The sequence below is a fragment of the Vigna angularis genome, chromosome 3 (genome assembly GCF_016808095.1).
Source record: "Vigna angularis cultivar LongXiaoDou No.4 chromosome 3, ASM1680809v1, whole genome shotgun sequence".
Lineage (NCBI taxonomy): Eukaryota > Viridiplantae > Streptophyta > Magnoliopsida > Fabales > Fabaceae > Vigna > Vigna angularis.
In genome coordinates this window covers 26,553,300-26,623,469 of record NC_068972.1, presented here as the reverse complement: position 1 = coordinate 26,623,469, position 70,170 = coordinate 26,553,300, and the positions used below count along the sequence as shown (strand labels likewise).

General features: G+C 33.9%; 4 protein-coding genes and 1 non-coding gene across 7 annotated transcripts; 3 read left to right on the top strand and 2 right to left on the bottom strand.

Moving 5' to 3' along the window:
• The first annotated feature begins 13,713 nt into the window (after positions 1–13,713).
• LOC108326010 (phosphatidylinositol 4-phosphate 5-kinase 9) lies at positions 13,714–31,643 on the top strand. Of its 2 annotated transcripts, XM_017559217.2 has the most exons (9): positions 13,714–13,964; positions 15,012–16,392; positions 17,138–17,305; positions 21,049–21,214; positions 21,916–22,026; positions 24,174–24,361; positions 24,806–24,954; positions 30,441–30,606; positions 31,229–31,643. In XM_017559217.2, exons 2-9 carry the CDS (start codon positions 15,143–15,145, stop codon positions 31,503–31,505), a joined length of 2,475 nt encoding a protein of 824 aa, XP_017414706.1. In that variant the 5' UTR covers positions 13,714–13,964; positions 15,012–15,142; the 3' UTR covers positions 31,506–31,643. The 2 variants fall into 2 exon arrangements, with proteins under 2 accessions (XP_017414706.1, XP_052730380.1); XM_052874420.1 differs by lacking the exon at positions 13,714–13,964 and having other exon boundaries at positions 14,125–16,392.
• Positions 31,644–41,882: 10,239 nt separating this feature from the next.
• On the top strand, positions 41,883–44,658 carry LOC108325030 (ras-related protein RABC2a). The gene is made up of 7 exons (XM_017558008.2): positions 41,883–41,937; positions 42,044–42,403; positions 42,800–42,868; positions 43,001–43,066; positions 43,184–43,305; positions 44,114–44,242; positions 44,331–44,658. The coding sequence occupies exons 2-7, from the start codon at positions 42,265–42,267 to the stop codon at positions 44,439–44,441; spliced, it is 636 nt and encodes a 211-aa protein (XP_017413497.1). The 5' UTR covers positions 41,883–41,937; positions 42,044–42,264; the 3' UTR covers positions 44,442–44,658.
• An 8,692-nt stretch (positions 44,659–53,350) lies between these two features.
• On the top strand, positions 53,351–54,379 carry LOC108341253 (uncharacterized). The gene has a single exon (XM_052874524.1). It carries the CDS (start codon positions 53,351–53,353, stop codon positions 54,377–54,379), a length of 1,029 nt encoding a protein of 342 aa, XP_052730484.1.
• On the bottom strand, positions 53,736–53,841 carry LOC128196052 (small nucleolar RNA R71). The gene has a single exon (XR_008248152.1). It is a non-coding gene; the product is annotated as a small nucleolar RNA R71 (small nucleolar RNA).
• Positions 54,380–63,062: 8,683 nt separating the features above from the next.
• On the bottom strand, positions 63,063–65,452 carry LOC108325284 (uncharacterized). 2 transcript variants are annotated; one of them, XM_017558329.2, is made up of 6 exons: positions 65,181–65,452; positions 64,164–64,255; positions 64,010–64,088; positions 63,819–63,913; positions 63,560–63,655; positions 63,063–63,352 (listed from the first exon to the last, which is right to left on the bottom strand). In XM_017558329.2, exons 1-6 carry the CDS (start codon positions 65,353–65,355, stop codon positions 63,311–63,313), a joined length of 579 nt encoding a protein of 192 aa, XP_017413818.1. In that variant the 5' UTR covers positions 65,356–65,452; the 3' UTR covers positions 63,063–63,310. The 2 variants fall into 2 exon arrangements, with proteins under 2 accessions (XP_017413818.1, XP_017413817.1); XM_017558328.2 differs by having other exon boundaries at positions 63,063–63,295; positions 65,181–65,451.
• Between the last annotated feature and the right edge of the window lie 4,718 nt (positions 65,453–70,170).

The following is a 70,170-nucleotide window of genomic DNA, read 5'->3' as shown; positions in this document are numbered from 1 at the left end:
GAGAAAGTTTTTAAGTTTGTCCATTTGTGACTTACTTCTATTTCCTAGAGTCTAACTTGGTGAACTCTCATATCACTACTACAAAAACGAGTTTTGACATCAGTTATTTTTTACCTTTGACGTTAGTTCAAACTTTGACATCGTTCCTAGAGACGTCATTTTAACATTAGACGTGAGAAACATACATCTAAGGATGTTGATCGTCAGCCCAACAAACGTCAATTGTTGTTGGGCAATAGGGACCTGCATTGCTAAGCGAAAGTTTTTGGAAATGACAAAGGGGGAATTGAGGTCAGGTAATGCCATAACAGACGTTAATTGACGTCTGTTAACGCCATAAAAAACGTTAATTGTAGTTTTTTTAATAATTTATTCTTTTTTTACAGTTTTACCAAACCTGATATGTAGAAAATAAACACAATTTGTAGTATTTAATGTTTCGAGCACACATTTACAATTTAAAGTGTGAACTAATCAAAACTAAAAGTAAAAACTAAAGTTATCAAAACTAAAAACTAAACTAATGTATGTCTTCAAGAAAAAATCCAATGGTTGTTATGGTGGGTATGTCCTAATTAACTTCATCGCTCTAGAAGATACATTGTTCACTCATATCATATCTTATTCATCGTGTCCTCTGTTATTAGTGATGAATTCTTGAAGCGCTACAAAAACAACATAACTTGATTATGCTTGTATTCTAATGTTTAAAGTTGAATGTGATTTGTAATATGTGAAAGATATATATTATTATCTCAGTCAAATCATCTCCAATTCCTACTCGAATGATGGTCTTCATCCAAGACATGACATGGTAACCACATTATCATGAATCTAACTTCTTATTTCACTAAACATGACAAAGAAAACAATCACATATCTAAGTCATAAGTTGACATTCAAAAATTAATAACTTAAAGATCAATGACTTCTCACCTTTGAATACAGTATTTGAATTTGTTGTTCTATGGGCCTACTCATAACTCTAATTACATTTGAAACATAAGTTAATACTACCCCAAACTCATTAAACATAAAATTTTCTTCATCTCGTAATTATAGATAGGTAACGTGTTACTTTTAAACTAAACAATTTCAATGTTGTCGACAAACGTGTAAAGTTATAGCATCCTAGATACAACTCTTGCTTTGAGTCGTTCTTAAGAGAATCATATAAATGAACTCTTCCAAAATTTTCTTGACCAACATCATATACCATGTCCTCTAAATGATCATTCATCAATTCATCCACATAATTTGTTTCTCATAACGTTGTAGGATTGTGTAGTATTCATGCCAAGTCCAAACTATATAACTTCTTATTATACCATAGATGAATAGATGATCACGCATGTTGCCGAAGTCCCAACGTATTTGATTAAGACAACGAACACAAGGACAAAAATATGTCTTGTTCATAGAGTTTGCATGTTCTTCAACATATTGCAAGAACTCAAACTCCATTTTCATATTTTTCATTGATGCGACATTCATTCATCTAACTTCAATCCATACTATATTCGTAACAAACTCCATTAGTCTCAAATTTTTAACTCTCATAAGGTTAGACCCCTACCTACTCAAAATAAATACTTTTTATAATTCCTAACACGGATACAAAGAAGTCTAACATGATAAATTTGATAAAATTTTGGCAGCATTTCACATTTATCTTCGAGATACAAGAAATGAAAGTAATTACAGATGACCACAATCAAATATGCATCCGGAAAACAATACAAAATGATCTCAATCAAAATTTTATCAAATTTATTCATAAACTCCAAGGTACACGTTATAGATCGGACAATTCAAGATTTAATACAAACGATTAAAAGTTTAATCATTTGTGTTAAATCTCAAATAGAAACTAAGTTTCACTCAATATTTAATTAAAATGCCAAAAATCACACTAGACAAAATATAACAAATGCCAAATACAACAAACAAGTTTCCCGAGAGCAATATATATCAAAAACAAAAGTTCAACAACTAATTTATAAACAAAGTGCAATATACATCAAAAATAAAAAAACAAAATTAACCTTGAAGGTGGATTTATACCTAAAGATGGTCTATGCACGAATCCAATCGGTCAAAACAAAAGAAAATTATACTTAAAGTATTCAATAAACGTGCATTTGTGTTAAATGAAAGAAATATTACTTTTGGTGGTCACCGAAAGCTTTGTTGGAGTTGTTCGCACTCGTGGAAGAAGGGTTCGCGCAGAGAAAGTGAAGGAAATGGGTTCCCTGGGTAGAATAAATGACCACAGGACGTTGAATCCTCTCGAGGTTGACGTCATATAGCCATCGGATCCCTAATATAGCCAACGCTTAACAGACTCAAAAATTGATTTCACGCTCAATTTTTTATTATTTTTAACACAGTTAGACGTCGGACCTCTCACCCACTGATATTGAATTGCTCATAAATATAGTAAACATCTTTTCAGTTCAGGTTTTTAATGATTTAACAGAGTTAGACATTTGTTCTTTGAGTGACAAATGTCTGAAAGTCAGCATATGACATTAGACATGTAGACCACCAACGTCTAATAGTTATATGACGTCGGAAATGTAGCCCAATAAACATCAATTATTGCTCAGTGACAAGGACCATTTCACACTAGTGTATCTTTTACTTTTAATGAAAAAAAAGACTTTTAAAAAAGAAATATTATTTTTCGTACGTTTTTGAATTTTATATACTTTGTGACATTATTTTTAAACTTTGAGGTTTTACATTGTTTTGTTAACTCATTTATATTGGTGGTTTCCACGTGTAATTAGAAACCTATGATAGTATAGATATAAAGAAAAATGTATAATAATGAAAAATGAGAGTGGGACAAAACCAAATGATGCTTAAATAGACTTATAGATTTTATTATTATTTATTTTCAATTTATTCAACTCATTATACCATGACATACATTTTTCTCTTTATTTAAAATTTAAATAAAGCATGATTATTTTTCTTTTTATTTTAATTATTTGGGATATAATTATTTGTTTAGCTATGTACCTAGGAAAACGAAAAAATGGGGGAGTTATACTCATTGTATAAAACCAACTCCTTATTTCTATAATTATAACAATACCCTTGATTATATATAGGATCATTTTCCTTCTTTATACGATTATAACAATATCCTTGATTATGTAGGATCTTTTCCTCATTTCTATAATTATAAAACTCCCTCTTAACTTAGATTATACTGGTCATATGAGTCCTTTTTACAAATATAATTGACCACAGGTAATAAAGTATTAATATTAACTTCAGTTTTTGTTTTCATTTCTTATTGTAATAATATTATGTCTTGATAGTCTAGTGACTTTTATCAGAAAGTTTTAATTGAAACTTTACTATCTTACATTTACATGGATATAATATATACCGCCAAAATAAAATCATTGAATAATAATTAATTTTATTAGAGGCCAAAATAATTAGTACTAAATTAGATATCATTTTATAAACTAAATATTATTAGTATTTAAAATAGTTTCTATTATACACAAATAATTATAATTTAATTAGCCTGTAAAGTTTTAGAAACTTATTATTATTAATTATAATTTAGTCTCTAAATTAGAAAGTAATTTAAACACTAATTTTTTTATAGTTAATTAAAAACTAATTTAAACTTTTAATCCACAAATCAATCATAATTTTTTTATTCAAAATAAAAAATATCTTTAATATCAATAATTTATAATTATAAAATGTATCTAAAATAGTCAATATAAAGATTAATTATTTTTTATCTTTAAAATGAATTGTTATTTGATAATTTTCTTGTAATATATATAAATGACATATGATTTTGTAGTCAATATATATCTCTACGTTATGAACTTGCTCATGAATTGTAGACAAGTTGGTATTTTGAAAGAGCAATATGCAAATTATGTATGTTAGGACACCGATAAGAAGTTTGGCTTATGCGGAAAAGAGATTAAGAAAAGGCAGAAAGAAGATTTTTGAATAATGAAGCTTTGGTGAAGCAGATTCCCTTAAAAATAACTCACACCATAGAAATTAAGTAAGAAAATTCCAAATACAGACCACACAAGTTGGCATAGGAATCAATTTTCTTTGCGATTGTTTTCATCGTTGGCTCTTTTCTGCACTTTACGTCACCAGAAATAAGAAATATATATAATTAAATTTCGTATATTAATTAATGTGTACATGGAATCCACTCTATAGACAAACTCATTACTATATGAAAAGTGAATTTATATTCTTCTTCCTCCAATGTCTATTATTCTACTACTTTCTGCCTTTCTCTAATGCCTTCTGGGGCCTACAAAACTTAGCGTCACTTTAATACATAATTATTTTAGATAATCAGTTAATTAATTAACTCATTAATCAGATAATAATGAAAGGTAAGCATGCATGAAGATAATGTAGTTTAATAGTACCAAACAACCACCATTTTATTTTGAGTTTCAAGTACTTTGCATGCTTTCTAATTTGTCTTATGAATATGACAATGATCGCATAATCAACCCTTTTCTTATGTTGAAATTGGAAAAACAAATATACTGAAAACTATTTTGCTACAAGTATCACATCGACTAAAATTTAAAATGAAAAATAATTTATATATTTTTTTCTTTAATGTTTTAAAACATTTTTATAAAACTATGATTGAACTTTATGTTTTTTTAAAACAAAAAATATATCTTTAAATGCAATGATTGATCTTCGATACAATGGAAAAGAAAATATTTGCAAAAAAAATTCTTACAAGTTAATTTGTGTATTATTTAGTATAAACTTTTATTTATTTTTTACTAACAAGAAAAACATGTTTTATTTGACAATATTATTTTTTAAAAGAGAAAGATAAATATAAATGTGAACAAATAAAGTAAACAAAGTTGGTGAATGTATTTATTGTGTTTGTTATGTGGACTCTGAAATCTTAGATTTTCTCGATGAAAAAGTGTACAAGTAGTATTGGGTGGTGAAAAAAAGAGTCGAAGGAAGCCAAGTGCGGAATGGATGACAGTGACGGTGAGCATGAAATTGAAGTTTAGTTTACCGCTTATGACAAAACTATTGTTTCATCAAGAATTTAAGAATGAAATGAGAGTGAAACTTTTTATGTTAATTGCAAGATAACTGGCATAAAAAATTAAAACATTTTATGTCAATTGTATTTATGCTCATTTCAAAACTAATATAAAAAGTTTTTTTAACCAACATAAAAAAATTTCACCGTATTAATAAATAACAAATAGCAATAAAAAAATTCAATTTAATTCTTATATTATATACAACTTTCTTTCGTTAGGTTTAGATATGAATGAAAAAAAAACTTAATTATTATTTTAATTATGTGATAAAAATACCTCTCTTTTTTTATATATATACATATATATATATATATATATATATATATATATATATATATATATATATATATATATATATATATATATATTATTTTTTGCAGGGCAAAACTAGAGAGCATCAGTTAGGAGTTTCTTGGAGTCTTAAGAGGGAGAACATACAATTTTATAATTGTGATAAAACAAAACATGCGAACATTAATAGACACTTTAACTTTGTATACTCCAATTTCGGGTCAAACATGTGATTATATTTGGATTGATATATGAAGAGATTAATATATTTGGCTAATTAATTTATAATTTCATTTTTAAATAATTCATTTTTTAATGGAGTTTGTCCTATAATCTATTTGGTCTCAAATGGTTTTTTATTATTATAATATTTTTAGAAGACTATTCCTTTAGTTTTTCTTCTTTTCTTAATGCTTGTTGTTGAATTAGTCTTAATAAACCCTTTTTTTTATGTAAGTACAAACTTATTGATTTTTTGTTCACATTATCATAACGAACCAATCACATATCATCAATACCGTTATCAGAATTCATATAGTGTGCTACCATACCAAACACTATTTAGGAAGTGGACTAAAAATACCATAAGATAATTTCCAAAAATAAAAACAACCTTTTGGTCTCGTTTGATCTAAAACTGACTCCTTCCCTGCTCGAATGTACATATATTAATTTTGCACGCCATAAATTTATGTGGTTTATATATTTACATTTTATGTTAATTTTTTATCTATCCTTTAATATATGTTGTGGATTTAGTGCTACAAAATAGTTTAAAAATTAATAAAATAAACAATATAATATTAATTGTGAATCACAGACTATACGGCGAAAAAAATAAAATAAAGTAAGATAGATATGTATAAAATTGTTTTATTTACTAAATTTTATAAAAAAAAGTATTTTGTTGATTCCCAACATACATATATAATTGAGTTTTATAATAAGGATAAATTATTTTTTATATAGGGTAAAAAAATGGTTTCATGTTACGATAACTAACTAATATAACAACATTTACAACAATCATTAATTAATGAAATGATGTACATCAAGTCTAACAAGTCTAAAATTATTAAATATTCATATATAGGGTACATCTACATAAATTTCATGCCTAATAAGTAGATGACACTTACCATCATCAAAACACACCATTTTAGAAAAGAGTTAATTACGTCATAATCTACAAATTTTATCTTATATTACAATTGTTTTTATTTTTCTATAAGTACTGTCAATAATCCATGTTTAATAAGTTTAAGCAATATATAAACTTGCTTTTAGGAATGAGATTCGTTAATACACATGTGAGATTTTGTTTGGTATAAAAATTTTCTCCTTCAATCATCTCATTAATACAAAAGGAGTGATATTTTATGTAATATAATATCATGCTTGACATGATTCTTAGTAACATAATGTCCTCAGACTATCATAGAAGTGATTTTCTTTCCCTTGATCATAAATTGAATTACCTTCACCAATCTCATATACTTTGTCTACATGGTCTACAAAGTCATTGTTGGTTAAAGAACAACTTTCTAAAATCCATCAATCATGAATGTGTATATTGTATGGACTACCTAGCGTTAAGTCCATAACCAAGTTAGAGTTAGATAACTATTTTAGAGTATATTGTGAATCACCATTGAAGATAATTTCAATATCCTAAACTCCTTTAAAGTATTTTAAGATCCATTTTACAATCTATTAATGCTTTTTCTAAAGTATGTTCATTAGACTAACTGTTTGAACAAGGTATGACCTAGTGTACAATATTGTGTACATCAAATTTTCAACTATACTTATATCATAAGAAACATGAGGCATGTAATTCTTCTTCTAATGAAAATGAGCAGTATTGAGTCCCAAAAGATGTATAAGCATTGTTAAAGGTGTACTTATAACCATATCATGTTTTATTCCAAAACATCTTAGTACCTTTGAGATGTACTATCCTTCATATAAAAAGAGCTTCCTCCAGGTGCATTCCCTGTTTACCTCCATTCATGTAATCTTCTCAATTGTACAAATATCCTTTATCTCAAATTCACTACCAAGTAGTGATTTCATCCTTGTAACCTCATTCCCATTTCAACTTCCAATCAGCATATCATCTCCATATAACAATAAGTAAACCAATTCACTATTCTCATAATTTTCTATTTGACATCATTTTTAAAAAGATTTTAAAGAAAAAAAGGTTTCTTTCAAGAAAAAATTTGCTTAAACCAATTCAACAACTCATTCTTGGTTTAACAAAACCAACATTTCTTTTTCTAACACAAACTTATAGGGAAGCCTTATATGTGTTGCTTTCTAAACATATAATTTCACAAAAAAGGAAAAGTCTCCACCTTCTAGTCTTCTTGCAGCCCCTATTTGGAGAAAACACCCAACCTTCTAGCATTAACACATGTGTTTAGTTGCATATCAAAAAAGGTATTACTAGACAAAGAGACAAACATAAACTTAAAATCAATAAAAAAACCTTTAAGGAAATAAAGGTTCCTTCCCTAAATCCCTCCATCACCACAACACTCACTCCACCATCTACACTACATGTAACCTTTCATATCCTCACCATTATCTATATTTATATTGAGCTTATACTACTAATTTTGAAAGAAGCATAATTGCCTATCAAAATGTTATCATTGTCCAATTCACCAAACACGGTAAGTAAGTCCTTCCTAGGACGTATGTGAAAGGAGTATATATAATCCATGACCAACTTGTCAAACATATTTAGGATCAACCTTCATCTTCTTTGACTTCTTGTCGTAGTTGAAGAAAATTTATCCTAAAGTTGATGCATTTTCAACACTCTCAAATGTCTTAGGGTGAAACTCCCTAAAGAGGCTAAACTTAACATCTTCAAGTGTAATGTAAATTTTTCTTTTTTCATGTTCAAAGAACTCACTAAGCTCTTGTAGGACAATGAAAGAGAGAGGTTAGGATAATTATTATTGTGTCTTCATCTTCTACCTTGATGCCTATGTCAAAAGCTCCATCAAGATATAATTGAGCTCTCAAGATGAGCCTTTAGTGGGATACCCTCCTTCATACACAACCCAAACAACCTCTTCTTCAATAATAACTTATTGAAAATTGACTTTATTATAAACAACTTTTCCAACTTCACCAGTAATGTCCCAAAGTATTCTCCTTCACAACTTCATAAAGAACCTCATGTGATAACAACGGATCATAAAATGAGTTTTTTTTTTCTTTTATTTACTCTCTATGTGTGACATACTTTTGGTAAGGAGTGTCCACACCTCTTGTTCCATAAAGACTCCATCTTGATTCTTCATAGGTTGAAATTGTCCTTTCCATTAAACTTTTACAATTTGAGTTGTGATGTTCACCTTTATTTCAAAAATCTTGATCACATATGCAAAACAAAATCAAAATTAGCTCTGATATTGGTTTGTTGAATATCGAGTGTCGAAACAAGTCCAAATAACAATAAAAAAGAAATAATGCAATACAAAAGGTGAATCACGCTAAAAAAATGAAAAACAAATAAATTTACTAAAAGCTATTTTATTGTTACTTAGTACATTTAACTGTATTCTAAAACAAATAAAAATTTATGGTTACAAAATAATTAAAAATAGATAATTATAACTAACTAAAATAACATAACACAATATTTACATCAATAACTAATTCACAAATGATCCAAATTAAGTTAATAAACACTCTTACTAACAAACTAGTCTATTTAATCTAAAACTATACTCTTACTTTATATCTTTTATATTATATAACTATATATGAGACAAGTCTTTTAACTAACAACATCAACAATCACTGCTCGTACTATTCTAAAAAAGGTTTTGACACACTAAGATTCATCCTACTTTTAATTTGTATGATAATTCATTAACTTATCAGTGGAGAGAAATGAAAACATTCCACAATATTTTTCCTCCAAACACTATTTTATAACAATAATGAAAAACGTGAAGAAGAAAGATAAGTAACTTAAATGAAAGTATAAAAGTAGGAGTGACGTAAATTGATGTATGCAAGTTCAACCTGGTAAGGTTAATAAAGATAGTTAGAGAAACTTGGATGTAGAAGAGGTAGTTGATATTATATTATAATGTAAATAGGAGAGAAATATGTTTTGAAGAAAAGGGGAAAGTGGAAGATTGGATGGAATGCAAAAGGGCAATTGGACCCACAGCACTGAAAACTAGACAGAAGATGTTACCACTATAAAGATTGCAAAGTTCTTCTTTGCATTCGTATGAATGTCAATTTTCATGTGCTCAAATATCTTAGGGACAAAAAAGTTATTACAAACTTAGACCTTTTCAAATCGTGTTTCATCAAAACCAGCTATCTAATCTCGCTGATTCAAAACGCAAGGAGAGAAAAATTTTATACGCGCTTGCCATCGTAACCATGCCAATTGGATCAAATTTACGAACCCTAATTATGATATTATTTCATTATTGTTTTGTTTCAACATTATATTAACTAATATAATGACGTAGTTTACAGACCAAAGAAAAAATTAAGATATCCATTTGTAATATGGTATCAGGGGAGGTGGAGACAAGGACATGCGCAACCAAATTTTTTATTTTTTATATCAAATTCTAACTGATGAATTCAAGTCTCGATATCCTGTACACAAGAGTAAAATTAATTTAAATCCATTTTTTTTAATTTTCTCAAATATTATTTCAAAATTTCTTAATTAATAATTTGATTTTTATATTTAGATCTTCGTTTTGTTTTTTTTATATTTGTTTTTACTCTATTGTATTTTTATTTTTGAATTAAATAAATTATTAATTTAATCTTTAAATAAAGAGAATTTTATACTTTAAAATAGACAATATTTCATGATTAATTCTAATTATATTATTTTGAGTGGTGTTAAAATAAAAACAATGATTCATAATTTTTATTATTATTATAAATTAAGGTAAACATAAACATTATTGCGCCAATGTGTTTGTGTCAGAACCACTAAAATTCACGTACGTGCCGCTTTAGTGGATTCCATGTGTCAAGCGAGGGGTTCGACACTCAGATGGACAAAGACAGGTGTTGGCAGATGAGCGGAGCTCGTTTTGACGTTGGAAGGAAAACTTGATTTTCAGAAATTCACGCCACTCTCTCTGCATGCACCCTTCTTCCCCAGATTCTGAAAAATCTCATTTTCTCCTCCTTCTCACTACATCTCCTTCATCTTCTCTCTAAGAAATTCTCACTTTTGTTTCCTCCGATCACTATTCAGGCACCGTTGCTACTCCTCCGAAGTCAAGAGCTTTAGTTTGAACCGATCGGTTTTGGGTTCTGAACTGGTAAGTTCTTCTTCTCCTTTAGCCGTTCGTTTTCTGGCACATGCAAACCAAGATTATGGTTGCATGAGTTCATAATCTCGTTTTGAGCCATTTTTGGTCTTTTGTTTGGTTTAGTTTTGGAGAATTGTTGAGCATTAAGGGTAGAAGGACTTGTAGTGGTGTGAACTGTATTATGTCTCTGTGAACGTCCGGTCACGCTCAGAGGTAAGGGAAGCTTATAGAATTTAATTTGTATGTTGCTTGTATTGCATGAACGTTCGTTGAGTTGCTGAATTAAAATGAAACATGATTGTGCTATGTTTTGATGTATGAAGTATGTGAATTTACTATGATGTGGATGTATGAAATTATGTAGATAAATGTTGAGAAATTGAATTGAGATAAATGATTTCTAAGTATGAAAATTCCCTAAGATAATGTATGTTCGTTACTGAATGGTCTCTGACCGTTCGGTTTTCTCGGGGACTCGTTTAGAACTGAACTCTCTCATTTGGAAAGAGTTTATGTTGAGGACGAGCGTCTTCGTCTAGTACAGTTTGTGTACAGGCGTTCCACTAAGGATATTCTTTTCTTGGCATTTTGATATAAATTTAAGTATGTCCATAGGTAGTAGTATAGTCGTTCGTCCTTGAATATTAAATAATATCTTATATTCCAAGCGTTCGTATGATTTAGTGCTAGGTCTTTCACCAAGCGATCGTACTATCTACTCATAGGTCTTTTATCAAGCGTTCGTACTATTTAGTGCTGGGACTTACACCAAGCGCTCAGTCTCTTTTATATAATTTATCTGGATGAAAATAACGTTCATCCAACCTCAATGGTGTTCACCTCTACCGTGCTCGGTCTTTGACTAGTATTCGGTTTTCTTGAGTATAAATTTATAAGTAAGCTAAGTATTTATAAGCGTTCGATTTCTTCATATGAGTCTTCTAAGTACTATTATTTGAATGTCTTGTCTGTCTCCATTGGTTTCTGCCTTGAGTCTTAGTACTCGGTCTAGGCTTTAAGCTGTTCAGTTTAAACGCTCATGGGTCAGTTTATCAAATTGACTCACCTTGTAAATAACGTTCGATCCTTTTAAATCTTGAGAAATATTATTGAACTCTGTCTCTTTCAAATCCCGATAGCAATTCTCTCTCGGCTTCAATCTATTCTGGAACTGGAAACCTCTCGGTCTCAATCCAAGATGATGGAATATGATGTATATGAAATGTATTTGATTTTGAACGAGTATTCCGGGGAGGAATATCTCATTATTGGATATTGGAATTTGGTAAAGTATGAATGTGGGCATGCTAAGCTGGCGGTTCATCCTGATGTTCCGTGATTACTCTTCCTCACGTAGAGGAGGGTAAGTCATGTGTGGGAACGGCAGAAGGTTCTAGTCCTTATGGTTAATTTGGACAGATAGGACTAACCTCGGGTGGCAGCTGTTGAGGGCATCCCAGTTACTACATCACCCGGTTGCACGAACGTCGTAGCTACACATATTTCATACAGTCCGGACAGTCAGTCTAGTATTAGGCTTTGCATGAACGAATGATGAATTATCTTGTTTGGTTGATTGTGTGAAATATATGTTCATACATGAATTAAATTACATAAGCTTACCCTATGTTTCCTGTCTTGTCTGTTTTGTACGTTCGGTTGTCCTTCTGTTGCAATGATCATCCATGTGGATGTGAGCAAAAGGAGACGAGCTGCTGGAAGAGGCGCTGCAGGAAGATATCTTTGTGGAGGTAGAAGTTAAGACCGAACAGTAGAATCGTTCGGTCAGTAGTATAGTCTGATAGTAAGGTGATCGCTCGATCATCTTTTCCCTTTGCTTTTGTATGACCGTTCAGTATGGACTTTTGTAAACCGTTCAGTCAGAATTGCTTAGTTTTAAGATGATCGTTTGATCATCTTTTCCCTTTTTCTTTTGGTAGGACCGTTCGGTATAGTATTTTGTAAACCGTTCGGTCGAGATTTGCTTATGTCGTTCGGTTTTAAATTTTCTAGTTTTTCTGTAAGGTCGTTCGGCCACAAGCATACTTCTCTTTTAATGTAAGACTGATCTGTAATATTATTTAATGTGATTATTCTATTATATAATTTTAGACTGTATTTTTGGGATGTTACAGTTTGTATTTTCTAAATATTTATATTATATTATAAGTTAATAATCTATATAAATTAATTAAGTTAATATATAAGAAAAGAACAATCGGAATAGTAAGAGTATGTCAATGTTACTAGTATAAGTTACAAATAGAATAAAGAAAAAAAAAAAAGAAAAATATGTGAAATTTTTATACAAAATATTTCAAAATAATGGTTATTTCTAAAAAATCATTTAACAATTATATGTTTAAAAAAATCAGTTAAAAATTATATTATAAAAGATAAAATAAAAATAAAAATTGTATATAAAAAATGGTTAGTTTTTTTTATATATAAGTATATAATAGGTTAATAATATATAAATTGATTAAATTAATATATAAGAGAAAAATAATAAATATAATAAGAAAGACTCTGTAGAAATTATAAATATAATAAATAAATAATAACAAATAAGAATGACCTTTTATAGAAAATATTTAAAAATACGGTTCTTTCTAAAAAAAATCACTTAACAATTATGTTTTTAAAATAATTATATTATAAAAAGTAAAAGAAGTATCTCTTTGGCAGATGGTAGTTACACATGTTTGTAAAGGAAAATTGGCTCTGGATAAGAAAATTTGAATTTTAAACCCTTGAGAGAATCCTTTTGTCCAAAAGCTTCTGTTTGTGAGTAACAAACTCAATTATTACTGCACACAAATATCCGATTAATATCCACTAATTAACTACCCTCCAACCCAGCGCGGACAATTTTGTCTTTTTACCAGCCACGCCATTTGGGATACATCGCATTCAACTACGATATCATACAGCAACTTATAGGGATATTTAATTGCACAAAAATGTTAGCTTGGAATTAGAATAAAGTGCTTCCCATCTCATCATCTCTTTGCCTGAACATAAGACAAAGCGTCAGCGTTAAAAAAATAAAGAGTTTGTGTTAGAGATCCGATCAATCTAACAGTGTTACTTTTCTACCCATCGCGTTTGTCAGAAAACCAAGTTTTGGAGAGTGGAAACTAAGCTTAAATTATTGGACCAAACAACCCTTATCTACCACTTCTTTAATTTTCCTTGTCTTCATCACCTACACACTTGACTTCATTTTCTTTCCTATTCTTTCACTTTCAAGGTACTCTTTTCTCTCTCTCTCTCTCTCTCTCTCTCTCTCTCTCTCTCTCTCTCTCTCTCTCTCTGTTTCTATTAAATTCTGTTATGGATGTTTGATGTGTCTGTGTGTAATGTGGAATCGCTTATCGTCATTAGTGTGTGACAAGTGAGAATTGGTTATTATCTTCTGCTTGTTTGTTGCTTGTGGCTTTTTTCCAGTGTTCAGTTCAGGTTGCTATATTGATTTCAAGGAAATTGAGTATGTTATTATGTGATAAAAGGTTTTTTTTTTCCCATAAGAAATAAGGACCTTGGGATTAATCGTCTAATAGTTTGATTTTGTTAACTATTTCTCTATTATCTTGGGAGTGTTTGTTTGTATGTTTTGAAATTGAAGGTGTGCATAATTTTTCAGAAACTGGTTGGTTGAGCTATGAGTTTGGATGTTATAGTAGGGTTGTCATAAGAAATTGGAAATAGCACTTATTAATTGACTTTGCGATGATGTTTAAAGTTTAGGTTTTTCAATCCTGATGGACATGAACAGAGTCTAATTTCAACAACTCTTTTTGGTTTTTGGGCATTTTCTCTGCTGTTTTTTTTAACTCATCTACTTACACCTACTCTATTTTGTTGTTGTACTTAGTATTGTTTTAATTTGCAAAATAAACTGAATGTGGTAAAATGTTCAATTTTAAGACTTTCTGCAGTTTGAAAGTTTAGTTTCCTATGCTAAGGTTTGTCCTTCCATCTTATGTATGCATATTTTGCATTTCATTTTTCTTTGGTTCTTTTAACTTTTATCAACTTGGAACTCTTCTTTTGAAATTATATTGTTGTAGTTGTGGTGTCTGTTTAATGGCAATTTTTTTGAAGGAAGTAAGGTATTTGTCCCTGCTTTTTTAGATTTAAATTTGCCTCTTTCTATACTCTATTAAGTTCTCTCCTAGGCTCTTTATAACTATTGTTTGTCCCCCTTTTTACCTGACATGAATGTGGATCTTTTCAGGTTTGTTTGTTTATTGACATATATCTAATTTGTTTTATTTGTCTGACTCCTCTTCTCTAGTCAAAAGGACGAAGAGTTTCAAGGGTCAAACTCTTGGTAAGATTTCCTATATGCAACCTCTTGTCTTGTAGCTGTTGAGAATTCGGGATAGTTATAATTCTATAAGGAAATATTCCTTTTGATCATTATGCATGTCTGGCCCTGTGGCCACAGTTGATAATTTGGATGGAGCACTTTCTTGTGCAGAGAGAACAAAATCTCTTGATGCCATTTCTGAAATAGACCGTGTATCTATATTGACAAACGGTGAAGCTGGTCATTCCTCTGAAGTTGCTGGATTTAGAGTTGGGGAACTCGCACTTCCTAATGGAGAGTCATATTGTGGGTCCCTTCTTGGTAACATTCCAGAGGGTCAGGGTAAGTATGTATGGTCAGATGGTTGTGTATATGATGGTGAGTGGAGACGGGGGATGAGAAATGGATTTGGGAAAATACAATGGCCTTCTGGAGTAATGTATGAAGGTGAGTTCTCAGGTGGCTATATTCATGGTACAGGAACGTATATTGGTCCGGATAATCTGACCTACAATGGTCGGTGGCGATTAAATCTTAAACATGGGTTGGGTTATCAAGTTTATCCAAATGGAGATATCTTTGAAGGCTCTTGGATCCAAGGAACACCGGAGGGTCCAGGCAAGTATACGTGGGCCAATGGAAATGTATATTTGGGAAATATGAAAGGTGGGAGAATGTCAGGAAAAGGAACTCTCACCTGGGTAAGTGGGGACTCATTTGAAGGGAGCTGGCTAAATGGGATGATGCACGGGCTTGGGGTATATACATGGAGTGATGGAGGCTGCTATGTTGGGACTTGGACACGAGGTCTAAAAGATGGCAAAGGAACCTTCTATCCAAAAGGTAGCTGTCTTCCATCTGCACAAGAAATATATCTCAATGCATTGAGAAAAAGAGGGCTGTTGCCAGATCTGAGAAAACAGAAACAGGTACATATTCATCATGCTGCTTCAGTTGATATGGGAGATGTCAAGGTTGGTGAGAGTCGGAGATTGAGTAGTGTTTCATCTGACAAGCTGGCCAAAGGAAACCTGTTAAATCTGGAACAATCTCGCAGCAAAAATATTTCTCTTGAAAGGCGCTGGAGTCTTGAGGTATCTATTGAGAAAGTGATTGGAAACGATTCAAAACTAGGATCAACAGATTCTATCGCTGAAAATGGAGATAAAGTCCCAATTTTGGAACGCGAGTACATGCAAGGTGTGTTAATAAGCGAGTTAGTTTTAAATAATAAATTTTCATCAATGTCTAGAAAGGCAAAACAGCTTCAGAAAAAACTTGCCAAAGAAATTAAAAGACCTGGTGAAGCGATCATTAAAGGTCACAGGAGCTATGATCTGATGCTTAGTTTGCAGCTTGGAATAAGGTAAAGGGCACTACCTTGACTTTTTGCACTCGCATGAATGTTTAGTTGTAATAAATTTAAGAATGCTCTGTTGTTTTTATTGCTGAAATTCTTTTTGCTATTCCACAAAAAACCAAAAAAGCTGGATCCATGTTGGAAGAAGTCGAGGCAGGCACGGAGATGTCTGATTAGAATTTTCATTTTGTTTTAAGTGAGAATTTTCAAATGGACGGGGTTTTGTATTTATCAATCATGTTAGTGGTCAGTTTTGCCTCTGAAAATAAACGTGATTATTGAAAATAGATAAAATTACAAATGTCATTTTGGTAAAATATTTCAGTTTAGAAACGATGAAATGCTGAAGTGGTTAATCATCAAAACCAAACACTCTTCGTACATCTGTAATTATTACTAGTCAAGTGACAAATTTTTTTAGTACTTGTCTAAATAAATAATTATTTTCGGAATTTTCCCACATACCAGAGAAAAGGAATTCCATTGATATTGGGAATTACTTGACAATTGAAAGATTTTACCTCAGTAACAAATGTTTGCTTCTTAGTTATATTTCACAAATTTTTTCTAGAACTTAGACGAATATTATTTCCTACTTCTATCAATGCATGATGGCTCAAGCGGTAACCTTAAACAATAAAAGCACTTAATCTACCTACTTTAGTAGAAAAAATGTTACACTGCACTACCCACTATTGCTTTTGCTTGGATTTTAAAATAAGTAATGTCTAAACGGGTTCAATATGGCTAGGTATACTGTGGGAAAGATTACACCAATACAGAGGCGAGAAGTTCGAGCATCAGATTTTGGTCCTAGAGCAAGCTTTTGGATGAATTTTCCTAAAGAAGGTTCTCAATTGACACCTCCTCATCAGTCAGAGGGTTTTAAATGGAAAGATTACTGCCCTATGGTGTTCAGGTAAGTATTGACACTTGTTTAGGCTTATTTCTTTTTCGAGGCCAATGTATCCTTCTTGTATTCCCTAGGCATGCATATAACAAAATTTTGTTTTTCATATGCAGCTTTTGGGTCTAGAATTACTCTATTATTAGTGTATTGTGTATCTATTGAAGATGTGTTTATAATATTCATATCTCGAGCACCTAGTTCAATAATCTGATAGGGATTTGAGTATTATGGGATGCCTAAATGTCATATCGAGAAGTATATGATACTTGATGTTTTTTAATACTTCTTTTTTAGGGTGGGTGATAGGATATAATGTGTATGATAGGAGGAAACAAATTAAAATTAGTTGTTAGTTGGGTTGCTAGGCTGACTGAGACTTCCTTTATATAATATGGGGGGGGGGGGGGGGGGGGGGGGGGGGGGGCTTTGTAGGTAGGGGATGTTTTAGAGAATTGTTGACAAGGGAAAATAATGGAAGGAAGAATTAGCGCAGTAGAAAGGGTGATAGAGGAACTAAAAGAGGGTCATCAAGAACTCAAGGAGATGTTCAGAGATTTTATGAAAAACTCCAAGGATTTAGACAAGAATTCGGAGGGCAGTCAAGGGTCGGTGAATGAGGAAAGAAGGGGAAGGAAGGACGAGGCTGAGGAGGTGATGGAAGAAAGAGTAAATACTTTGGAGAAAGGGGCCAGCAAACAAGGAAGAGCCATGACAGAAAAGAAAGACAGTGTGCAAGAAATAAGAGAAATCGTCCAAGAAAAGAAAGACATGCTGCAGGAACGCATAAATCATGAAAGGGGCTCAAAAGGAAGTGAGAAATTTGTCATGAAAGGAAAGAAAGAGGGAAAAACGGGATTGGATGCTAAGAAAGATAGTCTGCAAAATAGCAAGAAAGGCATGAAATTCTCTGAAGAAGGAGAGTACGTAGGTAATGATGAAGAGAAGAAGGAAGATAGATCTGCAGAGTAGTAAACCAGATGAGGAGGGAGCAAAATTGTTGAGGCCTGGGGTTAAAATAGTGGGGTCAGGGAGCAATCCAGTTGAGGCCCTGGTGTCCAGGGGTTCATCCACTATAGCAGTTGCAAATCCATATCTTGAATTTCCTGATGTTATAACACCTATAGATCTTGCTTCTATCAATGGCCACAAAGGAATTTCTGGTTTTCTTGTAGAGTTGTTTTTAACTAGCCGTCTTGAATTACTCACAATGGAGGAACGTAAAGATGGTAGGAAAGAAACTTCAGTAATGGAAGCAATGCAAACAGTTTCAGAGCATACTGCGACACTTGTGCTTTATGGATATGGCCAAGTAATTCTGGAAGATCTAGAAGTAGAAATGAGAAAACGAGAGCTGTCGCAAAGATATGCTAGAGAATTTTTGAGCCGTGCAAGAAGTCAGTTTTCCAAGTCTTTTGGTTTGAAGCAGTTCTTATCATTAAGGGAACAAAAGGAGTCATAACGACCACCACCCAAGCCTTTAGACCTGAATTGGCGGGCAGTAGCCAGTGGATTCCCTTCTTATGATTACAAGTTGATGAAGATGAGCCATTGGATCAAGCTTCACTATTCCAACCTTGAGGACAAGGTTGTTTTGCAGTGGTGTGTAATGATAGGAGGAAACAAATTAAAAATTAGTTGTTAGTTGGGTTGTTAGGTTGAGTGATACTTCCTTTATATAGTAGGATGGGTCTTTTTAGGTAGGGGATGTTTTTGGATGTTTTAGAGAATTGTTGACAGGATCATTGGCATCCGTGTGAAAGGAACATTGTCCCTTGGAGGCATTCTTGCTGTTCTTGGTGCCTAGAATCAATAATACAAGATCTTTTCAGTGAGTTTGGGTGTTTTGCAGTGGTGTTCTTGGATTCCTCGATCTAGTAACCTAACAGTGGGCTCCAAGTGTAATTGGTGTTTTAGACCATCTAGGACTCGAGAAGGTAATTGGTTAATTAGTTAATCAACAATGAGGACAACCTCTCCCCAATATGATTTAGGAATATTCATTTGGGAAAGAAGTGCTCGTGTCAAGATGTCTAATTTTCTTTCAGCAATGCCATTAGTGGTGTATTAACACATGTGAATTCATGAACAACACCATTATCGAAAAGGAATTTAGACATATCATCATTTACTTATTCTCTCCCATTATTAGAACACAAACGTTTAATTAACTTTAGAAATTGTGTTTTTATCATATGGAAGAATTTGACGAATAAGTTACAAACTTTAGATTTTTCTTTCACGAAGAAAATCCATGTAACATGGGTACAATAATCTATAAAATTTATGAATAATTTAGAACCAATATACTAGAGTTTGATGCAGGCCCCAAACATCATAGTGAACTAAGTCGAAAGGATGAACACTCTTTGTATTGCTAGTAGTATATGTGGTACAATGGTGTTTTTGCAAGTTGACATACATCACATTTAAATTACTCAACAAACTCTTCCGAAAATAAGGAAGGAAACATAGACTTTACAACATAAAAGTAGGTATGTCCTAGATCACAGTGAGGAAGCCAAATTTGAGAAGACTCAAATTGGAGACAAGAGGTACCTGTTTGTGTACTGATACTATCCTTAGTTCCCTAGTTATTAAAGCAATAGAACCCTCCCTCTTTCTTGACATCCACAATCGTCCCATTGTAGCAGGATCCTAAAAAACACAATGAGTGGAAAGAAAGGTTCCAAAATGACTTAGGTCCTAGGTAATTTTGAATAGAAATAAGATTATTTGAAAGTTTAGGAACATAAAAGACATCTTTAAGGGTGAGAGATGACAAAAGAGAAACATTACCATGTCAAGTTATTGGGATATGAGTCTCATTGGCAACAGTAATGTGGTTAGTAGAAAGAGAAACAAATGAGTTAAAAGAGATGAAGGAGGAGTCATATGGTCTGTCGCACTAGAGTCTAGAACCCAAAGAGTCCTTACATAAAGTTTTAGAAACATTAAAAGAGATAGAGCAAGTACCAAAAGGTGGCTTACTGATAGTCACCATGAGGGATTTTAGATGTTCAATTTCAGCATGCAGTGCTTGTATTCCTTGTTCAATTGAAGAGGATGAAGGAGTCTTGCTAGGATTTTAAGAATCTAAACTCAGAAGATCAACATTGCTTAATGGAGCTGTCATGCTAAAAAACATAGGGATTCCTTAGCCCCATCCTAAATAAAAACAGAACAGTAAGACAGAAAGCTCTGACAATGGCAGCAATGACAGCAGCACTGCTAGCTGTGGCAAAAGGTCCAACAATGGTTCTGGAGACAGCTGCAGCAACAACTCCGATAGCAATGGCTCTGGTGGATGGCAACAACGGGGAGCAGGAGTGAAAAAACCACAAGTTGGGTGAATTTCAAGTAACCCCAATAATTGGAGGAAATGGGTGCACCTTAGGCAATCCTAAAAGGAACTGCAACTAAGATGGTAAAGAAGAAATGCAGAAGTAGAACTCCTAAGATCGGGAGTTTTGATATCAACTTGAAAGGATTAATCTGAATGAAAGAAGATTCTTATTCAATTGATTATTAAAACAAAACATCAACTTTTATATATAGAGAACTCTAATCCTGTAGTAATAATTACATAGAGATTTCTAAACTCTTCTAAAAGTTTCTAGTAGTATACTTAATATCCTACTAACAACAGTTTGTATACGTAGTTTGGAACCACTGTTAACAACTTTCTTTTTCTCCTTTCTGTTTTCCTTTCACTTTACTTGTGATTGTTATATATGACCTTGTGGCTATTGCAGGAATTTGAGAGAGTTGTTCAAGATTGATGCTGCTGACTATATGATGTCCATTTGTGGAAATGATGCTCTGAGGGAACTTTCTTCCCCAGGAAAAAGTGGTAGTGTCTTTTTCCTGTCTCAGGATGATCGATTCATGATTAAGACACTGCGTAGATCTGAAGTGAAGGTAATTTTAATTTTATCTGGATCTTCTTTGTTAGCATTTATTACAGTTACAGATATCTATAATTGTTTTGGGGGCTTGTTTCTACTGGCTCTATTTTGTAGTTCAAAATACATTATACAGTTTGTACCTATACAAATATTCAGGTTGCCATTAGTGGAAATCTGCATCTAATAGTAGTTTAGATTTCCATAATAAACCTGTTTGGCTTTGGGATTGTTATCTCTTATCAGTGACGCTCTTGGAACAAGGGCTGATGATGACATCATTGTGCACTAGATGGTTAAAATGTGACAAATTATAAAAGTATGCTAAACGTAGGATTAAATATCAATAATAGGGTTCAAATAAAACAATATTACATCTATACACACATAAGCACTCGTAAAACATAAGTTACATAACACAGTCTGATTAATTTAATTGTGACTGTTTCAAAGGAGTCCGAGTTTCTGATACGCCGAGAAACTTGACATCTTTACCTCATTCTTGATTTTTTGTACTTTTTCCTGAAGAATTCTCTCTTTTTTGTTTGATTTGTGTATGATATTTTATGCTTGTCCAAACACTTATTGAATGTTGAATAAAGTCTTGGAGCATATGCTTTCTTGCTTAATAATGATATTTTAATGTTCACTTGCTCTTCTCTACTATTCTTTTTGACTATAGAATACAGATTGTATTGATTAAATTTTGAAATGTAGGTTCTTCTTAGAATGCTTCCTGACTATCATCATCATGTGAAGACGTATGATAATACGCTTATCACAAAATTTTTTGGTCTGCACAGGATTATACCTTCCAGTGGTCAAAAGGTAATATACATTTTTCTGCACCTGAATCAATTTTTAGTATTTTTCAATTACTTACTATCACATCTACTTTGATACAACTTGTACCAAAAATTAAAAGAATTAACTCCACAATACAGAGGTAGCTGTCAAGAGAGAATATAGATAGAGAATGAACTGTGAATTGTATTGATTACTGATAGTTTGAGAATCTCATTATTCAATGAGTTTCTAAAACCTGCTTCTATAATTGCCTAACTGGTTGACTTGAGGATCAGTTAGGTTTGCTTTGTTATAATTTATTCTAGAGTACAGTTCAGTAATAGGCCTCATGTTCCCGACAACAATACCTCCCGAAAAGGATCCACCTTGTAGAGTAGATGCTACCTCCCAAGTATCTTCACAAGGAGGGAGGTTGTGTTATTTGATCAAAACTTTTAAATCACCCATTGCTTCCTGTCTGATATCCAACACATTTGATGGTTGAACCTGGAGCTCCATATCATCTGCTAAGGTCAGGGGTAGAGTTTGAATAAGCTGCAGTGAGCTGACTGCCTTCTTTGGGAGAGACACATTAAAAACCAGGTGAATCCTGCTATCCCCCGGTAAATTTAGCTTATAGGTTACTTGACCAATTCTATCCAAAATCTGAAAAGGGCCATAAAAGCGAGGACACATCTTTTGGTTAGGTCTTTTAGCCAGCCTGAGCATCTTATAGGGCTATAACTTGGGAAACACCCAATCTCCCACAGTATACTTTTTACTTCTCCTATGCTTATTAGCTTGCATTCTCATACTGTCTAGGGCCCTCAAAAAATGGTGACTTAAAATCATTTGACAACTCATCACATCGTTGAGTTAACTTGTTGACCTCTTTCACTTTTGAAGGAATGGTTGTCCCTTTCAACAAGGTGGAGTGTGTCCATACAATGCTTGAAAGTTGTCATTGAACTGGACACATTGTATGTAGTGTTGAACCAAAACAAAACTCTTCCCAACTTAATACATCTGGCCAAACCTTTGGTTTAGTTCCTGCAGTACAACATAAATAAGCCATTGATTCCTATATGATTGCATGTTAGGAATTGTTGATCCCTCCTTCAAGTGGATTGCATAATCTGGCCTCCTTTTTGGTGGGAGTCCTTCAGAGGGTTGGAACACTTCTTGAAATTGCTGCAACACAAGGTCCACCTCTGTCCATATCGGAATTCTTGAAAACCTCTCAAATTGAACTTGGGTTGCAAGATTCTCATCATGGAACAAACTAAGTGCCATCCTTCCAAATAAACCAATACTGCCTCCGTCTTGTCTTTCTCTGATGCTCCTCTAATTTGGAAGTATCCCTCCAATTTATGGGCTCATCCATGCACACCTTCCTTTCTGCTAGAGGAAGGTATCTCCAATCTTTTCCAGTGATCTTGGAACTCCAATCTAAACCCTCTCTGCTTCTGACTCTGTTTCTTGTCTTTGATTTGTTGTTCTTCAAGCCTCCTTACCCTCTCTGCATCTGATTATCCATCTTCTGAACTATCTTTTCCATCATTTTTTTATCCCTCACAATGTCTCTGTTAGAATCTCGATTCTGATTCAGATTCCAGCATTTTCTCTACAATTTCCATTCTTCCTTCCATTTTCTTTTTACTTATTGAAGTCCTCTACATGCCTCACTTGTGTTAATTCTTGATGAACACAACTCCAAGATTGGAGCTTTGATACCAATTGAGACAACTGGTACCAAGAATTAAAAGAATTTACAACACAATACAGAGGTAGAGATGAAGAGAATAGAGTGAAAAAACACAGGAGTTTCAAGAATTTAGGAGTCTCAACACTCTCCCAAAATGAGTTTCAAGAAACCTTCTACTACAGTAATAACATTGCTATTTATACACAAACTGTCTAGTTGTTTGAGTGCTCAGTCAGTTGGGTTTATTTTGTTTGTATTTCTTCTTTACTACACTTCAGTAATAGGCCTCATGTTCTTAACAAACTTGTATTTTAATACTTCCAATTCTGAAATGCCATAAGGACAAGATTTTTCACAAAGAAAATATACCTCATCAAATATTTGAACCTGTCATGACATAACATCTCTCATTCTAAATGACTTAATAATCTACATTTTATTTAATTAGGATGCTAATATTGATACATAATTCTCTATTTTGCAGTTTCGCTTTGTTGTGATGGGAAATATGTTCTGCACAGAATTAAGGATCCATAGGAGATATGATTTGAAAGGTTCATCGTGTGGACGTTCTTCTGATAAGATAGAAATTGATGAGAACACTACCCTTAAAGATTTGGATTTGAATTACTGCTTTTACTTGGAACCATCTTGGCGGGAGTCTTTATTGAAGTAAGTGATACTATTTATTTTCTTTAATTTTTCATTTTCTTGATGTTTCTTCTTTATATAAAAGATTTTTTATTGCTAGGAATATGAAGATAAAGGAGGATAAATTACTCTTTGTTTAAAAAGCAAAGAACAAAGCTAATAGAAACAAAATTGTATATCTCTAAATTTGTACATGTAGGTTTATAAAGCAAATGTCTCTTTCGGTGCAGTTGAATCGTTGACACATTCTGATATTGTAGAGTGAATATATACAACTTTTAAGGAACAGGTGTTTTTTTTGTCCCCCCTTCCCATATAGATGTATTGTAGCTTAATAAAATAGGAACTGCTTGTGTTTGTTTGAATTCCAAAATTTTGTCTAGTGAGTTTTCCAGAATATTATTATGTACCACGCTTTGTTTCAAAATGGAATATACCTTACAGTGTTGGTCATACTCATTGCAGGCAGATTGAAATCGACAGCAAGTTCTTGGAATTACAACAGATAATGGATTACAGCCTCCTTCTTGGTGTTCATTATCGAGCACCCCAGCAGCTACATCCATACAACCAAAGTAGAACTGTAGATGGATTGGCAATTCTTGCAGAGGAAGGTGGGTGTTTGATCCAATCTGAGAAGCAAATGGTTTTTTTTATTTTCCTTTGTATGGTTGATATTTATTTTGGGTTGATAGTTTTGTTTTCATGCATCAGAATGAAACTAATGACCTGAAACGGAGAGACTAAAAAGATAGCTCTATTCCCCTAATTATTGATGTGGCTAGTAGACGATATAAACTTCCTTTTCTTATCCCAAATTGGCTAGTTTCATTTGGTAGGGTAACTGATGAAAATGAGGGCAATTTCTGGAAACTTCCTTTTCTTATCCCAAATTGGCTAATGTCCATCTACCTTGTTATTGACAATTTTATAGTATAAAGGTTTTGAGTTGAACGTGGTGTAAAATTCTCTAATGTTTTTATCTTATGCTTATTGCTGAAAATCTCCCCTATTGTTTTCCCCCATCAAATTGCGCAAGTAGTATTTGAGTTGATAGTTTGTCTTGGTGACTACCTAAAATATGTAATGGGTGATAGATCCTATGTTTGTGGATCCCTTGCATCAAAAGTCTTTTTGATAGGGATCTCAAGAAAGCATGTCTCGTTGTGACAGGGACAAGAGTCTATGGTACAAGTAAGAGTCACTGCTAAGATTCTTGTGGTTAAAAATTGTTTCCACTTGAGGATATCTTAATGTGGAAGAGCCCTGAGGGGAACTTGAGCTATGTAAGGAAATAAATAATTATTTTATAGATAACAATTCCACCAATTACATTTTCGTTAACACTATTTGTAACAATCAAACTTTTTAAAACGAGTAAATAAAAATATATTACCATGGATGAGAAGATTCTAAAGATATTTTCTTTTAATCACTATGGTGATATTTTTATCCTAATAATTTGCTAGTTATAATACTCTCCCTCAAGTTGGTAATTAAATATTGATCATTCCAAACTTGATTACAAGATCCTATAGACTGACTTGATGAAGCCCCTTAATGAAAATGTTTGATATATGAAGTCCTATAGGAACAAGGGTTGTAATTACAACACCTTTGTCAATATTGTCTTTGATAAAGCGTGTGTTAATTTCAATATGTTTCCTCCTATCATGTTGTATTGGATTATATACTATGCTCATGGATGATTTGTAAGTACAATATAATTGCATAGGGATGTCAATTTTTATTTTAAGTTTATCTAGTATGATTTTCATCTAGAGAAGGCACACCTTGAGCAAGGGCTCGAAATTTAATTGTTGCACTAGAACAAGATAACTGTATCAGTTATTTTGCTTCTCAGGGTTACCATACTTTCTCCAAGAAACATACATACCAAAAGGTTAATTTTCTATCAATAATAGAACCTGCATGGTCTACATCAATATCTATCATTAGGGTTAAAGTTTCTTCTTTCTTGAACAATAGTTCTTCTCCAAGGTTTGACTTCAAGTAGTGAGGAATTTATCGACTAGTTGCATGTCTTTCTCTTAGATCATGCATAAATTGACTTATCACACTAATTGCATTAACAATGTGTTCTCATAATAAATAAGTCTTCCTACTAATATCTCGTGTTGGATCTTTTCTATAGGAGAACTCTCTTTACTTCCAATTTTATGATTTTGTTCAATAAGAACTCCCGAGGTTCACATCTTGTTGGAAGTCCTACATCGACTAGAGATAAGGCCAAATTATAATATATAAGTAGGGTGCAAACCTCTCCTTACAAGCCGGTTTTGTGGGGTTGAGTTAGGCTTAAAACCACTTTCTAATATGGTATCAGAGCAAGGTTGGAGCCTTTCCTAGCGAGATTTATGTGGGCATTCTGTTCCACCCGTTGTCGGGCCACTATCGGACCACCCATTAATTCTACTCTCACGCTCGAGATGTCTATACCTCGGCGTGAAGGGGGTGTGTTGGAAGTCCCACATCGACTAGAGATAAGGTCAAATTATAATATATAAGTGGGGTGCAAACCTCACCATACAAGCCGGTTTTGTGGGGTTGAGTTAGGCTTAAATCTACTTCTTAATACATCTTAACTTATCTAATTCTTTGAAGAGATCAATTACGTATTTTCTTTGGAAGAGGAGAATCCTCATTTTGTAATATCTTTTTCCTAACCTCCAAGCTAAACAACTCTTCTTGCTTCTAATTCAAAGTGTGTTCTTCTTACCTTTTTTTGACAATTTTTTGTCAGAATTTGTGATCTTCTTCCTCACCATGGGTTGGTTTGGTCTCATCTGTGGTAGTCATCACTTAAATCTTGTGCATTCTGCAAAGACAATTATTATAATGATAAGAAGAAGAACTTATCTGCTTCAAGTGCTTTCTCTCCTGAAGCAAAGGTTGGCAAAAAAACTTTTGTTTCGTGAAAGAGACATCCATCATTAGTCTAATGATGATAATATTCACATCCCTTTTTGTTAGAAGGATAACTAATAAATACACATTTAAGAACTCTAGGATCTAATTTATTGCAATTAGGATTGAGAGTTATAAAAAATAACACATCCAAAAACTAGACAAGGTAAACTTGACATTAGAGGAGAAGAAGGAATGAAGACCAATGTCATTTAAGAAACAGGAAAGTAACTTGTTGAGAAGGTATTACAGTTAACACAACTTCTCCCCAATAGGTTTTGGAAACAAACATTTGGAAAAAAAAAGCAAGGCTCTAGCTACTTCTAAAAGATAATGATTTTTCCCTTTTGTAACCCCGTTTTGTTATAGTGTTTACACATGTTAGTTCATTAATATTACCATATGAGCCAAAAATTTGAAAAATTCATGATTCACAAACTCAATACCATTATCATACCTAATTTCTTTTGATAGTTTTTCCAAATTGATTTTGGACAAGAAGGAAAAAATTGACAGATTTTAAAGACCTTGAAACTTTTCATAGTGTGTCCATGTGATGAGTACCATCACCAATAAAAGTAACAAACCATTTTTCTCTAAAATTGTATTCTAAATAGGTCCTCATACATTAGAGTGAGTTAAGTCAATGGGAAATTACTCTTATTACCCCAAAATGGGATATGTTTCATGATGATGCTTTGACTATTGATAGATGTCGCATTTAAGAGACTCAACAATCTCTTTGGTAAACAAACAAGGGAACAAGGATTTATTAAGGTTGAATGAGGGATATCTATGTCTTCTATGATTAAGCCACATTTGGGAACATGTCCATGTTTTAAATATTGCTTGTTGGTTTGTAGCCTTTGTTTTGTTTTGGTCCTTGGGCTCTGTTAGAATAAAATCAGCTGGTACAGATTTTTAGAGAATTAGGTGTTACATAATTTAGAAAATTAGGATGATTGATTTTTAATTATTAAGTGTATTTATTATAATTGATTATGTATTATGCTATAAATACATGTGTGGTCTGCATTAGACACACAATTCATTTAAAACATATACAATTCTATGTGGTATAAGAGTAGGTTCTTTGAGTTTCTTCAACCACTGTCATTGCTGCCCGCCGATGGCCAGTGCCACTGGTGACCATAAAATTTGTCTTTCAACACTTGTGTCTAAATATCTGAGTTCCGTTCTCCTAATTTCAGTTCTCTACAATCCCTCTTTCACTATTGTCCACTGTCCGCTGCCTCTGTCCACCATCGGTCACTGTGTGCCCCTTTTCTCTGTCACAGAGCATCCTTTTCCTCCGATGACCACCGTGATCAAGACCGGCTTCCTTCGGCGAACACCACACTTCATTCATCATTCCAACCCGACCAATCGTGCTCCAACTCAGTTGACCGAGCAACAACTCGGTTGACCATGCTCCAACTTGGCCGACCGTGCTCCAACCCGGCCGATCGTGCTCCGAACCGGCCGAGTGTACTCCAACTCGGTGCTCCAACCTGGCAGATCGTGCTCCAACTTGGCAGATGGGCTCCAACCTGGCAGACGTGCTTCAAGATGATGATCCTTCCTAATCTGGATCAGAGTAACAAGTGATCTTAGTATTGTCTTTGTCTTCATACAATCAATTGGCTGACATGTTCACCAAGTTCCTTAAAGGCCCTCAGATTGAGTCCATTTGTAACAAGCTTGGTACATATGTTCCATTTGTAACAAGTTTGGTACATATGTTCCATATTAAGGGAGTGTTAGAATAAAATTAGCGGTTACAAATTTCTAGGAAATTAGGCGTTACATAAATTTGAGAAATTAGGATGATTAATTCCTAATTATTAGGTGGATTTATTATAATTCATTTTGTATTATGCTATAATTACGTGCTGTGTGATCTGCATTAAACACAATTCATTGAGAACCTGTACAATTGTAAAGGCTCTAATAGATATAACCCACTCCTTAGTAATTAAAATCATCATCTCATTATAAAATCTTGAAACACACAATAAGAAGAAAAAAGAAAATTACTAAAATATTCAAATCTTCTATTAGTTTTTGTACATAAATAAAATTATTGGACAGTTGTGGGATATATAAAACATTATTTAAGACAATAGATAATTTTAAAGTTATATTATCATATCTGCATATGGATGCAATATCACCATTTGCAATTGTAACGAGTTGTTGTCTAGTGATTTTTACATTCAAATTGAAGGCATAAAAGATAACAATATCGAATGTACTGTTACCTTTCATGAGTAGGATATACAATAAGAGGGTTTACTCATTGATTCAACCATTGTTTTCAAACGACCACATTCCTCTTTATAGGCTTCATACTAGACATTGAAAAAAATATATACGAAACAAAGAAGTAACAAAAATAACCTGTTTGGAAAAAGAATAAAAAGACTTAGATCTACTGAAATTGGAGCCAAATGGGACATTAATACCCCTTGAATTAGGAGGTCCTGATGACACTGTTCATGGCGGCAACTGCAAGTGGGCTTCACTGAAGCTTGGGCGTGGGCTATATGCGCCAATACTAGTGGTGGCGGATGACCGTGCATGACAATTCTATTGACAATGCAATTGTTGACGTGATTGCCAGCGTGAGGCACTCAAACTCTTAAATGAAACAAAAATATGCTGAATTTAAAGATTCTAAAAATATTTTATCGTAATCATTATAGAGGTATTATGGATACTGTTATCCAAATAATCCCCTATTTACAATAATAGGTTTGGCTTATGTCTAGATTTTCTTCTTAAACTGTTAGTCACGATTATTTGGACCAGTGTATTAAAACTAGGCCTGGATTTGTTCATCTGAAAGGAACCAGGTCCTTGGTCATTCCAGTTGAACACGCTGACTCGTTTTCAGTCAACTCTTAACCCAGTGACTGTTTCTTCCTTCTTTTTTCCTTCAACATTGTGGTTCTTTCCAGGTGCTTCATTTGGTTGACATATGATCACAGTTTTACTGTACTATGGTTAGGCACCGCGCCATTTTAAAAAGCCTTATAAGCTTATCTATTTGTTTGTCTTGTCTTGTCGTTATGCTTTCAAGTTTCAACATGATTTATATTCTTGCTTTCTACTAGAATTATTAATAATGGAACTGACTAATTTCAAATTTTCATTGATGATCAACTAACAGACCCTCTAGAGGATGAAGCATCCAATTATCCGCAAGGTCTTGTTCTGGTCCCTCGAGGTGCAGATGATGATAGCGTTGTTGTAGGGTCACACATTAGGGGTAGCAGATTGAGAGCTTCAGCTGCTGGTGACGAGGAGGTGGATCTACTTCTACCTGGTACTGCAAGGTATGGTTTCTTCAAGAGATTTACTGGTTTATCTAATGTTATGTATCATTTTCAACATCGTAGTGGTCCTTCTATTATATTTTTCGTTTGATCCATACACCTCCCAATTCGTTATCACTTGTATTTTCATAAAATATAAACAAATTTGGGATGTTTGACACTTCAACCTTCAAGGATAATTGTGGTGGGACTGGGATGATGAAGCCATTGCCAAAGGATGCATGCGTGCTCCTGTTTCAAAATTAATTAATAACAAATATAGCAATCGGGAGAGAGAAAAGAAATAATAAGAATGATCAATGAAGGCTCTTTATGTTATTGTGAGATAATAGAAGGTATATATATACAATGTAGAGTAACGAAAAGAAAAAGAATAACAGATCTGTAACAGAGGTCTAACAGAAAAAATAACAAAAAACTATACTTAAGAGTCTCCCTCAAGCTGGGAATGAATATTAAGCAGTCCCAGCTTGGAACAAATATCTATCTCAATCGCGTTCGAAAAGTGATTTTAAAAGCTAAAAGCTGATTGATAAATGTCATGCCACAAATTAAAGTATTTGATGGACTAGAATTTTATAGGCTGATCAGGGTTTTTCGTACTTTTGAACTTGTTATGCAGACTACAAATCCAGCTTGGTGTTAACATGCCTGCGAGGGCAGAGCAGATTCCAGGGAAAGAGGAAATGGAAATGTTCCATGAAGCTTACGACGTCGTACTTTACCTGGGTATAATTGACATATTGCAAGAGTACAACATGACTAAGAAGATTGAACATGCATATAAATCTATTCAGTTTGATTCATTATCTATCTCGGCGGTGGACCCTACATTCTACTCACGTCGCTTCCTAGATTTTATTCAGAAAGTGTTCCCACCTCATGAAATGGCAGGATAAGTGCTGTAACCAATCTATTTAAAGAGTGAACAATTGTCACATTTCCACCATTTGTGCATGCTCTATAATTTACTTTTTTTTATAGTATGTATAATTCACTTGAATATGTTTATTATAAGTATGCCAAGTTTTAAATTTGATCTTTTTTTCTTTTAATTTTTCATTTAGTCTTTTTAGTTTGATTCCTTACAGCGATTCAGTGTTATATGATCCAAGAGTATCTCAAGTAGATGATGTTTAACCCGTTGCTTAACAAAAGGTGTGTCTTATAAGAAGTTGTTTTATTAAAGAGAAAATTGATGTTATATAATTAACATTTAAGTAATTACTAATGACTTAAATTTACAATGTAAAAAAAAATAATTCCTTCCTTCAAGGTTAATTATATCAATGTTAATTTTTTTAATAAATAAATGTGATCTTTACTAAAAACTAAACATGTGTTCAACTACTTTAATCACCATAAGAGGTCAAACAAAATTAATCAAATTAAATTCTTTATATCAAAACTGAAATTTTTTTTATAGTAATAAAAATGAAATATGTTAATATTTATGTGTTTTTGTAAGAAACATTACTAGAGATGTTTTAATAACATATTATCATATATGATCATTGCCTTGTGTTTTAAAATTAAATGGTTTGAGTTACATAGTAACGTCTTATTAGTGACGATAAATAAATCTATCGTGTGAGTATAATTTGAATCTGCCTCAATTTTAATGAGAAATATTACATTAATTGGACATGAGTACTGATTTCCATTCTCAAACCAATTTCCATTTAAATTATTACATTCTTAATTTTTTAAGTAATCTACAAAACTGATTTTCACTATTTTTTTTTTCTTTTATTTTGTTTTATTTGATGAACCCTTTGGACAATATTTTATTATCCCTATCAATTGTTTAACTCATTCAATATTATTAAGTTCTGTCAAATCTCCCATATACTTTATTTTTCATTACAACTTCAATTGCATAATTTTTTTTCCTTGTGTGGCTTTTTTCAAATAATGTATTGCATTTAAAAAAATAATAAATTTTAATTTTATTAAACTAAATCATTTCTAATACACACATTTAAACATTTTTACTTGTTTATAATATTTTTATTTATAGTTTTTTTTTGTCATGTTAGAATGTCTAACAGTTCGCTTTTGAGAATTCAATAAAAAAATATATTTAATATATTAGTAACTTAGAAAATTGATCTTATCTTTTTTCTTTAATCTTCAATTTTGTTTTATTTAAATAATAACTCTTTTTCGTTGCTCAACAGTTGAACTCATTAAATATCATATTTTATTTGTTGTAATTTTTATTTTTAAAAAAAGTTATTTAAATATTTAAAACATATAGACACAACTACAATTATGTATGGTACTCAATAGAGGTAGGAATAAAATAAATATAAGTTTTTACTTTAAAAATAAAAATAAGTATAATCAAACTCGCAAATGTGATGCTCCAATGTTATCTCTGAAAGCCGTGTGTATTGTATTTAGTTAAGTTAAATATTTTATTCTCAGTTAGTTCTGTTTTCTTATAGTTTAATTTGTTAGTTAGTCTAGTTATCTTTTTTGTTTTATATGTTTTTACCTTTGGCTTCTATAATATATATAGTTTTATATGAACACTACTTCACATGCTAATTAATTTGATTATTCTCATATATGGGGTAATTGACTCTGTTGTAACAACTTCTTGTATCTGTTGTAATAAAGAATTATATCATTCATATAGATTATTCATATATGTTCTTTTTCCTAATTCAACTAAAGTTAAAATAGGAGGAATAGATAATATTAAATTAATGAAGACATTCATTTGCACAACGCGTTTTATTACCATCATTTTGTTTTAACTTAATTACTTTCTCTTCTTAAGTCAATCAATGAGAATAATTTTCAGTTTACTACACAAACTGATCATTTTTCTTTTTCTTGATTTTTCTAAATACAATTTTACTTTTACTTCTCATACCTTATTTCATACATAAACAATTAGGCCAGGCCATGTTCCTACAAATGTTTACAAATGATTGAAACTAAATATGTTTTGTCATTGTTTCTTTTGATTTTCATTTTTGTCAATTTGCTAAACAAAATAGGTATCTTTTACTAATCCAAAACATTTTAGTCGAAATTTTTTGATTTGTTGTGTAATGACATTTGGAGTCCTTTTAGGGAATATATCCTCTTTGTATTAAATACTGAAAATTTTCATTAGACGAACCTAACAATAAATAGGTTTTGATAATAATAAAATATATAATGAAACAAGAAAGTCAAGTAAGGTTATCTTCCAGGATAGCTAAAGTTGATTAGATCATACTCTTAGATAAGCACTAAACATAGAAAAGGTTAGGTAAGTCAAAGATCTCATTACATGTTAATATATAACCATTAGACAACTCATGTTCTTTATTATGAATATATATTTTTGTTCATCTAATTTGTGTTCAATGAGTGTAAGCAAATTATAACAAAAACACAAATAACACGCTTGAAGATTGGAGTATACGTAATCAAAAGTGAATATTAGATGCGTTCAATAAAAAATGTTGGCTAGACGAGTCACAAGCTAAACTACTCAAGACGTCAAACGACCTAAGAGAACTTAAGGTATTAAACACTTATATATAACCATTAGACGACCCACATTCTTTATTATGAATATATGTTTTTGTTTATATAATGTGTGTTCAATGAGCATAAGCAAAGTATAACAAAAACACAAATAACACAAAGTAAATTATGCTTCAAGTTTGGAGTAAACATAATCAAAAGTGAAGATTAGATGAGCTTAGTCAAAGGTACTAGTTAGATAAATCACAAGCTGAACCATTGTTAAACTATTTGACAAGTATACCAAATCGTTCAAGTAATAAAATCATGGTAAGATCAGATATTGTTTTCTCAAGAAAGTAATGTAATACTAGTTAATTGTACGATTAGTAACTCATTTAGACTAATGAATAATTCATGAATTTACAACTATATGCATGTAAATAAAGATTTACAAAGAATGGTGGAATTTGGTAATTGGAGGCACTTAGGATTGGGAAAAAGGTAGAAATCGTATGGAATAACAATGTTAGAGGTAGATTTCACTGACTTCACTCTCTGCACACACGAAATCATCTCATGTCCATCAAATAATAATGTCAACCCTCTAAAACACTCAAATCCTAATCTCTTAGGTAAGAGAGACTAGGTTTTCTAGCTCAGCGTCAATCCCTTGATCACTCAAGAAGCCAACCTGCATTAGGAGGGTTTAAGACAACCAATAGGTCAAGCTCCATTCCTAAATACTAGCCCCCACTAGATTTCTTGTTTCAAAGTCTAGGGTTCACTAGATTCTTTCCAAAACCCAACAAATAAAAAATTAAATTAAGAACGTCCTCATTCCCGCAAGCATTAAGAATATAAACAAGAAATTAACATTTAAATGATAATGCATATATATAATCAAAGTATTTATAAGGTACAAAATAGTCCAATAGCTATATCTATCCTAAACAAGATGGAAAGCCTCAAAGCTTACAAAAATGGATGATGGAAGAAGAATGAGATTCAAAGAGGGAGAATAGGATGTTCCCACATGCCCCAAGCAGCCTCCTTGAGCTCTAGAAGTAAAACTATGCCTCCCCACCACGTCCCTAAGCTTCAACTTTGTTCCCACATCCAAAATCTCCTTTTTTCTTCCATTCTCACCACTTTAAAACCCTCTCCAAAAAGTGCATTATTGTTGGGTCACAAATACCTCTTGTTGGGTTTAAGGTGTTGTGCTCGCTAGACTACAAGATCCTCTCATTGGGCTAGAGGTGCTCTGCTGGCTGAGCTAGCAAAACTTTCTGGTTGAGCTAGAGTTACTCTACTAGTTGGGCCAGCGGTGCTTGTTGGCTAGACTAGCAACTTCTGGCACCAATTCTCTATTCTTCTCCAATCTTCCAATTTCCTACAAAATAAACCAAAAACAGATAATTAAATATATCTATGTAGACTATATACAAATCTTACATCTTTTCATGGATTTCAACATAAAATACATGATATAAGGATAAATAAGGTGTTCTAATAAGTGTGAATAATAGTTAATTATCATACTTATCAACTCCCTCAAACTTGAACTTTTTCATGTCCTCATGAAAAGCAAAAGGTAAACTTAGCCTAGATCAAATAGTTTAACTACCATGGTTTAGTGACTCAAGCAAAAAACTTCAATCAAAGCAAAGAAATCAATCATGCTTTCTCATCATGGAAGACCAATCAAGAGATATTGAAGCTTTAGCAAATCAAGCTTCAAAAGGACTAACTAAACCTAAAACCTAAACAAAACAGGAAAATATTGCATCACAAAACATGAAAAAATAAAAATTAAAGAGTAAAATAAGTGTGAATAATAAGTAATTATCACACTTATCAACAATCTGAGGTGTTAGACCGTTTGGGGTGTAAGATCGTCTAGGTGTTAAACGCGTCTGGGATGTTAGACCGTCTAGGGTCTTAGACATGTCTAGTGTGTACCAGATGTCTCTAACCACTCGGGTACACCCCCAAACATGTCTAAAAACTCATGTACATGCATAGACAACCCATCCACATGGTTTACCACTCAAGTACACCCCAAAGGCATCTAACCACTTAGGTACATCCCTAGACGATCCATCCACATCGTTTAACAACTTAGGTATACTCCGAGACAATCCATCATCTTGTTGGAAATCCAAGTGTAAGTCTAAATTGGATAGAAATGAGAAAATAGAACATTATATAAAGGTGAAAGACCCATTAACCCATTGCCTTAAGGTTTTGGGTAGAGAGTGGTGTCAATCCCTTATATCGTTGGGCTTATATCTCATTGGTATTTATGTCTCCCCGGTGAACCTCCTCCTCGATAGACCCAACAATGGTATCAAAGCCGATAGTTTGTCTTGGTGACCGGCTTAGACGAGTACGATGATCCTTGTATCAAAAGTCTTCCTGAGGAAGGGTTCCAGGTAAGCGTGTCTCGTTAAGATGAACGACGATATAGAGGGGTACTCGTGGTTGGGAATGTTTCCGCTAGAGAGGGAATGTACCAATGTGGAAGGGACTCACCCTTGAGGGGGGGATTGTTGGATAAAAATGAAAAAGTAGAACATTATCTAAAGGTGAAAGACCCATTAACCCATTGTCTTAAGGTTTTTGGTAGAGAGTGGTGTCAATCCCTTATATGCTTGGACTTATATCTCATTGATATTTGTGTCTCTCCGGTGAACCTCCTTCTCGATAGACCCAATACGTCTAACAACTCAATTTCAAGCTTAAAGCACACATTACACTAGAAAATTCTCCAGACTCCAAGTTTCCATATTAAAATTATTTAGCACTTAAAATATTCAATACACTAACCAATAACACTGAAAACAACCATTACACTTACAATTCCAACTCACATTATCTAAAAGGAAAATTCAAGAACTTAACACCTTTTAATACACCAAATGGAAAACTTTGAACGAAAGAAAACGTGACCACTCAAGCACCAATAATTCTACCTCCAAGAACAAAAACAACAGTTAACCCTTGGTTTCCGAACCTAAAATACCCTTCATTCATAGCCTCAATAGGTCGATTTCTTTCAATTGAGCTCTCTAAGGTAAACCTCCTCCAAGGCCAATCATCATAAATTAATAGTCACATTTTAAGACAGAAAGTGTTTTTAGGTCTTTTTAAGCATCCTATAACCGCGCTTTTTCTCTTTATTTCCAGCCTTAACGGGGGTGCTCTACATGAAAGAAACCAAAAGAAGCAAAACCGTGCTTCAAAGTGTCAAAACTGTGACCAAAACTATTCACTCTGCAGGTTAACAACAACAAGCAAACGCAATAACATAATATCAAAAGTGTCAAAATTGTCACCAAAACTATTCACTCTAGTTGCTAGCATTGTTGAGATTTCACCGGGTTGGTTGTTATGCCACCTAGAACTCGACGTGTGGTTTTGATTTTATTTGAACATTGACGCATTGAACACGACTATTTATAACAACTCAGCTTAATGAAATGAATGACCACATCAAGTTCAGTGCAATATGATATATTTTAAATGTTCAGTGCAATATGATATATTTTAAATGTGCAGCGATTTTTTAACAGCCACATGAAGCATTTTTCTAACAGACATATGATATATTTTGTACAATGTTTTCCTAACAGCGCTTATTCTATAATAACATTGTTTTGGTGTAGATGTTTTCCAGTGTGTCTTTGTTGCTCCTGGCTGTCTGGGACGCTTGCTCTTCTCCAATTGTTGTTGTTCATACTCGCCAAAGGAGGGGGAGGTACCTGCAAAGATACTCCGATGCTCAAGTCAGATGTGAGTTATGGAGCCTCAGCTCTCAAGAGAGTGATTATGATACTGCTCTGAAATATTATTTAGGGTCTCTTGAACATAGAAAGAACGTCCCTCAGCTCCTTTCTTGTCATTGTATTTATAAGCCAAATAAAAATAAGCTTACCTAAAAATGTGGTTAGTTACTCAGGAATATCTTAACCGCTTAAAATATCTAAGATATTTTACCTAATAAATATCTTACTACATAACATGCCCCCCAAGTCCGAGTTAACCGTTCTGTTTTATAGACGTGGTAACTATAAGACTTATGAGTTTGAGGGAGGCTGTATTCGCTGTGGTAGGGAGCGTGTTTCTGGTTGTTTCCCATGTGTAGACTGAACGACGAGTTTTATGGGTTTTCTTTCTGCTCTAGACTGAGCAGTTGGACGTTTTAAACGAAGGATGACCGAGCGGTTGAGTTCGAAGGACCAAAAAGATGCGAAGCCGAACGGTAAAAAGCTGGAACGAGTGAGGTCGAACGTGAGGACATGTATGGCCGAGCGTTAGAGGCTGTATAGCCTAAGGTCATAGAAGCTGAATGCTGGAACGCTTGAGGCTACGGACGGTAGAGGCTGAGTGGCATGTGAGGCCGAATGATTGAAGCCAAGCAGACGAAAGTCATTGAGGCCGAATGGACAACATCAGTGGCGTCGAACGACCGAATACTTGAGCGTTCGAGGCCATGGATTAATGATTGACGAGCGGTTGAGGCCAAGGGGACGAATACCTTTGAGGTCGAAAGGCCGAATATCAGTACGGTAGAACGGCCGACTGCTTTAGTGCTCTTGGCGATGGTCGAGCGGTTGAGATTAAAGGGCGAATACCTTTGAGGCCGAACGACCGAATGTTTGAACGCTCGTGACCATGGATGGTCGAGCGGTTGAAACCAAAGGGCGAATACCTTTTGAGGCCGAACGGCCGACTGTTTGAATGCTCGTGGTCGTGGATTGTCGAGCGCTTGAAATCAAAGGGCGAATACCTTTGAGGCCGAACGGCCGACTGTTTGAACGCTCGTAGACATGGATTGTCGAGCGGTTGATGTTCTGGGTGTTCTAGGGCGAACAACTACCAGAGGGAGTGTATCCCTTTTTTCAATGCTCCTGGGTGTTCTAGGGCGAACATCTACCAGGTTTAGGAGTGTTTTCCCGGTTTTGAGTGCTTCAGCATGGACGAATACCTTTGAGGTCGAAAGGCCGAATATCAGTACGGTAGAACGGCCGACTGCTTTAGTGCTCTTGGCGATGGTCGAGCGGTTGAGATTAAAGGGCGAATACCTTTGAGGCCGAACGACCGAATGTTTGAACGCTCGTGACCATGGATGGTCGAGCGGTTGAAACCAAAGGGCGAATACCTTTTGAGGCCGAACGGCCGACTGTTTGAACGCTCGTGGTCGTGGATTGTCGAGCGCTTGAAATCAAAGGGCGAATACCTTTGAGGCCGAACGACCGACTGTTTGAACGCTCGTGGACATGGATTGTCGAGCGCTTGAAATCAAAGGGCGAATACCTTTGAGGCTGAACGGCCGACTGTTTGAACGCTCGTGGACATGGATTATCGAGCGCTTGAAATCAAAGGGCGAATTCCTTTGAGGCCGAACGGCCGACTGTTTGAACGCTCGTAGACATGGATTGTCGAGCGGTTGATGTTCTGGGTGTTCTAGGGCGAACAACTACCAGAGGGAGTGTATCCCTTTTTTCAATGCTCCTGGGTGTTCTAGGGCGAACATCTACTAGGTTTAGGAGTGTTTTCCCGGTTTTGAGTGCTTCAGCATGGACGAATCTCTGGTGTCCGCCTATGCATGTAAGATGTGCTTATCTGCGCTGTAGAATTAGAGAAAAAATAGTAGCGAGACAAACCAATGCATTTACAAGGTTTGAAAAATTTAACATAAAAAACAGATTATGTTGTAAGGCCGATCGGTTTAGATAGTAGATCGCTTGGTTTTCGGTTGACCGTCTACTGTGACCTGCATAAGATATATAATATATAAAATATAGGTGAGACCGTTCGATCGCGATTTAAACCTGGCGGTCGAACGTCAGTAGGATCGAATGGTGGAGCGGTCGTGTCGATGGATGGTCGAGCGGTAGAGGCCGAAAGGCCGAACGTTAGTAAGGGAGAGTGTTGGACGCTTGAGGCCGAACGTCAGTTGCACCGAATGGCTGAACATCAGTAGGGTCGAACGTCCGTGAGACCGAATTCTGGAACGTTAGAAATCAAGGAGACTAAGTGCTGGACGCTGCCGAACGTCGGTGAGGCCGAGGTGCCGAACGTCAGGAAGCTGAACAAGAGTATGGCCGAATGCTGGAGAGCTCGTGTCGATGTATGGTCGAGTGGTAGAGACCGAACATCAATGATGAGCGAAGTGCCAAACGCTCTAGGCCGAACGGCCGCAAGAACGAATGCTCGAACGTGTGAGACGCAAATGGCCGAACGATTGAGGCAAAATGATGGAGGCCAAGCGTCCGAACGTCATTGAGTCCAAATGACCGAATTCTGAAATGCCTCATGCTAAAATTGCCGAACGTCAATGAGAGCTATTGGCCGAACGGTTGAGGCCAAGTCGCCGAACGTCATTGAGACAGGTGGCCGAACGTTGGGGCCAAGCTGCCGAACGTCAGGGAGGCTCAATAACCGAGCATCATTTTGGTCGAATGACCGAACGCTGGTGGAGCCGAGTGTCCGCATGCTGGAGTATTTGAGGATGAAGAACCGACAATGGAGTGCGGCTCGTTCTTGGTGGTCGAACAGGAAATGGTCGTACGACAATGAGGAAGGTTTTGCCGATCGGTCACGATACACACTCAGTTTTGTCGGTCGACCAAGATGGACGACCTTGGAGTGCGGCTCATTCTTGGTGGTCGACCAGGAAATGGTCGAAGGTCGTTCGGAGTTTGAAGTTTGGGGAATAGAAATTGGGTTGGATGACGTGGAGGGAGAACCGAACAACGCGTGGATGGCATGAGTGTTGCGGAAGACGTGGAGAATGGGTCCGACAAGACGCCGAAAGGGTTTGTCTCTGGGTGACAACCGTCTTCTTCTCGCCTCTCTGTTAAATCCCTTTTTACCCCAAAAAACCCTAGAATCAGCCACACTGTGGAACGGCCGATCATGAGGTTGTCGTCGACGGAAGCCGCGATCCAAGGTGATTGAAGACCATGGAGTCCCCAGGCTTGGGATGGACTGGCGGATTTGTGGTGGCCTTGTTTGGCGGTGAGTATTTAGGTTGGGAAGAAGTGTTGGAGACAGCGCAACTTGGAGATGCAAGTGTTGCCGCTGGTGAAGGCGGCGCTTGTCTGAGTCGAGGCGGCGGTGGATGATGATTTCGCCGGTGTAGCGAGAGTCATGGTCGTAGAAGACGCCGAGCCAATTGTCGTAGCAATTGGTGCTGGTCTGGGAATTGTATCCTGATAAAGACGACGTCAGTGGTAGCGGAAAAAGGAGAGAAACTCGCCGGAGGCTCCATTCGGTCCGGTGATGACGGTGGCGTCAATGACTCACGTTGGCGAATCCCGGGGACAATGCAGCGACTTCATCTTGTTGGAGTAGCCTTATCCGAAGAAGTGACTCATCGAGGTACACACGGGTCACTCGACTAGTTTACTGATACAACATTGCCTTATAAAAATATTTGATTGACGATTAAAATATAAAAAATTACATATAAAAACTACCAGAAACATAAAATAAACTTAAAATATCTAAAAATACTTAATTGATACCTTTAAATTTGAGGAATTAAAATCGTAGCATTCACACGGTCGACGAACTAAAGTTGCCAAATATCACAACCTAAAAATATGTCAATCAACAATACCTACTAAATTAATTTGACAATTGATTAATTAATTAACTTCCGTTAAATGAATTGTAATAAACACGTTGTGTATACAATTTACGTCAGCATTATGAAAAGTGATAGAAGAATAATTCGAAAAACAAAAAGGTTGTCATATAAAAAGAAATTAAGAAAAGAATATATACGTTGTTGTGTTGTTGGGTTGTTCCTGTGGCGTGTAAGCTGATTATTGTTCGTTAACTCAGGCAAAGGTAGCCGTTTTCTTTAGCTTCTCTTTCACTCTCTCTCTCTCTCTCTCTCTCTCTCTCATGAGCGATGAAAAATGCTGCTAAAGTTATACCCCGTTTATCATTACAGGTTACCTTTTCTGCTTTCTTTTCTCTCACCCCATTCTGTTCTCTCTCTCTCTCTCTCTCTCTACCCACTTCCATAACATAGCTTTCTTTCTTTTGTACTTTTCACTCACAAATATATATACATATATAGAAACGCAAACACTTTTTTTAGAAGCACTTCGTTGTTGTCATCATCATCATTGAGAGAGAGAGAGAGAGAGAGAGAGAGAGAGAGAGCAGAGAATGAGTTCTTCTTCTGGTCAGAGCAGTGGCTATGATCTCTCCTTCAAGATCTTGTTGATCGGTGACTCTGCTGTGGGAAAAAGTAGCCTCCTTGTTAGCTTCATCTCCAACTCTGTTGAAGATATTGCCCCCACAATCGGTAATTCATCGTAGCCTCTGAAACCCATTCTTTCTCACGCTTCCTCCCACCTACGATTTAGGACTTAATCATGAAAATATCACGATTTTTTGTTATGTTTAAAAGGATAAAAAACGGAGAATTATGTGGGTTTCAAGAGTGCTATTGGGGACCACTTGTGAACGTTTTGAGTAGCTGTTTTTTTTTTTTAACCTTTTTGAGTCAGAGTTTTTCTATGTACTATGTTTTCATTGTTTGTTATTATGGAATCAGTTCTTAATACTTTGGTTATCTGATATCATTCTGTACAAAATAACTTCAATATTTTGTTTTTTCTATCTGGTTTTATCAGATATGACAGGCATGATTTGATGTAATGCTATTTGTTCTTATCTTGTGTTGTTCTGTCTTACGTAGGTGTTGATTTTAAGATCAAGGTGTTCGAAGTAGGTGGGAAGAGATTGAAATTGACTATTTGGGACACAGGTAATAATTTCTTCATGTGAATTGATGCAAACTAGTATGTGAAATTGTTCCTTCTATTGACCTTCTGTTGAATCATTTGTCCATTGACATATATGGTTTGATTGAAGTGGTAATATTACATATATGTTGCAGCTGGACAAGAAAGGTTCAGAACGCTAACTAGTTCTTACTATAGAGGAGCGCAAGGAATCATTCTTGGTATGTTAAAATGGTTTATGTACATTTTTGTCTGTATTGGACTCACTTTAGTTGTTACAACATGTTTAATCCAAGCTTTCAAATCATATATGTATATATTTCGTTTTTTTTTTGTAGTTTATGATGTAACGAGAAGAGACACCTTCACAAATTTATCAGAAGTGTGGTCTAAAGAAGTGGAACTCTATTCAACTAATCAGAATTGCGTGAAGATGCTAGTTGGAAATAAAGTTGACAGAGTAAGTTGTGTTTTATTCTTGTTGGAAATATATGATCCAATGAATGAATCGGCCGGTGACTACTGTGAAATCTTTTCACAATTAAGTGTTTGAAAATAAAAATTATGAAATACAATGAAATGTGTGGCTCTGCTCTGCTCTGCACTCTGCATTAAGAAAATGACTGTGAATAACGGAGTTGAAAATATGATCCTCACATCTTTTAGCCAGCTTAGTTGAAAATTGACATCTCAAGTGACTCCATCACTTATATCTGCATGCACCGATGACTTCAAAGAGAAAAAAGTGTCATGTCGAGCCTTTCTTGTAGTCAAAGCAACATGAACCTGTCATTAACAGCGATTTTACTGGAAACACTCTTATTTTGATAAACTTTTTTCATGGAAAAAAATTAGGTAAATAAATTGAACTTGTTTTACACATTATAATCAACTATGCTCTTAACTTTCGTAGAAGTTGTCTGATTTAAGGTATCTATAAATGGAGAGACATAAATTGATTTTCACTTAAGAAAGGGGTTGAATTTAATTTTACCCTTAATTTTCTTCAACTATAAATGCTAATGAAGAAGTTTACCTAAACAAGGTCTAAACTTGTTACAAAAGCTTAGATGAATGTGGTGTAGTGGTAGGAGTAAGAACTTGGACAAACTCTGGTATGTCAATTCTCAAATATGAGGTTCCTTACATACAAAAACTTGATACTTTCTGGAGCAATAAACTTTAAGAAGATATAGTTGACATGATTTCAGTTTTTGCTATGATGTATTATGCTAAATAATATCTTTAATATTTGATTTCTTTGTAAGGATTCTGAAAGGGTTGTGAGTAAAGAAGAGGGTTTAGCACTTGCCCAAGAGTTAGGATGTCTGTTTTTTGAATGTAGTGCCAAAACTAGAGAAAATGTGGATCGATGCTTCGAGGAACTTGCACAAAAGGTTTGAATAAAAATTGTATTGTAAAATTATTTGTTTTGCATTGGTTTTTCATTTGCTATAGTGATAATATTATTGCTCCATTTGATAGATAATGGAAGTTCCTAGTCTTCTGGAAGAAGGATCTACAGCAGTGAAAAGGAATGTTTTAAAGCAACAACCGCAACCCCAAACATCCGAAATTGGAGGCTGTTGCTCTTAATTGGTCTCTCAGATTCTTATGTAATTTCTCCTATTCTTGTATTTTCTTTACTGAATTATTGGGCAATTGGAAAAAATATTGCCTAGTAGCTTGTGTAAATTTCTGTATTTTGTTATTGTTTCTGCCCTAAAAAAATTATCTATATCCCGATATTATGCAATTGCTGCTTTGTGTGTACTTCATTTTACATCATCTATCATATCAAAATTCTCTCTCATTTTAATGCTCCGATTGGAATGGATACGGTATTGAAAATTTATTGGAAACTAGAAACTTGTGAGAATAGGAATTAACAACTTCTCTGCCACTGTTGGTTAAGTGCTGGAAAACAAGTGTCGGGAGTAAGCAACTAAATAGATTATAGACGAAAAAACAAGGGAAATTCAAAAAAATGAAAAGAGATATGATATTTTTCATTGGCTTAATTAATTTTTAAATCTATGATAAATTTCAAAACTTTCAACTGAGTTTCTATTAAACTTTGGAGGTCTATTGAGTTTAAAAATTTTAAAACTTTTTTACTTGAATTTCTCTTAGAAGTTTTGTTTTGATAAGATGATGCCACACTGTTAACTAAATTATGTGACTGTTATATTATGGTTTAATAGCCAATTTTGTCTCCAGTTTCGTTGACAAATTTCAATTTAGTCCCTCGTTTTAAAAGTGTTTGAAATTGGTCCTTACTTATTAAATTTTGCGTCAACGTTGTCCCTTCCGTTAAATAGAAACAAACGGCGTTAATGGATTGATGATCTGGCAGCATATAGTACTTACGTATCATTACTGGGATACCACAATAAGATGCTTCGTTCCCTTTCTCTTTGTCTCGTGCGACAGGTTGGCTAGGGAAGCAACTCTCTTCTTCCCCCTTTCCAGTAGTTCTAATTTGGCCTTGCAAAGAGAAGAAAATTGAAGTCACGATGAACTTGGAAGTTGGAAATGTCAACATTTCTTTATTTTTTCGACAGAGATAGACACTTCATATATTATGTTTATGTTTGACTTCACGCGCTTGTGAAGACAAAACCTACGCAAACCCTGCAAAACTTTACCCGCTTATCCTTCAAAATTACACAACTACTATCGGAGATCTCACTTCAGATTACAATGTCAGAAAACAACACCGCAACAACTAAAAACAACCACCTTAAACCAGATCTACCTTTATCTTATGGTTTATGTTGATGATATTGTGATTACAGGAAATGATGTTGCGAGAATTGCTCAATTAAAGGTTCATTTGTTCAATCACTTCCAAACCAAAGACTTAGGTCGTTTGAAAAACTTCCTTGGTATTGAAGTGGCACAATCAAAAGAAGGAGTCATCATTTCACAATGAAAATATGCCCTTGATATTTTGGAGGAAACAGGTCTGACAGATTGCAAGCTCATTGATAGTCCTATGGACTCAAATAAAAAATTAATGAGAGACCATGGTGAACCTTTCTCAGATCCAAAAAGATACAGAAGGTTGGTTGGAAAACTAATCTATCTCACCATAACAAGACCTGATCTTTCTTATCCAGTGGGAGTTGTGAGCCAATTTATGCAAAATCCTCATATTGATCATTGGAATGATGGGTACGCATCCTTAGATATGTAAAAGGGAATCCAGGTCATGGACTGTTGTATGAGAACAAAGGAAGTACTGAGTTAGAAGGATATTGTGATGCAGATTGGGCTGGTTGTCCGAATGATCGAAGATCTATCACAGGATATTGTGTACTCCTTGGAGGGAACCTTGTATCATGGAAAAGCAAGAAACAAAGTGTTGTTGCTCGATCTAGTGCAGAAGCTGAATACCGACCTATGGCCATAGCTACATGTGAACTTATATGGATCAAACAACTCCTTCAAGAATTAAAATTCTGTGAAAATAAGCCTATGAAGTTGTATTGTGATAACCAAGCAGCTCTTCACATTGCCTCTAATCCAGTGTTCCATGAGAGAACAAAACATATAGAAATTGATTGTCATTTCATCAAAGAGAAGTTGTTGTCCAAGGATCTCATTACATAATTTGTCAATTCTAATGAACAATTTGCAGATATTCTAACTAAGTCTTTAAGAGGGCCTAGGATTCAGTTTATATGTTCCAAGCTTGGTGCATATGATTTATATGCTCCAGCTTGAGGGAGAGTGTTAAAATGTATTAAGTTTATGTTGTTTTGTGAGTATGTACCCTTAAGAGGTGGGTTGTATTCTGTCATGGTATTCTATATATATAGAATACCAAAACCTTGTTAGAGTGAATGAATGAATAAAATGTCTCAGTTAGTTCTCTAACACATTTATATAATATGTTATATTTTCGAATTTGTACCGGAAAAATTTTGAATGTTGATGTTGTGGATGGTGGTTTAATATGCAAAAGTGGGGTGTTTCTAGAATTAATCCTCTATAGAAAACAATCATTTTTTATATCGGTTATTGTTTAAACAGGTATAAAAAAATCTAACTTTTACACCTGTTGGAGCCTTAATTGATATAAAAGTGAGATTTTTTATACTTGTTTTGATAACAACAGGTGTAAAAGTGAAACTTTTTTTATACCTGGTTTAAAAATAACCGGTGTGAAAGTATGACTTTTATACTGGTTTTAGAACTAGTGTTAAAAATTGAAAACTTTCTATATCTCCTGCTTTTATACATGCTCAAAAATCGGTATAAAAAGTCTTTTTTAATAGGTATAAAAAACCTTTTTTGGTATACTGTAAGTTTCACTCAATGATTTCATACTCATAATATATTCAAAACTAACTCAACAATATATTATGAAAATTCAATCTAAAAAGTTAACTTAACATGCCAATCATAATAACACAACAAACTTTATCAAATAATGCAAAATCACATATCCAATAATCATATCTCCCAAAACTAAAATTCATATATGTTATAACTAACAACCCAATCACATGCATATCCAAAACCCAATAACATGCATACACAAAAACTAACAAAAAAGTAACCTTCTTAACGAGTTAAAATGTAGTGGAGGGAAATGGAGGAGTGGGAAAGCGTAAAATATGGCCCTAAATTCGCCGCCTAAAAACACGCCCAAAACTGCACCAAAATGCAACGAAAACGAATTTTAATCGGTTCAAATGGAAGATAATTCATCAAAAAGTAATGTAATCGGAGTAAAAATGATTTTAAATGGTGCAAATGGGAGAAAATCGTACCTCAAGAGCAATGGCGGAGGAGAGAATTCGCGAGATGACGATGAACAGTGAATGCGCGTAACTGTTGGCTCGCATTGGCGGGTTGGTAATACCAGATCTTTAGACGCCAGCTCCTCCCCCCAACTGACGTCTAAATGCTATTAAACGTCAGCCCCCCTCTCAAGCTGATGTGTAAGGGGTTTAAAAAATTAATTTTGGCGGAATCATTTGGCGTCCGGGGTGTGGGGACGGGGGCCCGATGTCTAAAGCCTATTTAGACGTCGGGGTTGACGGACGAACGTCTAAGGGCAATGAAATAGTGCCTTTTGGGTTGCTTCTGCAGGCCATTTGGCGTCTGGGGTGGGGGGGGGGGGCGACGTCTAAATAGACTTTAGACGTCGAGGTCTCAGGGTCAGACGTCTAAATCAAACCATAAAGTGACTTTTGGGTTTCTGTGGCAGACCATTTAGCGTCCAATATTGGGGACCAATGTGTAAATAGGCTTTAGACGTCGACCCCCTACCTCCGAACGTCTAAACCCAATAAAAAATTGTATTTTCATATTTTCTCGCACATCTTTGGCGTCCAATGTTTGGGTTCGATGTGTATATGTATTTAGAAGTGGGTGTCCTTCCACGACCGACGTTAAAATGCTTATTTTATTTACGATTCTGCCATCGGTCATTTTTAATGTTAAATTTTTGTTAGTCAGGTGTTATTCGCGTGACATTAAATCCTTTTTTTGCACTAGTGATCTCTCTTTAAGTTTTATGTTGTGCATAGATTAAAGGGTAAATACTTAGACTACAGCAAGGGAAACTTTTAAACAAAAGATACAAGGTCTAATTCAGTAGTTAAAAAAATATAAAAAGCTATAGCAACCATGAGAGGTATATTAAAGGTTAATCACTCGACAACCAACCAACCAACGTATGAATTATTTTAACGGTTAATCACTCAACCATTTATCTTGGTTTTGGAGTAATATAACAAAAGAGGAATAGATGGCCATGGTTCAGTTCTTGTATATAAAAGTATAATTAAAGTCATTAGCAAGTGAGTATTGTAAATAACTCATTCATTGAGTAGGTGTAAGCACTTGAAGCCATCAAATACTTTATATACTAAAGTTTTCCCACGTATGCACATAAATTAGTCAAGTAACGGAAAAACTTCTTTTGACATGGGACATCTATATTTGATAACCGTGAATTAAGTTTAAAAGGTTTAGGCATATTACACTCACGGCTAGATTTCATTCAGTAGCAAAAATAAATGGTGTAGCCTAACAAGGGACAATATTTGATGGGAATAATGTACACCATAATGAAAAAGTATGGACACCTTAGAGTATTCATCTACATCAAGGCATTTCACATGATTTTCCTAGCTAACACCTTGCATATCAATTATATTTCCCAAACATAACAGATGTGGGGTACGTTTGCAGGAGCTTTAGAATACATATGAAGAGGTATGGTCCAGTGAATAAATAATTCACTTGAAAACTTATGATTCATATAGCAACGTGAATAAGGCCAAGAATGTTTCAACTTTGGTGAATCACTAAAGTATTAGAAAACCTGATTTACCCTTTACAATATTCATATAATAATTCAAGATATCAACAAGGCATATCTATCTTCTAACAAAAGATGCACATCTAATGAGTAATAAAACATGAGAAAGACAATTCCCTTCACTTCTCTTTGGGCTAATCGAGAGGTATCACAACAACATGACAATTTTAGAGAAGAACTTGTAGCATATCATATATTGGAAATCAAGATCTCTCTTCTTTCACAAATTTCAGATCAACAATATCAATATAATCAAGCTCAAAAATATGGTTTTTATTTAAACACATAAAAATCCTAAATTTATGGAAATATAATATAACCCAACATACCTTTTTCCTGCTTTGATAAACTTCACCCTCTTGACCAACTTCCTCCATTGCAACAATACCTATATTACCAAATAAGGTCCAAAAATATCATAATAACACCAAAAAAACAGAACAACCCCTAAATGGTAAAAAAAATAAAAAAAGAAATCAAACACACTGAACAACAATAAATGATTGGCAAAAGAAACGACGAGAAGCTTAGAAAACCCCGTCAATGGTGGTTTCGCCCTTTGTTGGTGCTTCGGAATGGCTGACGGTGGCGGACAAGGCTCCGTCGGTTAATGCAAGAGTTCGGTGAATGATGGAAAGTTGGCCAACAGTCGATTCTGCTCAGGCGACACTTGTAGCTGGGAAGAGCTCTCTATAGGGTTCTCTCGTGAAAATAAGATTTCTAATTTTTGAAATCCCAAAAGGAATTTTGCTCAATCAAAATCTCTTAACTCCATCTGATTTCTATTTCCACGTCATTTTCAATTTTTAAAATCTCTTCCACATGAACCAATCAGAATGCAACACGTGATTGTATCAAAATATTGTCAAAAATGGATGTCAAAAGTAGGGCTGAGCATAGTTAATTAAAAAAACTTAAACTATAGTTTATCTGTACTGTTTTAAACTTAAAAAACTTAAACTAATTTTACTTAAAACTAATTATACTTATTAATAGTTCAGTTTAAAAATACTGAACTGTTTTTATTCTAGTACAGTTAACCAGTTAACTGTGTTTCAGTTTTCCCAATTCTTTTTCTCAATCACAATTTCTCTCAAAATTAGGTTTTCTTTTCCCTTTCTCCATCACAGTTTTCACAGTTTTCGCTTGCCGCCGTTGAAGGGTTCCGAAGGTTCGTTGCCGACTTGCTGTAGTCAAAGACTCGCCGTCCTCTCGTTACTTCCCGTTCGTCAAAGGTTCGCTCGCCGCCGTTGAAGGTTCTCGAAGGTTCGTTGCCGTTGAAGACTCGTTGTAGTCAAAGACTCGCCGTCGTCGAAGACTTGCCACTGTTGAAGGCTTTTCCGTACTCTGCCGTCGCCAAACTGTTGTCGAAGACTCGCCCTCGTCAAAGGTGAGTTTACCAGGCTGCTGTGAACTTTTGGTGTGAACCCTAGTTGCATTGTTCGATGTGATTTTCAGCATTTTTTTACCTTGGCATATTTGTGTCTTGTTTAGCTTTTGACAGATGGAATCCATGCTCTCCCAATATTTTTTTCTCTGTGTTGATTGTTACCATCTGGTATGATTGTTGTATGTTACCACTAAATTTTCATTACAACTCTAAGAACTTAGAATAAGGGTATAATTAGAATTTTAATTATAGGCTAAAGGCTCTGTGTTTTTAACCTTTGCTGCTAAGTTTAGTGGTTCTCGAATTCAGGGATGTGTGGTGGGTGAGTGGGGTAGTGGCTTTATGCTCTGTAGTCCAAAAACCAAGAAGCATAAATCTTGGAAAAGTTTACTTATGGGGTATGCATTTTAGTAAATATTTTAATTAGCTTCAAAATATAGTATTTTTATATATAGTCCAGTATTATGTATTTGTTATAATCATCTGTCAAAAGATTCAACAGACTTTTGGCCATAGAAGATGTGAATAGACACTTTATTTTTCTACAATTCCTCACAAGCAATCACTTCATATTAATGAAAGATGTAGCACAACATACTAATCTGTCTAGCCGAGAACACCAAAGAACTGCTAATACTTCTAGCTTTTCAATGTATGGCTTTACCCAAGGGTGATGTAAACCTATAGACTCCAACTCAGAAAGATTCAGTGAGCTCTGTTATGGTTTGTAAGTGTGATTAGAGGTTTAATATTTCTTATTTGTGTGTTCTTGGAACAATCACCATTTTATTCCCTTTCTTTTCTTTAATTAAAATTTTTGTTTTTAGTCCACCCCTTGTTCCTCTGAAGCGCATCATGTATATATAAATTAATTTAGTTATTTATTTATTTATTTCAGAAAAACACATATATACAACCACAGTATATAACAGTGTAAAGCTTTTTCTTTTAAAAATGTTCTATGAGAAATGTTCCTAAAAACTGATGTAAAAAAATATTATCAAAAGATAATGTGAATTGGTTTTAGTAACATATCTAGTCTGCAAACGCTAGGTTTTGAGTTTGGCCTTTACTAGAGTGGTAGAAATTATGTGCTTGCTTATTTTACAGTAGAAGAGACATATTGATCTTTGTATTTATAATCTAAAGGAGCAGTGATCCGATTCTCTAAAACTTTGTTATTTCAGGGAAGCAGTACATGTATGGAGCAATCAAATCTGATGACATTGCTACTCTTGTATACATAACTTATGCTAATGATAAGTGCAAAAAAGTAGTTAATTTTCATATGGAATTTTAGCACTTATGTTTTGAATTGAGTACATTTGTGTCAATTTTCCTCAATCTAAGAAAGATGAAATGTAATCACATGCTTCTGAGTTGTTGAGTAAAAGGAAATCATTTGATCCCTAGTTTGTTTACATTTCAGGTGAACTAAGAGAGAAGAGCAAATCCTGCAACATTTCGCCCAAGCTAGAATGATTTCGCTTAAGCTAGACTTGTCCAGGAAGCCATTACCTTAAAAGTCATTCTCGCTTAAGCGAGAATATTTTAGCTTAAGCGAGAATGATTATCTTCTCCAAGAAGTTTCTTCTCGCTTAAGCGAGAATAATTTAGCTTAAGCGAGAATTCGGGCAGTTTATATACTTACGAAGCATAAAGAAAGAAAAAGGACGGAGAGCTACGGAGAAAGAAGTACCCAAAGAGTTTTTCTTCCACTTTAGTTGTAGGATCTTCTTCTTCATCTCTTAGAATGCTAATGGCTACTATGAGTGGCTGATCTCTTCTCTTGGGATTGAATGTAATTGATTCAAACTCGGATGTAATCTGGTGATATTTATATATAGCATTTCTGTTTTTATTCAACATTGGTATTTTTGTTCTGCTCTTAATGCTTGATTCTACCTGATCAATAGTTTCATGAATGTGGATTTTAGACTTGACTGGAAAGTATTTCTAAAACCCTGATCTGAGCAAGAATACTTGATATTTTGTGATGCTAGGGATAGATTTCAGTTTATCAATTGCTTATAACACTTGAATATAATGCTGGACAGTTTGTTGGATATGTGAGGAATCAATATTCAAGGAACTGATCTTATGAATTTTATATGCGAGGAATCGATATAAATGACTTTTGTGTGTTGCATCAATGTTGGTAATTTCAGTTGTTATATGTTTGTATTCATCCAGATTGCAGACGAGTGAGATAGATGAATTCAATCCCAACTTCTCATATTAATCTTCGTTAAGTTATTTGTTGTTATTATTTTACTTTCACGCAACGTAGTTTTATTTATCAACATCAATCATGAATCAAGTTGAACATCCTTGTATATATACTGTTTGAGATAAAAATTTATCTGCTTAATCGAAATTGTTCCTCGTGGGTTCGACACTCTTACTCAAAAATCATTATACTACAGTTGACTATTGGTACACTTGCCAAAAGTCTAACAAGTATTTTTGGCGCCGTTGCCGGGGAACGGTTTCTTTTGAATTTTTAAAAAGTTATCTCATCCAGCTTTGTGAATATATTTTTTTTTTCTTTTCTTCTTAATTAGATAGTTTATTTTATTTTCTCATTTGTACGAATCCTTGCTTGAGCTGTTTTGATTTATGTTCTTAAGAGGTCAGGTTTCTAAAGATCAATTAGCATTTGACCTAGAGATAGAAAAAACCGCTCGAAGAAGTAGAGGCAAAAACAAGAAGAAGCAAGGAAAAACAAAGGAAAAATCTTCCAATACTTCCATCACACATCAGGAAACAGAAAACATGGCGGAAGAAGGACCAAATCCACCTAGAAGAACACTTGGAGACTATGCTATGCAACAAGGGCCAAGATATTTTTCTAGCATAGTAATACCGCCCACCACAAAAACATTGGAGATGAAGCCAGCTTTCCTTAGCCTAATCAGTTCTCATCAATTCACTGGAATGGATAATGAAGATCCATACATTCATCTCTCTACATTCTATGAACTGGTAGGAACTATGGGATTTGAAGAAGGAGATCTTGACCATGTATATATGCGTCCTTTTTCTTTGACAGGTAGAGCAAAGGAATGGCTTAAATCACATCCCAACCAGAGTCTGAACAAGTGGAGTGATGTAGAAGATAAATTCTTGAACATATTCTTTCCACCTTCTCGTTACATTAAGGCAAAAGCTGAGATTTCTACTTTTAGGCAAGGACAAGATGAACCATTCTGTGAAGCTTGGGAACGATTTAATTCTTTGTTGAGGAGATGCCCCAATCATGGTTTTGAAGATATTGCTCAACTAAACATTTTCTGCAATGGTCTGAGGCCAGACACCAAAATGATATTAGATGCAGCGGCTGGAGGAACAATGATGTCTGTAGATGCAGAACAAGCAACAAGAATCATTGAGGCACTAGCATCTACAGACCATCAAGCCCAACATAACAGACAAACAGTTCAGCGGAAAGGAATTCTTGATCTCAGCACTACAGATGCAATTTTAGCTCAGAATAAAATTCTGACTCAGCAGATGGAAGCATTAACCAAACAGATGGCTAACTTACCTGAGCAGTTAAAAGCAGTACAATCTTCTCCTAGTCAACAACCCATGAGATGTAACTTCTGTGGAGGTGACCATCCCAATGGTCATTGTTCATATCAAAGTAGCCCACAAGAAGGAGAAGTTCAATATGTGAGTAATCAAGGAAGATCAGGGAATTTCTCTAACAACAATAACTTTTCACAGGGGTGGAGAAACAATCAAAGTCAAAATTTTGGATGGAAACAAGATGTTGGTCCTTCAAATAGACAACCTCCTTAGCAGCATCAACAACAAAATCCTTCTGTGTATGAAAGAACAACCAAATTAGAGGATACTCTAGAAAAATTCATGCAAGCTTCTATGATCAATCAGAAAAATACAGAAGCTTCAATCAGAAATCTTGAAACATAGGTTGGACAGTTGGCTAAACAACTATCAGATCAACAGACAGGTCATTTTTCAGCCAACACCCAAACTAATCCCAAGGAGCATTGCAATTCAATTACTACCATGAGTGGAAAAATTGTGGGAAGAGGGATTGAAGACAATCTAGTTGTGGAGGAGGAAGTTTTGGAGAAAAAAGAAAATGAGAAAGAGAAAAATGAGTGTGAGGGAGAGAAAGAGAAAAATGAAAGTGAGTATGTGAATAAAGGAGAAGAAAATAAAAGTCCAGAAAAAGAGAAAAAACAAAAAGAGAAGGAAATTGTGAAACATCTTCCTTATCCGAAAATCCCTTCAAATAGAGATAAGGAGAGACAATTGGCTCGATTCAAGCAAATATTCAACCAGCTGGAGATCACCATACCCTTGACCGAAGCACTACAACAAATTCCTGCCTATTCGAAGTATATGAAGCAAATCCTCAGCAAGAAAAAGAAGTATTTAGATGAGGAAACAATTGAAGTGCAGGGAAATTGCAGTGCCATCATGCAAAAGACTCTCCCTCCAAAATTCAAAGATCCGGGGAGTTTCACCATTCCTTGCACCATTGGAAACCATGATATAGGGAAGGATCTTATTGATTTAGGGGCTAGCATCAATCTGATGCCCCTATCTTTGCTTAAAAAGATTGGTGGTCTTGAAGCCAAGCCAACAAGAACGATGCTTCAGTTGGCAGATAGGTCCATCAAATATCCTTATGGTGTGGTAGAAGACGTGGTGATAAAAATTGATAAGCTCCAATTTCCAGTGGACTTTGTAGTGATGGAGATGGAGGAAGATGTAGAGATACCACTCATCTTAGGAAGACCTTTCATGAAGACAGCTAAGGTTGTCATTCATATGGAGGAGGGAATACTGAGATTAAAAGACCAAGATAGAGAGGTAACTTTCAATGTCTTCAAAGATATGCAGCAAGGTCAAGAGGAACAGACTAGTCTTGAAGCAACCGATGAAGTTCTATCAGTTACTAGTCTACCAAGGCAAGTTGCCAAGCTGACCAAAAAGAGCCTTAGTTGTTTCTCTCCCAAAGTGAAGGAAGAGGATGGAGATAAGGAAGAAAAACTAGTTCACCAACACCTTGTTGTGGAAAGTGATGAACCCAAACCTGGTAAACCAATGATTATTAAGAACAACTTATGGGTTATCAAGGCAATAAAGGCAAATGGAGTACTTGAAATTGAGGCTCCCTATTCAAGAAGAGTCAAGTTGGTGACGGGAAAGCTACTGAGAAGATGTTGGTGCCATGAAAGGAAGAAGCACATCAACATCGTGAATCAAACTTAATTGCCCCATCTGTCAGGCTCGTGACGTTAAACAAGCGCTTCCTGGGAGGCAACCCAATGTTTAATTATGTCTTCGCATTTTAAATTCATCTTGTTTGTTAGTTGTGTTGTGTATATATTGTGTTTGCATGAAAAGGGTAAGTTTTAACATTTAAATGTCTCAATAGGGCAACCATGCATGCTAGTGTTTTTTGTACCAAAATGTTTGTGTCATGCATGAGAATAAGTTCTGGTGCCAAAGTTGAGTTCATTGAATGTTAAAAATTACCTTGTTTTGGCCAAATTATGAAAGTTGCACTTAAAAGTTTGATTTTGCATTTGATGATATGAAACTTTTAGGGATGGAAGATAATTGGTTGAGGAATAGATTGAATTGTGTCTTTGGAATAATTGGATTGAGTTCATCTTGATTGAGGGGAGTACAAGTTGAAAATTTTTCAAAAGGAAAAATACTGCACTATTTTCGCCTAGGCTAAAAATTTCTCGCCTGGGCTAAATATGCAGAAAACTGAAGAACAAGTTTTGCTGATATTTTCGCTTAAGCTAAAACTTTTCGCTTGAGCTAAAAATGTCCTGCAACTAAAGTTGAGCCACTGGAGCTCTTTCGCGTGAGCAAAACTTGCTTCGTCTGGGCCAGATTGAGGCTAAAGCTTGGGATACTCACTGGAACCATCTCGCTTAAGCTAAAAATCAGCCGCTTAGGCGAAAAATTGAATTTCATATTCTAGTGCCCACTGGAATATTTTCGCTTGAGCTAAAATTGAGCTGCCTAGGCGAGATTTGGGCTAAAATTTGGGGTGTCCACTGGAACATTTTCGCTTAAGCTAAACCTTGCTCGCCTGGGCGAAAATGTTATGCAAATAAGGTTGAGCCACTGGAACTTTTTCGCCTGGGCCAAACTGTTTAAAATTGAATCCTGTCAATCTAGCTTAAGCGAAAATTTTTTAGCTTAAGCGAAAACACGTGACCCTGTGTTAAAACTCAGAAAAGGAAGCACTGATTCATAACTAATTTCTTTTCAACATAGTGCTTTCTTCCTTCAAAGTATAGGACACGATTTTCTTGATCCAATGGCGCTCAATTAACTCACCAATCCCTCCCTCCCTTTGCTAAATTCCCTTGAAGGTAAGTTCCACTTCACTATCTTCCATTTTCAAAGAACAAATTTGGGGTTTTTCTCTGTATGTTTTGTGGAACCCTAAGGTAGTGCCCATGTTGGTTGTTATTGTCCATGAATTATTTTGAATGTTTAAATGTGAGTTGTTGGTATCACTGAATAATGTAGGTTGTTTGTGCATGGATTAATTCATGAAAATTTGATGTATGAAGATGCACATGAACTGTTCAATGAAATGTCTAACTTAATTGATGAAATGCACCATAGAGGACAACTCCACCTTTATGAGGACCATATCCAGGCATGACTCCACCAAAATTCTTGGCATACTTACAGAGGCCTGGGGACAGTCCAATTTTTCCAGGGGGAAGTGAACCAACTAGACTTGACAGTAGTTTTGCAGCCGAATTCACATCAGCCTTAGGACCTTCAAGAGGAGGAGTTTCAGACTGAATTTGATAGTCATGAGGGGATATTGACACACAACACTATTCCAACCTCCAGATCTCAATGAAATACGGTTTTTTTTGTTTTACTGCAGAACTTTTATTTTAGTAATATTATGCTTTAGTTGTTTTGGTTAGAATGTACAGTTTCAATTACTTTTTACTTTACTTTTTGCTTAATATTGCACAGAGCACATACACAGCTAAAATGATTTTTTTTTTGGGAATTATAAGAAAATCTTTCTTGAGGAAATTGGTTAAAGAGAAATCAAGTTTCAAAAAGTGTCCTAAAATAGTACAACTGAAAAAGAAAAAAGGGAAAATTTTGGTTGAATCCATAGTTAAATGGGATTAGGATAGCAGTGCTGGATAATTGGTTAAGATAATCAATTGTAACAACAAGTGATATACCAAGGAAAGAAACCAAACACAAAACCCAGTGAGTGTGTGAATCCTTAAACAGTTTGAGAGTTTCCACTATTTGTTGTCAAGTTGATACTGCTTGAGTTTTCATTTGGATAACATCACACCTGAAGCATGGAAATGATCAAGGCAGTTTTGTTGAATGTAAATAACTCAGTGCCAAACATCCAACCTAGGAATAATTATCCTTTTGTGACAGCCCATTTGAGCCTAATTGTTTTGAATTATACACCTTAACCTTAACTTTACTTAATATTCCCTCCCTTTGCATACTTTAGGGATAGAGAGCATAGGTGCATTTTATTCAACTTTAAAATGGGAATTGGTTGGTGGAATTGTACTTAGAAAAGAAAGGGGCTGAGAAATTTGTACTATAATTCACTCCTCAGTTTTGTATAGATATATATATATATATATATATATATATATATATATATATATATATATATATATATATATATTCAAAAAAAAAAACAAGAAAAGGGAAGAAGAAAAAGAAGGAGTGAATAATGAACGAAAAAGAAACATTGGGTTTTGATTTATGAGATGGGATGAATTGAGAGTAGAATTGGAAGTGAGTTTAAAGTGTAGTTATGCTCTCTTTTCTAAAGTTGTGCTTTTGTTATCTTGAAAAACCATAATTCTTGGAAACCCAGCCTCATTACAACCCTTGAAAGACCTTGAGATTCATGCTGATTGTGTGTGTGGTTTGATTGAAAATGACTGGCAATTTTAACTTGTTCAATTTCAGTGGAAAATGAGAGAAACACATCCTTGTAAGATTTAAGAGAGAATTTCCTTGGTTAGAAACAATGGCTCTTACAATTGATTGTCTTGAAAAATTTGTTGCACTTTTATCCTGCTTTTATTTGATAATTGGATTCACCATTTTGAATCTGTAGTTTGGAATGCAAAAGTTGTTTTGTAAGGACAATGAAATCGATTTCTCAAATAACCAATTTCAAAGTTTGAGTTTTGAAAAGCTGTTGGGATTTTATTACTTTGCTTGAGGACAAGCAAGATGCTAGGTTGGGGGGAGTTGATAAGTGCAAAAAAGTAGTTAATTTTCATATGGAATTTTAGCACTTATGTTTTGAATTGAGTACATTTGTGTCAATTTTCCTCAATCTAAGAAAGATGAAATGTAATCACATGCTTCTGAGTTGTTGAGTAAAAGGAAATCATTTGATCCCTAGTTTGTTTACATTTCAGGTGAACTAAGAGAGAAGAGCAAATCCTGCAACATTTCGCCCAAGCTAGAATGATTTCGCTTAAGCTAGACTTGTCCAGGAAGCCATTACCTTAAAAGTCATTCTCGCTTAAGCGAGAATATTTTAGCTTAAGCGAGAATGATTATCTTCTCCAAGAAGTTTCTTCTCGCTTAAGCGAGAATAATTTAGCTTAAGCGAGAATTCGGGCAGTTTATATACTTACGAAGCATAAAGAAAGAAAAAGGACGGAGAGCTACGGAGAAAGAAGTACCCAAAGAGTTTTTCTTCCACTTTAGTTGTAGAATCTTCTTCTTCATCTCTTAGAATGCTAATGGCTACTATGAGTGGCTGATCTCTTCTCTTGGGATTGAATGTAATCGATTCGAACTCGAATGTAATCTGGTGATATTTATATATAGCATTTCTGTTTTTATTCAACATTGGTATTTTTGTTCTGCTCTTAATGCTTGATTCTACCTGATCAATAGTTTCATGAATGTGGATTTTAGACTTGACTGGAAAGTATTTCTAAAACCCTGATCTGAGCAAGAATACTTGATATTTTGTGATGCTAGGGATAGATTTCAGTTTATCAATTGCTTATAACACTTGAATATAATGCTGGACAGTTTGTTGGATATGTGAGGAATCAATATTCAAGGAACTGATCTTATGAATTTTATATGCGAGGAATCGATATAAATGACTTTTGTGTGTTGCATCAATGTTGGTAATTTCAGTTGTTATATGTTTGTATTCATCCAGATTGCAGACGAGTGAGATAGATGAATTCAATCCCAACTTCTCATATTAATCTTCGTTAAGTTATTTGTTGTTATTATTTTACTTTCACGCAACGTAGTTTTATTTATCAACATCAATCATGAATCAAGTTGAACATCCTTGTATATATACTGTTTGAGATAAAAATTTATCTGTTTAATCGAAACTGTTCCTCGTGGGTTCGACACTCTTACTCAAAAATCATTATAATACAGTTGACTATTGGTACGCTTGCCAAAAGTCTAACAGCTAACACATCAGAATCTTTTGCATCAGGTTTGATGGCTATCCTTTAATAGAGTTTATTGTGGCAATGGTTTTTTAGACATGATGTGTTGATTGTTGTTCAGAGTATAGAAAACTATATTGAGGTTATGAATTAATATATAAAAGACACTCTGCTTTTTTGAGTCCAGAGCACCTCCATGCGAGTAATTTGATTGCTTCTGAGGCTGATTAAGCATCTTGGGGAACAACTGAAGCAGTTCACAGCTACATGATGACAGTAGTTGAATGGAATCAGATGGTAGTGGATCTCTATTCTTTTCTAGGAAGCCACTTGTATCATACAAAACCTAATAGAGGACCAGCTATTATACAGAAGCAGATATCTACAACTTGTTGCATTTATTCGAAAGCTCCCTTCTTAGAAAACTTGTTGCATTTATTCAGGATATTAGTTTCCCGACTGTACAAAATGATGTTCTTCTCATGTTTAATTTATAGGATGAAGTGCAGTTTTATTAATGCAATTTTACTAGTTAGTGTTGTAATTGTTAGTGTTGTATAGTTAGTGCAGTTCTTGGTTAAAATTAGTATAATTCAGTTCAAAATTAGTATAGTTAGTAGTTCAGTTCAGTTTATAGTGTAGTTTAGTACAGTTAAGTATAGTTCAGTTCAGTATAGTTTAATAAAACAAAAGCAGTTCAGTTCAGTTTTTCTGAACTATTTTTTAGTGCAGTTTAGTTTTTCTGAACTAGTTTTTAGTTCAATACAGTTTTTAATAGTGCAGTGCAGTTTAGTTTGATTTGCCCACCCCTAATCAAAAGTATCATTATTCACAAATCCTATAAAATTACATATTGTGAAAACTAAGAAATTGACAAGACCAAATATCAATCACATCACTTAATTAATAATCATATCACCTAATTAACACAAATTTCAAAGGAAGAAATTTTAAATTTTTGAAGACTCAATAAATCATAAAAATTTAATAGAAATTCAATTAAAAATTTTCAAATTTATCATCCACATAAAACTTAATAAGCATTTTTATTTTGTAAAGACTATTCCATAACAAATCCTAAACTGGATTTGTTTTAGAAAACGCAATCTTTAATGATAAATCTAATCACTTATAGCTCTGAAATAGTCTTTACATGTAAGAAAATGCTATAAATCCTAAACTGGACTTTTTGAAGAGCATTAATTCATTCTTGTTTTATTTTAATTTTAACTTGAATTTTTTTTTTAAAATTAATTTCTTTTTAATTGACTATGGTTTTGTTATTTTTTTGAATATTTATTTATTCTGTAGGTTGTTTTATAGAGTTTAGAATTTATGATTTAGATATTAAGATTTACAGGATTTAGAGTTTATATATATATATATATATATATATATATATATATATATATATATATATATATATATATATATATATATTAATATTTTTTAAATTCTATTTTAATTTATTTTTAGTGATTTATGTTTTCTTAATTTAAAAATATACTCGTATTTTCTTGTGTCGGATACATTAAAATAAATATTTTGGATTGATTTTTAATTTTATCATATTTTATAATGACAACAACAAAATCAAAATAAAAAATAATCTCTCAGAGATAAAAAAAAATAATCTCTCAAACTGAGTCAATTATCTTATGTTTAAAAGAATTTACTTAATTATAAAATTATTTGTCTTTTTCACTATTCTATTATATAAAAAAAATGACATTAAACTGAAATTTATTTGTGAATCAATAAACTTTCATTTTATACTATAATCTCTTGTAGCATAATATTTCACTTAGTTAATAATAGTAATAATTAGAGATCGATAAATTATTAAAACAAAACAATTAAAATAACTTAAAAAGTTAAAACAAAAAAATATAAAAAAGTAAAATCAATGTAGATTTCAAAATTCGTGAGAAGTATTCATGGAATTTTGAAATTCAAGAAAAATCTTCATTAAATTTTGAAATTTGAAACAAATTTTAAAATTCAAAAATCCTTTTAATTAGAAAATGTTTACCAAATTTAGAAATATAAAAAAAATCTTCACCAAATTTCAAAATCTAAAAGAAACATTAACTCAATTTTGAAATCCGAAAAAAACTTTCATCACATTTTGAAATTTAATAAGTTTCTTAAACTAAATTTTAAAATTCAATAAATACAAAATATAATAAAACTTAATCTAAAATTTTAAACTAAACTTAACCAACAAAAACATAATTAACCAACAAAGACAAATAATATGTATATCCGAAAGATGAACAAAAATGAAAATGTAAATGATGAGATGAAAGGAAAATGAAGTAAAACAAAGAGAGGTATTGAAAAAGAAGAAAGACAAGAAAAAACACGTTTGAAAATAACTTAGGAGTATATAGTCTTCCAATAAATATAGACTGAACCACAATAAATATATTTGGTAAGCAGTAATATCGGATTACCTAATTTATTTTATATTTTATATGTATATTTCGAAAGTTGACAGTAAAATTTACAGATGCAAAAAGAAAATTTGGAAGTGCAAGAAAAAAAGCCCCTAAAGAAAGGCATCTTTCCTTCATATTTTTATTAAAGAGTGTAAATGGTACGACTTATATTAATAACATTTAGTTTTTTTTAATCAATTATATTAATGAATTAGATTTATCCTTTTACGTATTTACTTATTTATTTAACAAGTCCGTTTGATTATAATTGAGTTCAACCACGGTGTTAAGTAATTAAAAACACTATCAAATTTTGATAAAAAAAAAAATACTTCAAAATAAATAAATAATTTCAATATCCCTTGACTTTTAAAAGTCGAAAGCATTACATATAACAAATAGACAAAAAGTATTTTTATAGTAAAATTAGTATATATCTCAGTCAGGTTTATCAAATTAGTAAACTAACTGCTTAAACAAGTAATGAAATGAGGAATATATCCATCCAGTCATAGTTCACCGACATTGAAGGGTAAATATATTTCAAATATAAGTAATAAGGGAATCCTCCTTTTCCTCTAGCCAATGTTAAAACTCCAAAGATGTTCCTCTGATAAATCATTTTGATTTTTGAATTCGAAGAAAGAGTATAGTGTGTGTAATACAGATTTTATGGTCCAAAAAGTGTTGCACCTCTCTAAAAATGAAATTAAATGCTTCTGCTGACCAACGTCATAAGGCGATTAACATGCCATGGCAGGGACGGCAGCGTGAAGCAAACTCCGAGCATCTGTGTTCTGATCAGGTAAATCTGCCGGGGTCTGCCAAAAATTATTTTAGAAATTGATGAATGATAGAAATTGGCAATTCCCAGTGATCTGTTTTAAGTTGAGAAATTCATTTTAGACTTCCACTAATAATTGCAACATTGTCATTTAAAAACAAAAATAATAAAATATTTCCACCATTTCATAGACAAATCTTTGAAAGGAGGAACAAAGTGGACGGATAATAGTTTTAAATTACCAGTAAAAAGAAAAATGTTTTCTCAAACCAAAATCCCCTAAATTTCTTTAAAGGGTTACCTTTCCGTATAAGTTTTCCTTTGTGGACGATGCCCCATTAGACAGCAACAACCTAATTACATCAACATGCTCACCTCTTGCTGCGTGATGAAGAGGCTGAGAGAAAATAGTCACAAGACAATGATTGAGAACAAATCAGGAGAAATTCATCAAACATGATAGAAAGACATTTAGGGAGAGGAATGCCTATTGAAATTGGTATCAAGAAAGAAGCCAAGTATAGGAACTCAATTTTTTTGAAGGGTTAATAAATACTCACAGTATCACCCTCAGAATCAACTGATTCCAGCATTCTCTTTATATGTTCTGCGTTATTTGCTCTGTTTAGTAGCAGTTGGACTATCTCAGTAAATCCTGTTAAGACCATTTAAAGAAAACGACATTGAAATCTTGCTCCCAATAAAAAAATATAAGTTCAATTTATAGAATATGATTTGAGAATCAAACTACCTCCAGCACAAGCATCATGCAAAGGAATTGCACCGTCTTCATCCTTAGCCTCAATGTTTGCTCCTCTTTCTATTAGCAGCTGCAGTTTATCAAACAAGATCAATGTCCATACAATTGGAGTAAAAACATGTAAGAATAAGCAAAAATAATATACCTGGGCACAAGCCAAATGGCCATACAAACATGTCAAATGAAGAGCAGTATCCCCATCCTCCACTGGCTCATCAATACTACCAGTCAAGTTATCTGCAGTATATAGCAAGAGGGTAAGCATCAACAGAAATGACACCCAGTATCAGCACCCAAGTGAGGATAATTTTTAAGATAACTCAACAAATCACGCATGTTTGGAAACATGTTGAAAAGAAAGAAATCTCGTCACATTCACCAAAGAATCGAAGAAGCTATAACTACTAGCTTCTAAGTACGAGAGAGAACCACTTCTGAGAGACATGAAAGCAAACAAACTATACATCAATCTTCACAAAATTTAAATTTTTACTGCTAATGTAACAGACATAGGACCCTAACAAATTCAAAAGCCATGAGAATAAAGGTATTAAATTGCATTGGCAATCGAATCCTCCGTATTGAAATAAATTGTCAATTTAATCCTATGACTCCCTTCTAAGAAGTCCTTAAAGTAATGAAATAATATGAGTCGTCCCTAGAATTATAAATCATACTACATAGTCTTTGAAGTATCCCAAAATCTCTCAAATTAGCATATCAATGTTAGCAAAATATTACGTAGGGATTAAAGTAATGGATTTTCAATACTTTAAGGACTACATTAACAGTTTATTCATGCTGCGGAATATTCAGTTGATGCAGCCACTTTTTACCCTAAAATCAACATGGTTGCAGCCGAAATCGTGGATGCAGACACTTTTTCCTTGATGAAAACACAGAATCGTAGCTACGACACTCAAATTTACAATTTACTTGAGGGTGACAAATATTCACGTCGACCAAACTCGTAACTCTCCATGAATCAATTTTCAAACATAAGATATAAAAAACGTATTCTCTAGTTCGCTAGGGTTTGGATTGAACTTTGAAGAAGCAACAGAAAGGTTGCAGGCAGGGGCAGGTCAGAGATCAATTATTACAGAGTTATAGATAAAAAAAAAGAAAAAAAAAAGAGGACAGAGAGTGACGGCGAGAGAACCTAGAGCGAGGCGGAGGGCGTTGATGTCGCCAACCTGCGCGGCGGCGGAGAGGTCGCGGAGGTGAGGAGGGGTATCGGTGTAGTCTTCGACGAAACCTTCTTCCTCGAAAAGGGCGTGTTCGTCTATGTCCTCTTCGTCGTCGTTCATGCCATTGCGCCTCCCTGGAACCGCCATTGATAGTTTCTTCCGCCCTCAGCACACAGTTTTTGGAAGTAAAAATCGTGGGCTTCCCAGTGGTGGGGCTGTGTCACAGTATATTTTGTTGAATTGAGACGTGAATGGTTAAATATTATTCTTTTGGCTCAAATTATTTTTTATTTTGTTCCGTTGAATTTTTATTTCTTAACTGTTAAAAGGTTTTATTAAGTTTTGAATTTCGGATAAATTTAAAAAAAATTAATTGAATTTTCATCAAATTTTACTATTAATTAAACATTTAAAGTTACATTTTTTTATTGAGATATTTACGGTTTAATTTTTTCACTTTCTTTAGTTATTTCAAATATAATTTAGCAATTTTATAATTTTCTAACTCTATAAATTTGTAATTTGTAATTTATAAAATTATAAAATTATACAATTATAAAATTATAAAATTATAAAATTATAAAATTATAAAATTATAAAATTATAGAATTATAAAATTATAAAATTATACAATTATAAAATTATAAGATTATAAAATTAGAAGATTATAAAATTAGAAGATTAGAAGAAGAAGAAAAATGTTAAAAAAGAATGACTCAAATTCTCCCACAAAGAGGTAGTTGAATTAGTGAAGTATAAAATTTAAAACTTTCAAAATGTTTTTCACCAAAAGATGTCTTTATACTTTTCTTGAAACGCAAGTTAAAAGATTTTCAATGCAGCGAAAATTTAATCGAATGCGTAAAAAGTATAATTGATTGAATGTAATAGAGTAGGGATAAGAAAGAACAAACACTGAGTTTTTATATTGGTTCGGCTAAGCCTACATCCAGTGTCCTTCCAACCACAGGAAGCCAATGCACTATAATGATCAAGGTTTTTACAACAAGATTTTATAGAGACCTCACGTCAAAAATATATAACACCTCTATAACCCTCTAATCAAAATATAGGCAGTATACAAACATACTAGCAGCAAGAATCCCCTCTCCTGTAGTCCAACCCCTTTGAGGCACCCTCAAAGTCAAGAACGCAACACGTCCTTCTTCTTGTAATCACAACAGGGAACTCAACCCAATCTTTAGCAGATTTTTGAACCTGATCTTGTAGTAGACACCCAAATGTGCAGATAGATTAGACTTTGAAAACTCAGCAATCTTGCTCTTCAAGAAATCACACCTAGTTGATCACCATGGTAAAACTAGTTTCTTGGAGGTCTTTCTCTTTTTGTAAGCTTTGCACTTTTCTGCAAAAGAATATGAAAATGTTAGAATCACAAAAGTCTCTTACAGAAATCAAATTTGCGTCCATATATAGATGAACTCTTATCAGACGCAATATAATCGACTTTGCTACTAATGTAGTCGAATACACCAATTTAGTTATAACAGATAATAGCAGTCAAAGCACTTAATTGAATTCACAATTAATGCAGTCGAATAACATTTAATGCTTGGTCAACCTATTTAAAAAATATAGTCGTTGTAACAGTTATATCAAGCATTAACAGATTTCAAAACAGTAACAAACTTAATCGAATACATATCGCATGCAATCGATTATGCAACAGTGTTATGCAAAGTTTTGAAAACTTTTCTCTTTGAAAAACTCTCACAGCACACTTGAAAAAGTTTGTGCAAATACACGAATTTTAATCGATTCACCCTATAATGTAATCGATTTCAAACTGTTGTTTTGCCACACATTTTAAAGTTCAACATTAGTTCTTGTGGTTTTTCATCCAAAAACATGTGTCATGCATTCATGATAAAATCACATATATAACTCAATGAAATGCAATGAACAACACAACAATCAACACAATCATGTTCTCATATACTCATATAACATGTAAGCATAGAACATGTAACACAAAATACACATGTGTTATTAATTATGTGTTGTCATTATCAAAAACTCAGATATTACTGACATTGTGGGTTCAGCTAAACCAGTGCTCCCCCTATCAACAATCTCCCCCTTTTTTGATGATGCACAACCATGATTAATAATCAACCATGTTGCACAACTCAATCAATTACCAGCCAATAATTCTCACCCTTTGGGCATTAGCAAAAAAGGTAAGCACAATGATATTGATATACAGATAATCAAGCATATATAGATGCATCAGATAATCATAAAACAAGTAATGATGCTCCCCATGTCAAAGATATTCACAAGAAATTGAGATATTTTTCCCCCTTAAATGAAGACATGTGAAATATATCAATGATATGTAATGCTCCCCCTGTCATTATGCATATTTCAATCTCAAAATACAGATGCACAATGCAGTAATTAGAATATGTCAGAGCATTTATCAACATGTAATAACATTGTATCAGATCAGATATATCACACTAATAACATGGTGATACTTATTTAATCAAACAACACATTTTAATCTCATATCATCTCAGATATTTTATGCAGCAGATAAGCATAGATATATAAGAATAAACAATCAATCATCAAATAAAACAAGATCTAAAGATATCAAATATTCTAGTTTTGGAATCTTTAAACCCCTATTGATGTTTAATCGTTTTATCTCAGCCAAATTCGATTTCTTGCTATAGCATATTTTAGATTATCCAGTTTCATCCAGTCAGCAAGTGATATTCCTGCAAAACCTTTCAAAGTCTTTCCAGATCAAGCATTTTAGAATCAATGTTATACAGGAATTAATGTGTGAGTATGCAAATGTATGAAAGTAACAATAATCAATAATTCATTGGCATACAAGCACAAAGTAATCGATTTCAGGCTATCAGATTTATTCAATCACAGATTTATTTAACCATAAATTCTGATTTCATTGATATTAAATCAAAAGTACAATCAGATAAAAACAAAAGACAATGATGACTTATAGAGTCATCAATACAACCAACACAAACTAAAACATTACAATTAGAACACTAAAGAACTAAAAGACTTAAAACAAAAACACAAGACTCAAGATGTGTAATCCTAGAGCCCTATTTCGAATCAAAAGAGTTCTTAGAGTCTTTATTAGAATATACATCTTCTTTCTGATGTTGAGCATTGTCAAGTTTTCTCTCAAGGTTTGTCACCCTTTCATTTAGATTTATGAACTGGTTAGCCACAAACCTCTCAAAATTAGTTTCAGGAAGAAAGTTGGTTCTGTCTTCATTTACAATAGGTGAGCTACCTGAACTATGGACCAAGTATTCTTCCCCTTTGAAGCACCATCTTCTCATTGTCTTTACTAACCCAAGAGACGCAACAATGTTTCGGTTAACCACATTTGTGCAGTTACATGAGCATTTCTTCTCTCCATCAACATTCACACCTTGAAGAATTAATATCCTACTGACCAGAACTGCATATGGCAGATAATGTGATTGACTTAGGGTAGCTTCAGTCATGTGATCTTTTAAAACCTCCACCCAGTTGGTGGGAATATCATTCTTAATATCATGTAACAGATAAACATCTTCTGTGGTCATTCTATCCTGCAGCAATCTTCCAGGCAGAATCACCCATGCAAGAAGATATATTGTTATCTTTTCTTCCATGTTTAAGCCTTCATGTACAAATAGTCTTTCAATAGTGTATTTTCCCAGAAATCTCAGCCAGCTTCTGTAAAGATCTCTTTTCTTTAGCCAAAGATTTGTTTATGAGTTTGGTAAATGAGAGAATATTCCCTCAGCTTTTAGCCAACAACTTGTTGCCATACATTATTATCAATGCATATACTCAAACATTTCACCTTTGACCGAATATCACCATTCACGATTTCCAAATTGTGATAGAACACCCTAACTAGATCAGGGTACCAATCACCCTTCATTTCAATCAATGTAGAGAGTTCTTGAGTTTCCATCCATCCCGGAAACATAAAGCCTTCTCTTTCGAACAGACTTAACTTTAGATACTTAGGGGAAACTACAATCTTGTTTCTTCCATTCAGAAATCTTATTCTTGTCTCATCATCACTGATCCAGCCTGAGGGATCGAGATCTCTGGCAGTTGCCACTGCTTTCTCCTGAGCGACGATTAGAGGATGCCATATGATATTGAACTCTTGAACACTCTTCTTCCGTTCTAGGGTTATGAAGATTACACAGAGTGAACACACTAAATTCTAACACATTTAAAAGTTTGATAGGTATGAGGGCGCGAACAAGCATCACATACAATCAGGCCCACTTAAGTTTTGAAAGAAAATAAAGCCCAAAATAGAGACTATTAATCGATTTCATTAAAAAGAAAGTCGACTTAATGCGTTAACAGTGTGTTACCAAAAATAGAGAAACACATACCCGCAAAATATTCGACTCAACACTTAATACAATCAATTAAAAGTCGCATATCCAGAATTTCACACAGTTCATCCAAACAGATAAGTTCACAGCAAATATGCATTTTACAATCAATCATACAAATACTTATGATGCATGAAAGAATTTTGTTATAGTTATGATAACAGTTGAAAAAAAAATATTTTTATACTGAATTTTGACATAAAAAACAACCTTTATGACTTGGAAACTAGCTTGGAATCATGCTTTTGCTTATGTTTTGGAAATAAGAGAGTTGGATGGGTTTTATGTTTGGTTTTCCTTGTTTTGAAGGAATTGAGATGAATTAGATGAAAGAAGTTGAAGTAGTAAGGAGTTGGACTCAAGAAAGGAAGTGAAAGTGCTTAAATGAAGAGCTGCAGTCACCGCTGAGCGCCAATATTACCGCTGAGCGGCACTCTGGAGTCACGCAGTCACCGCTAAGGGCCAAAGCTGCAGCTGAGCGTCAATTCTAAAGACCTACACTTACCGTTGAGCGGTAAAAGTGCTGTTGAGCGCCATTAATTTGGGC

Excerpts from the sequence above, each read along its gene's own strand:
- LOC108325030 (XM_017558008.2), top strand. The coding sequence starts at position 42,265 with ATGAGTTCTTCTTCTGGTCAGAGCAGTGGCTATGATCTCTCCTTCAAG. Across the intron at positions 43,067-43,183 it reads AGCGCAAGGAATCATTCTTG|TTTATGATGTAACGAGAAGA; the intron begins GTATGTTAAAAT and ends TTTTTTTTGTAG. Across the intron at positions 44,243-44,330 it reads TCGAGGAACTTGCACAAAAG|ATAATGGAAGTTCCTAGTCT; the intron begins GTTTGAATAAAA and ends TCCATTTGATAG.
- LOC108326010 (XM_017559217.2), top strand. The coding sequence starts at position 15,143 with ATGTCTGGCCCTGTGGCCACAGTTGATAATTTGGATGGAGCACTTTCT. Across the intron at positions 22,027-24,173 it reads TACCTTCCAGTGGTCAAAAG|TTTCGCTTTGTTGTGATGGG; the intron begins GTAATATACATT and ends TCTATTTTGCAG. Across the intron at positions 24,362-24,805 it reads TGGCGGGAGTCTTTATTGAA|GCAGATTGAAATCGACAGCA; the intron begins GTAAGTGATACT and ends TACTCATTGCAG.
- LOC108325284 (XM_017558328.2), bottom strand. The coding sequence starts at position 65,355 with ATGGCGGTTCCAGGGAGGCGCAATGGCATGAACGACGACGAAGAGGAC. Across the intron at positions 64,256-65,180 it reads CGCCCTCCGCCTCGCTCTAG|ATAACTTGACTGGTAGTATT; the intron begins GTTCTCTCGCCG and ends TATATACTGCAG. Across the intron at positions 64,089-64,163 it reads GCCATTTGGCTTGTGCCCAG|CTGCTAATAGAAAGAGGAGC; the intron begins GTATATTATTTT and ends GATAAACTGCAG.
- LOC108341253 (XM_052874524.1), top strand. The coding sequence starts at position 53,351 with ATGGCGGAAGAAGGACCAAATCCACCTAGAAGAACACTTGGAGACTAT.